At 45.0% G+C, this 72,089-nt stretch overlaps 3 protein-coding genes and 2 pseudogenes across 9 annotated transcripts; 1 reads left to right on the top strand and 4 right to left on the bottom strand.

Moving 5' to 3' along the window:
* Positions 1–21,009: 21,009 nt before the first annotated feature.
* Positions 21,010–27,207, top strand: LOC120639642 (annotated as a pseudogene).
* A 2,843-nt stretch (positions 27,208–30,050) lies between these two features.
* LOC120639638 (urease accessory protein G-like) lies at positions 30,051–37,535 on the bottom strand. 7 transcript variants are annotated; one of them, XM_039915492.1, is made up of 8 exons: positions 37,335–37,532; positions 33,528–33,629; positions 33,217–33,423; positions 32,156–32,216; positions 31,574–31,775; positions 30,816–30,949; positions 30,599–30,703; positions 30,051–30,435 (listed from the first exon to the last, which is right to left on the bottom strand). In XM_039915492.1, the coding sequence occupies exons 1-8, from the start codon at positions 37,511–37,513 to the stop codon at positions 30,352–30,354; spliced, it is 1,074 nt and encodes a 357-aa protein (XP_039771426.1). In that variant the 5' UTR covers positions 37,514–37,532; the 3' UTR covers positions 30,051–30,351. The 7 variants fall into 7 exon arrangements, with proteins under 7 accessions (XP_039771426.1, XP_039771428.1, XP_039771427.1 ...); XM_039915494.1 differs by having other exon boundaries at positions 30,828–30,949; positions 37,335–37,526; XM_039915493.1 differs by having other exon boundaries at positions 33,217–33,417; positions 37,335–37,521.
* On the bottom strand, positions 34,527–37,328 carry LOC120639640 (annotated as a pseudogene).
* A 289-nt stretch (positions 37,536–37,824) lies between the features above and the next one.
* LOC120639859 (U3 small nucleolar RNA-associated protein 25-like) lies at positions 37,825–38,601 on the bottom strand. Its single transcript, XM_039915790.1, has one exon. It carries the CDS (start codon positions 38,599–38,601, stop codon positions 37,825–37,827), a length of 777 nt encoding a protein of 258 aa, XP_039771724.1.
* A 474-nt stretch (positions 38,602–39,075) lies between these two features.
* On the bottom strand, positions 39,076–49,717 carry LOC120639641 (urease accessory protein G-like). Its single transcript, XM_039915499.1, has 4 exons — positions 49,641–49,717; positions 49,330–49,530; positions 39,794–39,854; positions 39,076–39,411 (listed from the first exon to the last, which is right to left on the bottom strand). The coding sequence occupies exons 1-4, from the start codon at positions 49,715–49,717 to the stop codon at positions 39,106–39,108; spliced, it is 645 nt and encodes a 214-aa protein (XP_039771433.1). The 3' UTR covers positions 39,076–39,105.
* Positions 49,718–72,089: the final 22,372 nt, after the last annotated feature.

Raw genomic sequence — 72,089 nt, 5'->3', positions numbered from 1 at the left:
TATCACATATATTACACAAATGTCTCAAATATCACATATATCACCAAACAAGTCCACATATCACACATATAGTACACAGATATCATCACAAGTCCACAAATCAAACCAAGTCCACCACCTAGCTCACAAGTATCACCAAACAAGTCCATAACAAATCACATACTCTGTAACATGCAAACCGATACTCAAGATGTACATGCATACAGACCAGGCAACACAAATCCATCTCACAAGACCTTTCCAGCAATTACATCGATATAAGATCCGGCAAAGCATCTTGCTGGCTACCGCGACCTTGGCTTCCTCCTTCCAACTGGCTACCGTGACCACTACTTTCTCCTTCCCTTGGAGTATTGCCATAGTAGTTGATGGTGATGACAGGGTTGTCGTGGTTGGTGCTGGAGAAGCAGCTGACATGGGTCGCACAGTTGCTACAGGGCAAACACCCACCTAACCAGCTAATCATCTTGGAGAACTTCTTCCATAATGTCATAGGATTTGGTGAGAACTTTGATATTTGAATGGCTCCACCAAAGCAAACACAGACAAATTTCACCTGTGGATCTGGGTTTGCTGATGTTGTTGTAGGTAGAATGCGATGATTAGAAATGCATGTACAGATCTGGGGTACCGGATTCGCCCGATGTTGAGGAGGTGGTGGAGGTGGCCTCCCCGCGGTCTTGGATTTGGAGGAGGCGCCTGGTAGGGGGGATAGCTAAGGCCGCATACCAGAATAACTGAGTGGTCAGACAAGGATAACTGAGTCCCAAGAACAAAATAACTGAGTTGGGAGAATAACTGGCACAAATTAATTATTGGAGTTGTGTATAATCGAACTGCATGACAGTTTTAAAATAAATGGAACTGCATGACAGTTTTCAAAAAAAAATGGAACTGCATGTAGAAGCCGAATTTCTAAGCAATCCTATTAGGTAAAGCACCTGTACACTTGAAAAATATGGAATTAAATACTGAAGCCTGCTGTTGTATTTCACTAGTTTGTTTCACCCCCTTTCTTCTGAATCAGTGTGCTATGAAGTCTAAATATGTGGTTTTGTTTGTGGAAGCAAGTTCAGTGATTCAGTATCACCTTGCTTACTACTTGTGGGACTATATAGTCATTTCTATCTTCTTAATTTGTTGCTGTATTTTATCCTCCTCGTATCTGTAAGGACAATTTCTAATATATCTCGATTCAGAGATTAGTCATTTTATTTGTTTTGCATTTACCCTCTAAATCTTCCATCTTGGATCTGGACTTTTGTTTGCCTAGCTGTGCTGGATGGCATAGGAATGCTTAAATATATGACTTTACAGCTATATTGTGTCATGGGCTTCCTACGGTGCTTGAATGTGTCTTTGTGGCGCTTTGCCTTTATCCTTGTTATGCAATTATTCAGTAATTGAAATCATAAAACAAATTTAGTTCAGAAAACAATGGGGAGAGAGATTGATGTGTACCGCGGACGGTGGCGTGGCAGTACGAGAGCCTGGGCCTGGCGGCACTGGACCTCCTCGCGGGATGGCGTGGCAAGAGGGGCTGTGGATGGCGCCGGAGGTCAGGCATAGGAGACGGCGGCGGGCGGCTCTGCAGCAGGGACGGGCGCGCGGGACCTCCAGCAGGGGCGGCTCCTGCAGGTCGACGGCGATGCGCGCCACGCAGCAGCAGCGGGGCGAGGCCGGGCCGATGCGTAGGGGCGGCGGCAGTACTGAATATTTTTGACACCTCAAATCACAAACTAGTAGCACATAATCGAGTACCGATAACACAAATTGTTCATAATCTGAAATGGTTTGACATATATATAATAGTGTACTAAATGATCAGTATATCAAAGTAGGAATGCATGAAATAAATAGAGGATAAAATTGTAAAACAACTAATAGCATTGATAAGGATGCTTACAAATTATAAGATTATTACAATACAAGCCATCAAATTTCATAAATTGATACGCAGCATTGCAACAACCTTTTCTACAACTAGAACCGTCACCTACATACCTAGCAATTCTGCAATCGATACGCAGCGCCGCTCCCTGGTCGCCGGACCTGGACGCCAGCTGCCCCGCTGGCCGCCCGCCTGCCTGCGCTACTACGGAGCTGCGTTGTGCCTAGCCGGGCGCCGCTCGCCGAGCAGGGCAGAAGGGAGGCAGGGACCAGGCGGTCGCTCTCGCTCCTTGCGCGCCCTGCCTGCGCGGTTGCGCCACTCGGCTCCTGCGCGCCCTGCACCCCTGCCCTTGCCTCTGCCGGTGTGTGCAGGTGTGCAGTGTGCTGCGCCGCCGCCAGTCCTGGCTGCCACCGCCGCCACTCAGCCGTTCAGGGGCCTGCGGCCACTAGGGTTGGGATGGGAGCAGCGGGCGAGCGGCACTCACAAATTGGGGGGAGATCGATAGGAGGGTGAGCGAGTGAGCGAGAGAGTGAGCTAGAGAGTTGATAAGTGCGCGGGAGTTCGCCGTGTGTCCGATCTAGGACACACGGCAAAGATTCTTTGCCGTGTGCCACAGATCTTGGCACACGGCAAATATATAAATTTCGCCGTGTGCAAAAAACCTGGCCACACGGCAAAATATGACAACGTCGACCGGCCGTGATCGACGGGGCACGTGGCGCTATGTTTGCCGTGTGCCTCCATGTGGCACACGGTATAGATCTAAATTCGCCGTGTGCCTAACGGAGGCACACGGCAAAATTTGACGGCGTTGCCCGACCGTGATGCTCTGGCCACGTGGCCCTATCTTTGCCGTGTGCCGATCGGAGGCACACGGCAAAGAATCATTTTGTCGTGTGCCGAGGTTAGGGCACACGGCGAAGCCTCCTTCCGCCGTGGGTTTTATTTTGGCCGTGTGTTCTGTATTTGGCCCACGACAAAGGCTCTCTTCGCCGTGTGGCCGATGGTTTGCGCACGGCGAACTCTTAGGCACACAGTGAATTACCGGTTTCCGGTAGTGGAGAAGGCCATGGCGCCGTTATTCGTCTTCGGATCCGCAAAAGTTTGATCCACTACTCTCTCTCGATTTTTTTTTTACAGATTGCATGATTGCATGCACACGTCCGCTGGTGCTCGTCGACCCGTCGTCCGTTCATGTCGCCATGATGCTGTACGAGCTGATGGTGGAGACACCAACCTGGTGATGAAGGCATCATCGGCGGCGATGCCGTGCTGCATCAACAAAGCCCGGCTGCCGGCCAGGGATGACGGCGCCGCGAAAACAAGTGGCCGGCGACCGGCGGCGAGACGCACGCTGCACGTCCAAGCCGGCGCCGCCGAACCGGCGATGGTCACGTCCAAGCCGGCTCCGCCGTGAAGGCATCAAGATGGGAAGCAACATCAAGATGGGCGAAGACTGGCCGCCGCGGAGCGCCGTCGCGCCGACGTCGAGGAACTATGCCGAGCCGGAGTCCTGTTCGCCGGCCAAGCACTTGGCGTGTATTTGCTTGCATGCAAGTCCTTGCGTGCATTGTCACTAGCATGTGCACATGTGTGTTAATGAGAAGATAATTAGCTACAGTGCCATGCACGTGCTGCTGTTGCCTTGCCTCTACGGATCAATCACTTCGTCTACGATCTGCTGCCACGACACCTCGTCGGCCCCGTCCAGCTCACTGACTCTACATCGACTACCCACCTCTACTACGACTACGACGCCGTTCGAGACCGACGAGGCCGGACGACTCAGGTGGACGCTGCTGATGTCCCAGCGGCGTTGCACCGGCTCATGGACCGACAAAGCCATTGATGATGCCGATGCCATCTACACCACCACCACACATGCATGCATGGAGAACGCGAGCGAAGACTGAAGACGACGACCACGTCAGCTTAATCGGAGGTGCTCCGGCAAGCTAGACTTGCGGAGAAAATTAACCGGGTGCTTTCCGAGGCCCCGGGAACCAGAAGACCACATCGCCGAAGTCAGATAGGCCTTAGCAAATTGTGGAGCACAATTTGGAACTTGTATTTGTTATCTGAAAAATGATTATTGAATACTTGTTCCTTCCTTTGTTCTTTTGTGTACTTAGTACACTGGCATGCCCGCATATAATCACCACGGCGCAAAAAATTCCTGTGCGCGTGAATTTTCTCCCTAAACAGTAGCAAGGATAGGTGATGGTATTTAATTTTCCAAAAAAAAGCGTCTAACTTTGACCAAGTTATAATAAGCAAAAGACATGCATCTATGATCTCTATATCATACATCAATACAATTGCATAAGTAAAGTGATCATAACTCATAAGCTCAATCTTTCATAAACCCTTCTTGTGGTGACATACGTTAAGGTCCAAGTACAGGAGCGTGCTCAATGACCGAGAGTGGGGTATTGCAATAGATTAAAGACCCTGCAGGGGTGTACAACTTTTCCCATAGGGGTGCAAAGAGGTGACCCTTAGGTGCACCTCCAACCCTCTTTAGTTCAAAATTTTGTACTAAAGAGGGTTGGAGGTGCACCAAGGGGATATTACTTTACACCCCTATTTTCCCACACGAGAACAAGACCAACGACTATACCCACGGCCAAGGATAATTGTTGATTCATGCCTCAACCTTTCACACAAACACAACCGGCTATGAGCGAACAGTCGGGAAGGACAAGTGCGCCGGGACCGCCGATCATACTCCATCACAACTCGTACCGAATCCGATCAAGGCAAGGTGTGACTCATGTTAGTTGGCTTACCGTCCCATTATTAAGCATGTGGTTTGTACGAAAAAGTTCTCAAGTATCACAGCGATAACGACCGGTCATTAATCAACCCAAGCAAGCCTAACCACTTGAGCTCCATCTCAACATGGCCCTACCATACTTGCCAAAGTCTGAATCATCATTCATAGTTGCTCACATTTTATCCATCATTGACTAATCATGTAGAAAATAATTAATCAAATATCCTATAGCCGCGAGTGGTGGTGACCTTGCCACCTCTCGTCTTCTACCGAAGCTAAGCATGGCTAAGCATATAATTCGTGACAGCTATTCAAGCATACTCAACTAGAATATGATATCCTAAGCAAGGTTGGTAATGCATCAAATAGGTTCTAAGCAATCAAGGATACATATAGTAACTCATGCACAAACAAGACACATATACTTCATTGATCCAAAATAAGGTGTAAGGGATGCATAGGTGCCAGCCTTGGTTGACAACGGAAGCGTCGGCTCCCACGGTCTCCGGCTCAACCTCCTCTTATTCCGGCGTCACGGTCTCTACACGAGTGCAATGATGCTTGATAAATAAATATAACATGAATAATTGCAAGGATTTGCAAATGATATGCGAAGGCATGATTTAACATTGCACAACTAGGATAAAAGAGTCTAGACATGTAGGACATAGGTGGATTAACTTGATAAAAGCAAGGGGATTAACTGGGTAAATGCGGACAGTTCGGCTCTAGGGGGCAGACCGTCCGCGACACGGCCGAGGCTCACCGGCGAGTTCGCCAGCGGCGATTCCGGCCACGGTTTGGGATGGGGTTTGTTATTAAAGGTTCCTAGGAGTGTAAGGAGTCTATCTTGGTAGCTAAAAGGCACATGCATTAGGACTACGAGGCTCTAGGTCATCAATGGTGATTAGGAGCTAGTGGGCTTCATGGCTTCCAAACCTAGGGCAATGGGAGTAGATCGGGGATGGAATAAGCTCACCGGCGATGGATGGAACACTGGCAGGGGCTTGAAGATGGTGTAGAAGGCTTGGTGAAGCTCGAGGTCATTCTCCTTGCTTGAAGCTTGAGGAAGAAGAAGATGGAGGAGAAGCTTGGGGAAGCTCCTAGCTCCGTGGAAGGGGATGAAGTCGAGGTGGTGCAGCACGTTGACGTCGATCTCCGGCATCCTCCGGCGATGCTCCGGCGAGGTGGAGGGGCTTCAATGGTGGGAGAGGAGGGGAAGCTCCTCCATGGCTTGGAGTAGAGAGAGAGTGTGAAGTTTGAGGGAATGGAGAGGGAGAGAGTGAGAAGGAGAGTGCTCAGGTGAAAGGAGAGCACGGGATGACGTATGTGGTTCGTGATGGGTACGTGTCTCCAATGTTCTGCGCGTTGGACATGCACCGGGGGTGCACTAGCGGATCGTCCGTGAGTGCGGCGCGGACCATCCGGGGAGTTGATGTGGCGAAGAAGAAGAAGTTAGGCATGGAGGTCAGGGGGTCAGGAGAGGCGGAGCACTCCCGCAGGGGTCGGGGGTGGCGGAGCACTCCCACAAGGGTCAGGGGTCAGGCGAGGCGGAGCACTCTCAAAGGGGTCGGGGGTCGAACGAGGCAGAGCACTCCCGCAGGGGTTGGGAGTTGGGCCAGCGGGTCTATCCTAACCCGATGGTTTAGGCCTTTGCAAGTGTCCTAATGACACCTGCTACTATTATCCTCAACAGTTAATGCTTGATGATGCATATGATGACATGTTTAACCCTCTAATTAGCCTAGGGCTGTTACAAATTCCCCCCCCCCCCCCCCTTGAAAAAATCTCGTCCCGAGATTTTGTGAAGGACCTAGAGATGGCTGACTGTACACTGGAATCTAAAATTGCCCAAAAACAGCTTATTGTGGTAGTCTTTCTAAGATAGATGGTAGCAACCAAAGGATAACTCATGAGATTGCGTAACAATCATCCTAGCATCACTAGAAGATCATATACAAGATGGAATGATGGAAAGGATCATGAGGGAACATACTCATCTGTGAATAACTCAGGATAAAATTGTCAAAGTTGATCTTCTTGTTCCCATGTTGCTTCTCGCTCAGAATGGCGACTCAATTGAACATTCACAAACTTGATAGTCTTGTTCCTAGTCTTGCGCTCAACTCGGTCGAGAATTCGGATAGGATGCTCTTTGTATGAAAGATTGGGTTGAATATCAAGATCTTCAAAATGGGTGGCTTCTATAGGAACTTTTAGACATTTCTTCAATTGAGAGACATGGAACACATTATGAATAGTTGATAGAGATTGTGGTAATTCCAATTGATAGGCAACAGCCCCACGCCTTGCCAAAATCCGGAATGGACCAACTTAGTGAGGAGCAAGCTTGCCTTTCTCTTGAAACCATTGAGTACCTTTGAATGGTGTAACCTTGAGATAGACATGATCACCAACTTGAAATTCTAACATCCGTTTTCGCCGGTCAGCATAATGCTTTTGGCGAGATTGAGCTGCCTGTAGTCGTTCTTGAATGACTCTCTCACTTGAGAGGAGTTCTACAACTCCGCCCATACAAAGCTTCAAATGGTGACATCCAATACTTGCTTGATAGCTATTGTTGTGGAAAAATTCCGCAAAAGGTAGACATTCATCCCAACTGTTCCCATAAATGATAGCACATATTCTAAGCATATCTTCAAGAATTTGATTGACTCGCTCGGTTTGTCCACCGGTTTGAGGATGATAGGCTGTGCTAAATGTGAGCTCGGTACCCATGGCATCATGAAGACTTTTCCAAAACTGAGTGGTGAATTGATACCTCTATCGGATACTATAGATTTAGGAACTCCACGAAGAGTTGAAGACAAATAATCTTGGTGAGGTAAAGCTCAGCATATTTCCTCACGGTGTAGGAGGCCTTGACTGGAATGAAATGAGATGATTTAGTGAGTCGGTCCACAATGACCCAAATGGAATTGTACCCATGAAGAGTACAAGGTAACCCGGTGATAAAGTCCATAGATATATTCTCCCACTTCCAAGAAGGAATATGGAGAGGTTGGAGAGTTTCGGCCGGCTTGAGATGTTCGGCCTTCACTCTTTGGCAAACGTCACATTCGGCCACATATCTAGCAATCTCTCTTTTCATGTGAGTCCACCAAAATTTTTGCTTCGAGTCTTCATACATCTTGTTGCTACCGGGATGGATGGAAAATTGAGATTGATGAGCCTCATCAAAAAATTTCTTTCTAAGCTCAAAATTTTTGGGAACCCCCAAACGTTTCCCAAACCAAAGAATTCTTTCATCATGAAGTGTAAAACACTTGAACTTTTCTTCATTGATTCTAGCTCTAAGATTCATTATGCATTTATCTTCACGTTGAGCTTTCTTGATCTCATCAATAAGATTAGAAGTGATAACTAAAGAAGCAAGTGACCCATGCTCTACCATAGAAATGTTGATCTTTCGAAAATCATCACAAAGTGTGTTGAATCCGGACCGGGTACGCAAGCAATGACATTTTATCTATCGGCTCAATGCATCGGCGTGGCCTTGCCGGTATGATAATGAACTTCTAACTTGAAATCCTTGATAAATTCCAGCCACCTTCTATGCCTCATATCGAGTTCCGATTGAGTGAAAATATACTTGAGACTTTGATAATCGGTATAGATTTTGCATGAATTTCCAAGAAGATAATGACGCCATATCTTGAGGGCATGAACAACCGCTGCAAGCTCAAGATCATGGATAGGATAATTTTCTTCATGACTCTTCAATTGACGCGAAGCATAAGCAATGACTCGGCCTTCTTGCATGAGAACACAACCAAGTCCAATTCTAGATGCATCACAATACACATCAAATCCCTTAGTGATATCCAGTTGAGCAAGAATAGGAGCAGATGTGAGTTTCGTTTTGAGAGTTTAGAATGCATTTGTAAGGATCGATGGACCAAGAGGGGGTGAATTGGGCCTTTTTCAAATTTCTAAGACAAAATAAAACAACCTTAACCTATGCAATACTAGTAAGGCTCAATTCACCAACCGGCTAACTAAGCAAACTACACAAGCTATCAAAGATACAACAAGATATGAAACTAAGCAAGGTAGAGCTAAGTTATGATCTCTAAGGTCAAGCACATGAATAATTGCATGAAAGTAAGTGCTTGAAAGTAAAGAGTGGGCAAGAGACAACCGGATTTTTTCCGTGGTGTCGATGTGTTGGCACACACCCCTAATCCACGTTGTGACACTCACTAAGAGTCTTGTCACCTCCCATGTCACCGAGACGAGGGCGCTCACTAAGAGTCTCCATTCACCATCCCGCGTGGTGGAGCTCAAGCCACGTACAAACTTTTTCGGGCTCCCACAATCCTTGACAAGCTCCGGAAGAAACACCTTCAATCACCAATATCACCTAGGTGCTGCCAATCACCAAGAGTAACAAGCTAGGGCCTTCACTTGAGCAAGAACCGATCACCAAGAACGGATGCACACAAGCTTCTCTCTACTCAAGTCCTTAGTCTTGCTTCTTGAATGATTGAATGAACAAATGTGTGGAATATGAAGCTCAAGGTGGCTCTCAACAATAGTATGAGTGTATGAATGTTGCCTGGTGTCAAGAGAGCTCAAAATGACCCATTGGAGGGCTATATATAGGCAGCTCACACGAATAGAGCCGTTGGAGAAAAGCTGCCAGAAAAGTACTTAACGCCGGTTAATCCGACACACCTCCAATAGCCATCGTCGGTTTAACCGATGAATGTAAACTGCCCATTTGGAAAACTAGCCGTTACAACTCGGGCAGATTAACCGACGTATCATCGGTTTAACCGGTGAGTGTAGTTGTCCACTGATCAATTGAAAAACCAACTCTCTGGACAACTGCACCAATGTTAACTCAAATCCATCGTCGGTTTAACCGGTGAGTATAACTTCTGAAATCCCACAAATGCATCGACGTTAATTTCAAATAGCGTCGGTTTAACCGGTGTATATAACCTTGAAACACCCTGGAAAACCAACGTTCTAGACAACTGCACCGACGTTAATTTTAAACATTGTCGGTTTAACCAGTGTATGTACTTGTCCAGACTCTGATAACTGCGTTTAACCAACGTATAGAAAAATGGAGTCGTCGGTTAAACCGGTGTATAGACTTTTTCTGATTTTGCCTTTTCTGATTTGAGTCTTGAATGAAATCAAAATATTCTTGAGATATAAGTTGAAAACCACTTATTTGAACTTCAAGGAACCTGAGTGACCATAGTGTGCATCCATTTTTGATTGACCATGTCCATGCTCAAGTTACTTGGCCTTAACCCCTCTTAATAGTGCGACCTCTACAAAACTATAAAACCTATACTAATCTAAGTGTCCTTCTCAACCTTGCGATACTTAGGACTAGAAAGATCCTTAGTCTTGTTATATATTTGAGTTGAATGCCGAGATTGTCTTTTTGAATAATGAAATTGCGGGGCCTCTTTAACATATGACCAAATGAGCGATAATGTTTCATTAAGCTGCACAAACTCATTAGTCACAATAATGGTTGTCATTAATCACTGAAACATACCTAGAGGGCCTAGATGCTTACAGCATTCTCACAAGCATCGGTCCACTTAAATTCCACACCTTTCTTTGTCAATTCAGTCATGGGCTTAGAAATTTTAGAGAAACTTTTAATGAACCTACGATAATAACCCGTAAGTCCAAGAAAACTCCGGATCTCACTAACATTTTGGGGTTGCTTCCAATCAACCACATCATTCACGTTGTTTGGGTTGACCGCCACACCATTCTCAAAAAGAACATGTCCAAGAAAAGCCACTTTCTTAAGCCAAAATTCACACTTGCTAAACTTGACATAGAGACGATGATCACGAAGTTTCTGAAGAACAATGCGAATATGTTCGGCATGTTCTTCCTCGGTCTTGGAGAAGATAAGAATATCGTCGATGAAAATTACCACAAAGACATCGAGCTCTTCAAAGAAGATAGAATTCATCAAGAATATGAAATATGCCGGGGCATTGGTTAACCCAAAAGACATAACCGTGTACTCATAAAGTCCATATCGAGTAGAGAAAGCCGTCTTGGGAATATCTTCCTCTCGAATTTTGATTTGGTGATATCCCAAACGAAGATCAATCTTGAAAAATAATTTAGCACCAACTAATTGATCAAATAAAATGTCAATTCTTGGAAGAGGATATTTATTATTCACTGTCACTTCATTCAACAGTCGATAGTCCACACACATTCTTAGACTGTCATCCTTCTTCTTGTCAAAAAGAGCCGAGCATCCCCAAAATGAGGAGCTCGGACAGATAAATCCCTTGTCAAGGAGAGTTTGCAATTATTTCTTCAATTCAACTAGTTCGTTGGGAGGCATTCGATAAGGTCTTTTAGATATCGGGGCTGTCCCGGGGAGTAGTTCAATGACAAACTCCACTTCCCAGTCGGGAGGCATCCCCGGCAACTCTTCGGGAAAAATATCCGGAAATTCGCACACCACCGGAATTGCCTCCAACTCCGGTAAAATGGTGGCATTAAGAGCATGAAGTTGAGAATCAAGTTTCTCATGAAGGTAAAGATTAACCTGCACTCCAGAAGGGTGCCTAAGTTCAATAGAATGAGGGTTGCACCGAATAACCCCATCATGTTTAATTATCCAATTCATTCCAATAATGACATCCAAATTTTCTAGATCAATGACCACAAGGTTCAATATGAAGGCCAGCCCTGAAACTTCAAGTTGAGCTAGATTGACCACTTCCTTAGATACTAGTGTTGCTCCGGGAGCATCAATGATAAATGGAGTAGGTACTATCCGAATAGGAAAATTATGTTCTGTGGCAAATTTTCTACTCATGAAGGAGTGAGATGCACCGGAATCAAATAACGCTCGAGTGGGTTTAGAGTTGATGTAAACCATACCAACAAGAACTTGCATGTCCTCAGTAGCTTCTTCCGCGGTAATATGATTCAACTTGCCATGCTTGGAATTCTGACCATTCTTCCCATCTTGACGAGGAGGAGGAGGAGGAGTTGATGGGTTCGGAGCATTGTCGGCTCCACCCTTCTTCGGAGAGGGACACTCCCTAGAGTAGTGGCCTTGCCCGCCACAGTTGAAGCATGGCCCTCGGGAGGTATTTCCACCACCGCCTCCCGGCTGCCCCATAGCACGAGGAGGTTAACCTTGGGGAGCCGGAGGATGGCGTGCCATCCACATGGGTTGCGGAGCACCAAAACCCAGCACTCGGGGTTGAGGAGGAAGTCCCGTGCGAGGGCATTGCGAGCTACCACCAGTTGAAGAAGAGGCAGCCCGCTTGCAGTTCTCCACCTCAATCTTGTGATTCTCATTCTCAAATGCATTCATCTTGTATTCGGCCTTGATTGCCTTGCTAACCATATCATTAAAATCCCAGAAATTTGTGGTAGAGAGATGAGATTGCAGCTTCAAAGACAGTCCATTCATGAAATGATCTTGCTTCTTCTCATTCGAGTTGATATCATCTAAAGCATATTGGGCAAAATAATTAAAAGCATTCACATACTCCATCACAGACTTGTTGCCTTGGCACAACCTACGAAATTCATCCCTCTTGATGTTGAGAATACTTTTGAGAATATGATAGGCCCGAAAAGCCTCACGAAATTCAGCCCAACTCTCTTGGCGTCCTTCTCCAATTTGTGCCATATAACCATGCCACCAAGCTCCCGCGGCATCACAAAGTTGATGAGCCGCATAAGTCACCTTCTCTTGATCATTGCATTGGATGAGACCAAATTTCTGCTCTATGGTGCGCAGCCAAAAATCAGCATCCAAAGGTTCCTTGGACCCATGAAAGATAGGAGGGTCGGTGGCCATAAAAGCGGAATGACCATGACGTTGTCCACCCTATCTATGCCCACCCAATTGCTGCACAATGGCTTACAAAATCTGATTCTACACCTGCCGGCTCTCCTCGGACCTCCTAAGGATCTCCAAAAGGGCCGGGTGGATAGGAGGAGGAGGGGGCAAATTCTCACCACCAGCACCATCATTGTTTCCAGCCATCCTGCCGCCAACCACAAATGAGGTTAGCGTCTGGGAGAAAAGAAAATTGATATAATACAATTGCACAAAAAAAATTGTACAACTACGTAGGATATCAACCACAAACATGTGAGATTAAAATTTGACATGATAAATAGGATGGATCAAAGAATAATGGAACAAGAGAATTTTTGGACAGAAACTAAGGAATCATTAATAAGAAATTCCAACGATCAAGCATCTAGCAATCCACGTACTACCATAAAAATGCATGCATGAACAATGATAAATGATGACATGCCACAGCCATACGCACAAACAACACGGCACACATCTAAAATAACTGAGGTCCACGTAGATAATATTTGTACATTACATAGGCATATAGCTAACTAGTGTCTCCCACGGTCTCACCAATTAACTATCCGATTACATAAAATAGACGGTACATTACAACGAGTTACATAGCTCGAGGAGTCTCATAACCGCCATAGGATTACATAAATATTTAAAAAGGACTATAGGGACCTCTCGCGAAGTATGGTGGGAAGTCATCAAGGAGGTGATATTCAGGGGATCCGGTGTCTTCGGGGTTCTCCGGGTGAGTGAGGGCTGCATGTTCACCACCAAAGATAATCTCTCTTGTCAATGTTGTGGGGGCAAAGCGGCACACACGCAGCCCATTGGACATATGTGCTTGCCCCACAACATGTTGAGGAAGGTATACACCTTGAACTAGTGGAAAACGAAGCTCCAAAGGTGCCACCTCATGTGGGGTGTAGTCATTGGGTCCATACAACACACTTTGGGGCACTTGGCCCATACGAACATACAACTCCACGGTGTGTTGTAGTCCATTGAAATGGCATCTTGTCTCCCTTAACTCAGCTCAGATACAACGGAGGCTTCGGTCTTGTGCCGCCACCAACTCGGACATATGCCTTTCATACAAGGTTGCATCTTCCATACCCATGTCAAACACATTTATACCTTGCAATGGTCCTTAAATTGGGAAGTGGATGAATGGGTAATGCTCCAACTCGATCACTTTCTTGGTGGAGGATTGCCATGGCCTTGTATGCAACTTCTTGGATCGCCATCTTGATTGAAGTCCCATGAGCTGAAATGTTGTGTGCTTCCGTGACCACTTCAACAAAACGTCTCAGGATGAACACGGTGGCAACATAGTCCACCGTGCCTGGCCCAAGTCCCCTTGCAAAGACCGAATACTCCGGCCTCCACGAGAAGTTGCCTCTCCAAAGCATCTCGGCAAGAAGGGGAGGAAAGCCTTCCGCCTCCTCGGCACAAGTCACCATGACCAATTGGCCCAAGTTCCCGTCCATCTATCATGAGCAAGACAAGATGAGTTAGTGAACATATTTAAGATAATTAATGTGCAGCCATAAGGTACGAGACTTAGCTCTATGGAAGATAAGATATATATGCACAATAGAAGAAATATAGCCTTAAGAAAATCAAAATTTACAAGTACTTAATTATTGGTGATCACCATTTTATTTCTAAGCGTGCCTCACATCAAAATTTTGGTGATAACCATGCATGGAATGCAACCATAGCTCTGATGCCACGCTGTGAGGAACCAGCCCAAGTTGATCATGTTTAATCAAATTATTGTCCATTGATCAACTAGATTAAAAAGGACCAACCCCGGTAGTTCTTCGAATATGTCATGAGCACTGCCCAGGATTTAAACACACTCCACACGCACAACAGGATGACATCATCACACAAGCGCAACCGTATATAGAGCTGGATTACATAAAAGATGTTCAAGCACATAACATCAAGTCTTAGAGTTTTGTAGCGGAAAGTTCTACGTCGCTCCCATTCCATACATGATAGAAAATAAGAAGGTTAACACTATATGCCGATAGTGCCCTTCTCATAGCCACCAGCCAGCTACTCCTCACCCTCACCTCCGTCCGCAGGGTAGAAGTACCCAAAGATGGCCTCCAACTACGGATCACCTGCAACAACTTAACGAGAGCACCATGAGTACAAAAGGTACTCGCAGGGCTTATCCAATATGGGTATATACTTGCCCGACCTTAAGGAGAATGCATAGGTGATGGTATTTAATTTTGCATAAAAAGCGTCTAACTTTGATCAAGTTATAATAAGCAAAAGACATGCATCTATGATCCCTATATCATACATCAATACAATTGTATAAGTAAAGTGATCATAACTCATAAGCTCAATCTTCCATGAACTCTTCTTGCGGTGACATACGTTAAAGTCCAAGTACAGGAGCATGCTCAATGACCGAGAGCGTGGCTATTGCAATAGAGATTAAAGACCCTGCAGGGGTGTACAACTTTTCCCACACGAGAACAAGACCAACGACCATACCCACGGCCAAGGATAAGTGTTGATTCATGCCTCAACCTTTCACACAAACACAACCGGCTATGAGCGAACGGTCGGAAAGGACAAGTGCGCCGGGACCGCCGATCACACTCCATCACAACTCGCACCGAATCCGATCAAGGCAAGGTGTGTCTCATGCTAGTTGGCTTACCGTTCCATTATTAAGCATGTGGTTTATACGGAAAAGTGCTCAAGTATCACAGTGATAACGACCGGTCTCAACCCAAGCAAGCCTAACCACTTGAGCTCCATCTCAACATGGCCCTACCATACTTGCCCCAAGTCCAAATCATCATTCATAGTTGCTCACATTTTATCCATCATTGACTAATCATGTAGAAAATAATTAATCAAACATCCTATAGCTCGCGAGTGGTGGTGACCTTGCCACCTCTCGTCTTCTACCGAAGCTAAGCATGGCTAAGCATATAATTCATGACACCTATTCAAGCATACTCAACTAGAATATGATATCCTAAGCAAGGTTGGTAATGCATCAAATAGGTTCTAAGCAAGCAAGGATACATATAATAACTCACGCACAAACAAGACACATATACTTCATTGATCCAAAATAAGGTGTAAGGGATGCATAGGTACTTGCCTTGGTTCACAACGGAAGCGTCGACTCCCACGGTCTCCAGCTCAACCTCCTCTTGCTCCAGCGTCACAGTCTCTACCTGAGTGCAATGATGCTTGGTAAATAAATATGACATGAATGATTGCAAGGATTTGCAAATGATATGCGAAGGCATGATTTAACATTGCACAACTAGGATAAAAGAGTCTAGACATGTAGGACATAGGTGGATTAACTGGGTAAAAGCAAGGGGATTAACTGGGTAAATGCAGACCGTCCGGCTCTAGGGGGCAGACCGCCCGTGACACGGTTGAGGCTCACCGGCGAGTTCGCAGGCGGCGATTCCGGCCACGGTTTGGGATGGGGTTTGATCCTAAAGGTTCCTATGAGTGTAGGGAGTCTATCTTGATAGCTAAAAGGCACATGCATCAGGACTACGAGGCTCTAGGTCATCAATGGTGATTAGGAGATAGAGGGCTTCATGGCTTCCAAACCTAGGGCAATGGGAGTAGATCGGGGATGGGATAAGCTCACCAGTGATGGATGGAACACCGGCAGGGGCTTGAAGATGGTGTAGATGGCTTGGTGAAGCTTGAGGTCGTTCTCCGCTTGAAACTTGAGGAAGAAGAAGAAGATGGAGGAGAAGTGTGGGGAAGCTCCTAGCTCCAAGGAAGAGGATGAAGTCGAGGTGGTGCAGCACGTTGACATCAATCTCCGGCATCCTCCAGCGATGCTCCAGTGAGGTGGAGGGGCTTCAATGGTGGGAGAGGAGGGGAAGCTCCTCCATGGCTTGGAGTAGAGAGAGAGTGAAGTTTGAGGGAATGGAGATGGAGAGAGTGAGCAGGAGAGTGCTCATGTGAAAGGAGGGCTCGGGTTGATGCGTGTGGTCCTTGGGGGGTACGTGTCGCCAAAGTTCTGCGCATTGGACACGCACCGGGGCGCACTAGCGGACCGTCCGCGAGTGGGGCGCGGACCATCCTGGGTGTTGACATGGCGAAGAAGAAGAAGTTAGGCATGGGGGTCGGGGGGTCGGGCGAGGCGGAGCACTCCCGCAGGGGTCGGGGGTCGGGCGAGGTGGAGCACTCCCGCTGGGGTAGGGGGTCGGGCGAGGCGGAGCACTCCCGTAGGGGTCGGGGGTCGGGCCAGCGGGTCTATCCTAACCCGGCGGTTTAGGCCTTTGCAAGTGTCCTAATGACACCTGCTTGTATTATCCTCAACAGTTAATGCTTGATGATGCATATGATGACATGTTTAACCCTCTAATTAGCGTAGGGCTGTTACATTGTCTATGAGGAATGGCCTGTATCTTCCCCCAGCAAAATTATCTGGAGTACTTGACGCTCTAGCACCCAATTCAAATTGTATGCCACGCTTAACCAAAGTGGCGTCAAGGCATCAGATTAAAGTTCTGTAGCTCATTATTCAGTATTTTGCATCGCCGGCGACAAAGACATGTACCTTAATTTATTCAATCTTTTAGGCATCATCTGTTGGCCGCCATGAAAAATAATTACTCCAAATCATCATAATGATTCAGATGCATCCTTTTATAACTATTGAAAAGTAAATCACTACAGTATTGATGCCTTAAATAAATCACTCTATCTGCAGCTCCTGGTAATCTACTTGTTGCTGATGTGGGACACCACTATATATATATTTAACTTCCAGTGCTTCGTCTATCTGCAGGAAGAGACTGCACTGGCGACAGCAGAGGTAGCCTTCAACCTACAGTCTGAAGAGGCTGCACTTTGCTGATGTGGGACACCACTATACCTATCCTACAGGAAGTTTGGTAAAAAAAATGTTTAATACTGAGCCAAACTTAAAACCCTAGCTGCACCTCCGATCCAATGCTTCTGTTTGTAACTTTTTATTTCATTTTGCAAATCTGAATATATACCTGTACCTTGGGCTGAAATTGATTATAAGCAAATGAGCGTAATATTCCTATGTAAGTTTGTAATTTACTGTGTGGGATGAAATGAAGTAGCCAGAAGCTACATTATGTGTACATATTCATATTTGTGTAAACATATGAGGTGGCCCGAAGCTATATTTATGTTTACGCACTGGTATTTGTAATCAATACAATGCATTGTTTATTCTAATTTATATTTTTTATAAATTCACATTGGTGACGAGCAAAACTGCGGCACGTCACCAATAAGAAAGTCATGAGTGACGGCAACATATTGGCCGGTCACTAATAATTGTCATTAGTGACGTGTAATCCCTACCATCGTCACTTTTTTTTATCATTAGTGACGTTGTAGACCCTATAGCCGTCACCTTTATTTATCATTAATGACGCATAAATTTTACAACCGTCACCTTTGTGAGTCATTAGTGATGACTTTTTCCGCGTCACTGATGATGTTCACATCAGTGACAAAAATTTAGTGATGCTGATTTTATCCGTCACTGATGTTGCTATACAGTCGTCACTAATATAGTATTATAATATAGTGATTGCTCCAATTCTAAAATCTGAAATTTCTCCATTTTCAAAGCAAGGAATAAACATTACTATATAAGAAATGTAGGATAAAATTTCTTACATTAGGAATAGCTCGGTGAGTGAAATCACCACAAAATTAGGTAAAAAGTTGGTTTGACCTCCCCTTAGCCAGCCATTGCCTTGAACACAGCAGCTGGATGGTGTGTTCAAGGCTTGGGCGCTTGGCCGGACAGAGGAGAAAGACACCCTTTTATCAGGATCAATTTAGTCCCGGATGGTGGTGATAACTGGGACTAAAGGGACCCGGTTAGTAGCTCGAACCGGGACTTATTTCCCCTGCGAGCCACTTGTCCGAGTTGGAGCCACCAAGACGGACTAATGAGGGACATTTAGTCTTGGTTAGTGGCTCCAACTGGGACTAATTACCCCGTCAGCTACTAGTCCTGGTTGGAGCCACCAACGCGAACTAATGAAGGACTTTTAGTCCGGGTTGTTGGTTTCAACCTGCTAAATGTCCCTCCCCAGCAGTTAGCTAGCCATTGGATTTGGGACTAATGCCTTCATTACATACCCAACATCGGCTGGGACTAAAGGCAAAAACTGAAGACCCTTTCTGCACTAGTGGGATCTACTAAGGGGCCAGTATTTTCATGAACCATACAATATTTGTTCATCAATAACCAATATTGTCACTGGAGGGATATTTGAATGTGATTGGGTGCTCGTAGCCTAGGAGGGGGAGGGAATGAATTAGGCAATCTAAAACTTTAACCTATGACTCCAACTAGTTTGCACATAAACTTGAACTAAAACATATTATCTAGATATGCCACTACGATTCTTCTAGTGTGAAACTCTCATCCCAAAAGAGGTATACAACCTATAACCAATCATAGCAAGATACTACTTTAAGAAAATAAAGGTATACAAGTTGCAATACGAAATGCGGAAGTTTAAATAGGGATGAGAGGAAGCAAACTCTTAACGTGAGATGTATCTCGTGGTTCGATTAGGCACAAAGCCACTGCTACTCCACATTATTGAAGCACTCACTAACAGTATCGCTTTCCTGTAATTAAGTCTGTTCCGGGACTATTCTTGACTCGCCACTAAGGCTACGTCAAGTCACCACAGTCACCTTGATCATGTTTTCCACTAAGGAGCTTCTCCACAAAGGATGGGGGCCTCCACGTCCCCCGCAAAAAGCCTTCGACACTGCTCTACACCAAGCCGAAGGGTCGAAGATGTGTCGGCAGGCCACCAAGACTTCAAGGATGGCCGACGTACTAAGGTACAAGTATGGTTCACTCTAGAACCAGCTCACAAGGCAACAACACCTTGCACTCTCACTCACTTAAGAGCTAATCTAGCACTAATACTTTCAAATGTGTGCTAAGGACTAAAGATTTGATCACTAAGCATTTGGTTGGCTTGGAGGTGTTCTCAGATGTGTGTGGGACTTCTCTTGACTCTAGCAAACCTTAAATGGTCGGGGGATGGCATATATATAGGCCACCAAGTCGAGCTAGCCGTTTATAGCCGTTGTTCACTTTCCAATGTAGGCATCGGTTAAACTGGTGCTTGAACCGTCGGTTCAACCGGTCACTCTGAGCTCTGAAGTAGCTATTGTACTTCTAACACGCTGTTCTACTGACTCAGCAGTCATCGGTTAAACCGATGCATTGCTCCGATGTCCATCGGTTCAACCGGTGCTGAAGGTCTTTCTCCTTGGTTTCCTGCAGTGCTGACGTCATTCCGACTCCTTGCTTCAGTGCACCGTCGGTTCAACCGGTGCTAAAGACTTGGTTCCTTGCGCCCTGACATGCTCACTGGACAATGGTACGATGAATGCACCAACGCCTATTTGATGCACCATCGGTTTAACCGGTGTCACTTAGATATCTTCACTTGGTCTTCATGCGCACTGTCCAATGCACTGATGCCTGAGCGTCGGTTTATCCGATGACCATCGATTTGGCCGGTGCAGGATCATCGGTTAAACTAGTGCTACTTGTTTTTGTTAACTTTGTCCAAATCGTCGCGGCGGTTATCTGGACACATCTCTACGGCGAATTGGACATTTTATATTACATCCATGGGACCTAAAAATCTTATAAATATAATCTCACAAACTTGTTAGTCTTATTGATTATGTTGTCACACAATAACTAAAATCATAAACAATTACTTGTTTTTGTAGGAAGTTACAAGGTGGTTGAATACAGCTGTCCCTGATGCACGACATCGTCGGCACCAAGGCGGGAGGTGATGGGGACTTGTTATGGACTCTGCATCCGTTTATTTTCGCTACTGGCCACGGCGGTTGCACTATTGTTGTTTCAATTTGGTTTGGATGATCGCCACAAGGGTAGCTACAGCAAAGTAGATGTCGCTGTCACCTATGTCCTTTCAGTTTGGGCCGCCGCCGTCCCTGGAGATGACATTGCTGTTGAGGGCCGTGTTGTCGAGCTGGATAACATATGGGTTGGTGCCTCCATTCCATTTCTAGAGGATTTCTAGGGAACCGTCTATTGTACCTCGGCATGGCGCTGGAGGTCGGGGACGGTCAGCAGGCAAGATGTTCGCCGGAATGCCGCATTGCATTTGAAAACTTTTGTATTTTGTCTGAATAAAGTTTGGGACCATGGGTTTAAGGACATTGTGTCAACGCTTCATGGACTATGTCAGTGACTTGGTGTGTATTAAGCTTGACTTGCTGATTTGCCGTTGTCAATTTGTCATTTCGCACAGCAACTACCTCAACTGAAAAACCTCTGCACTGGAAAGACTGAAACCAACGTGATTATCAGACGGCTGAGGACTAGTTTGCAAGGTCTGTAAACACCAAGGGGCTTCTCGCGTAGTAAGATAAGATATTTGAAGTGTCAGACAGATATTTGCACTGTCGAGGATAACATATACACCCGGCCGTTTCTGCGTAGTGTCATCTTATCCCTTTCTCCTTCCCTCGCAAAAATCTTCAGCAAAGGGTTAGCAGGAGAGGAGCAGCTGAGCAAGAATGGCAGCACCGGGGTCACTAGGACTTCTCCATGCCCCGTCCTTCACCGCTGCCAAGTGCCAGCCGGTGGCGAGCCGACCAGGGGCGCGGCGAGCACCACGACCACTGCTCGCCGTGCGCGCCTCGGCTGCTGACGCCGCCAACAAGGACGCCGTCCTCAGGGCCTTCCGTGAGAACAGAGCTCTCAAGGTTTATCCTTCTATGCGTCAACGTTTACAAAGTTACGCTCCATATGGAACACAAGTTTCAACTATTTTCAAATAAAATATTTATGAAATGCGTGCGTTCCAAACTTGACATTATGATGCAGCAAGTTTCACATGTTACTTCCAGCGCAAGTTTGTAGATGTACTGCCGTCTTCAGATTGGGACAGTTGAAGCATATGGCCGCCGAAATTTATATGGTTGGATGGGTTTTCCTCACAGAATGCTGATAATCACCGTCTTATGAAGATCATCTCTGGGCTACAAAACTTCGACAGGAGCAGTGTTGCATCTGTTGTCACAGCTGCAGATAAGGTGTTGACGATGCATCTATCTCTCAATGTTTATTATTTTGTTCTTAAATGCATTGCAGTGCTCCTGCTTTATTTCAAAAAAAAATTATTTTGCTCTTACAGACTTCTTTGAGACAGAATAATGTGAAAAATGAGGTTTAGAAGTCTGATTCCTTGTAAAGACAATATGAAAAAGCATTGAAACTTGAAAGCAATCGTGAATTTGCTCATGCTATCATGTCTATTGGTGTCTTCTAGAGCTATGAATAATGTAAGATCATGTCGCTGATGATTTTTTTTAACAAAAAAGTCAAATTACACGGGAGGTCACTGTACTGGATTCAATGTTCCAGATCGAGCACTCATTATCCTTCATCCAGAATGTTAATTAGTATATGAGTTAGTATATCTACGGAGAAGTTATTATCAAAACAAGCTGCTGTATCATCAACCCCCTCTCTTCAAATACAGTCAACATCTATGTGTACCAGGAAGCAACCTAAATTAGCAACAATTTTCCAAGACATGTGTACTTTGTTAAGGAAAACAAGAAAGCAACTTATGTCATTTAAAACTTTCTTGGTGATGTGAACCTTTTCTAGGTTTAGGAAAAGTAGGAATTGCACTATAATTTGGCAGGAGTCCGTGGAAAGTTCCTCTACCATTTTGTAGTTTCAAAACAAAATTTGTGTACTTATCATACTTTGGATCAGCAGACATTATACTCAACTTTACACATGCTATTATATTCATGATCATGTCATATTTTGGACTGAAAGATTACTCATCAGTCATAGTAACAAGTTTGATGTATCTTTGTTAATGGTTTCAGGGAGGTGCCACCCATGTTGACATAGCATGTGATGAGGACCTAGTAAAGCTTGCTCTGAACCTTACCACCCTTCCGGTTAGCTTTCCTTTCACAGGGTGATTTGAATTTGTCAATGTAATTTCCATTAAGGTTGTACTGCAGAGTTCGTTATGCTAAGTGCATTCTGGATATTGCATACTGCAGATTTGCGTCTCATCTGTAGATCCTTCAGCGGTCCATTCTGCAGTACAAGCTGGAGCTAAATGGTCAGGCTTTAAACTTGGGATGAGCCCTACACACATAAAAAAAGAATTGTATAAAAGAAAGGCAGTTTTTAAAAAATATTTTCCTCAGTAAAAACCTTCTTTCTTGCAGGTTGAGATTGGAAACTATGATTCCTTCTACGAGATGGGCATCGAGTTCTCTTCTGAGCAGGTATTCACTGACCTTCCAATACAGAGCTGCTAACTAATTGTGCATCTCTTACTGCAACATAATCCACAAGTGGAGTATCAAAGAAACTCACGTGTAATTGATTTCAGATACTGAAGCTGACAAGGGAAACCAGGAAGATGCTTCCAAGCATCACCTTATCAGTAACTGTACCTCACACACTGAGCCTGCCAGATCAGGTATATGTTCATAACAATCACTACGTTTAAACACGAAGTCTTCTGAAATGAAAATAACTAGCACATGCTTTCAACTGTCTAATTTCGATGCATATTTGCAGATGAGACTTGCAGAGTGTGACAGAACCGCCAAATTAAAACTCAAAATTAAGCTAAATGGCCATCATTTGAACACATTAGGCACATTTGACTTAACGGTTCAATTTGACAGTCCTTTCGAAATTGACCTTCCGATCGAAACAAACACCAGTAGTCCCACGCGAAGGTGAGCGCAGGCAGTACAAACATGGCGAGTACATATAAATACGACTACAACCCGAGTAGAGTACATTAAGTTCTACAAACCTGGTTTAATTACATAAATAATATACAAGAGCAACTTTATTTTAAAACAAAGCCCGATATAAGAAATTTGACGTCTATAATACATGAAGCGCAGTATCGAATCACACACTCAGCCCACGGGTGTGTGATTTGGTAACTAGCAAGGGCTAAATATCTGGCCCGGCCACCTCCCAACCATCCGCGCCAAGCTGGATAAACTTAGCACAACAAGGACAGAAGTCGATCTCATCCTGACCTGAAATAGTTTGAGCCACAACCCTGAGTATACTAATACTCCGCAAGACTTACCCGACTATGGGTATACATAGCCCATTATCTAGACATGCATGGCTTTCTGGCTGTGGGTTGTTTTGCGGAAAAGCAATTAAGAGTGAGTCCTTACTTTCAATATTTTAGCTAGATTAGCAATGATACCTATTTTCTATGGTTTGCATATCTATACCAATCAGTGTGGAAAAACAATTGATTAGGTACAACTATACTGATCATCTCATTCACTTCCATGTTCTTACTACGATGTGACTCGGAGATCAAGGTGCTCATGTCCGAGAGCGACTGACGGCGAATCGATCCGATTTAACCTTGCAAGGTGGACCTAACCAACACGGCACGTATTTGCCCCGTCGGACAATACAAACCAACCATTCCCCTCCCCGCCTCGAACTACAGGAACCAGCCCAATGACATATGGTCAGCCGAGCTCAACGTGAGACCACCAAAAGTAAACATATGCATCCCCATTTCTCCGCGACTACTCAACTACCCCAGGAGTTGGGTGCGGATTCCTGTACTTTCGAAGCAAGGCAGTACTCGGCTTACCGGTTTCGACTACCTCCTACTCCCGGTATGCGGTTAGTACAAATCAAACATGATCAGCAGGGCCGACAACGGTACGGTCCTTAACCGATACAGACGGGGCTAGACAGTTCCCGTTCGGTCTCCAATTCTTTTCCTTTCCTCCATATTCCAATATTCCATAATCAAATCATAAAGACATCCTATATCTCGCGAGTAACAGGACATTACTCGACTTTTACCGAATCCTAATTTTAGCATGGCAAGGATAACGACATATACATACTAGTATTCCGACCAATGGAACCTAGAAATCATGCAACTAGGGTTTCATCCAACGCCTAGAAACTTAATGCATAAGCAAGTAAATACATATATATAACATTTCATAAGTTAAAATAATAGGTTATGCTCCGGGGCTTGCCTGTGGGCTGCTGCTCAGAGCTAGTGTCCACTGGGCCTTGGGCCGGGTCGTCACGAAACTCCTGCGGGGCTGGCTCCGTCTGCTCCTGCGGCTCCGCGATCACCTCGTAGACGACTTCCTCGGTCGCGGATTCTATATGTATGCATATGAAACAATGAGTAAATGTCATGCATATGAGACAACGAGTAAATGCCAACATGACTTTGCCATTAGATGATAAACATTAAACAAATTAACAATTTACATAAAAGGATGCAACTATGGTGATAAATAACTTTAACCCTAGTGCTAGAAACAATTAGAGGCCAAATTATCAATTAGAGCATGATTTACTATAAAATAAAATATGACTAGCAAAGACATTATTATTTGCCTCTTATAATTTGTATAAAAATTTACATGTAAAAATATTATTATTCTTATACACATATTTAAGTTTGGTTACATTTTATATTCATATACTAAACTAGGTCCTATGAGTATGAAAATTTTATGGTGGATCACTCATGCTTAAAGTAAGCTACTGCAAAAATTTCATAACTTTTAGAATAACAGATCTATAGAAACTAATTAAGCAAGGTTAAACACACTTTAAATTTTTGCAGGTGTAAAAAGGTCATTTCGTCATCATGGATATTTTTCCACCATAGATCTTACTCTAACAAATCCAACAAAATTTATTTCATATTTTTCACATTTTTCCTTGATTTTATATGAAATTTACAAATTACAGCCGAAATAAAACACAAAATAAAGAAAACTCCCCCCTTACCCCACTGACCAGCGGGCCCCACTGGTCAGTGGGAGGGGTTTCTTCCCCGCCCAGCCACGCAAACCGCAGCGGGCGGCGGTGCGCCAGGCGCCGAGCCGAGCGGCCCGCGGCGGCGACGGCCGGTGGCGGCTCGCGCGGCGGCGCAGCTGCAGCAGCTCTGTGGGGCCCGCACGCACGCGCGGCCCTAGGCGGCGGCGAGGGTCAGCGACGGCGGCGCCCTAGCGGCGGCGCGGAACAGGGGAAGCGGCGGCGCGGCGCGTGCCGGCGACGGTGGGGCCAAGCGGCGGCGGTGCAGCGCGGCTCGAGCATCAGCGCAGCTAGGCGGCTCTGGTGCGAGCGCTAGCGTGGCGCGGAGCGGGGCAGGCGCTGCTCGCGGCGTACGGCAGCGGCGGCGCAGGGAACCGGCGGCGACACGGTGGAGAACGCGCGTGGAAACCTCGCGAACGCGAAGGAACGTGGAGAGCATGAGCACCAGTGGCTCACCTAGGGACGATTTGAGCCGTCAAGCGAAGAAAATGATGGCCGGAGGTGGGAGTTCGACGGCGGAGTGGAGCTCGGGCGGCTTTAATGGCTGGCGGCCGGAAAAGCTTCGGTTCCCGGCGACTTGGTCGATGGAGCTCGCGAAGGAGGGGTCGAGGAAGAAGCTAGGAAGGTAGACGAGCTTCGGGTGAAGTGGATTTGGGATCCATGGAGGGAAACTCGCGAATCGGGCCGGCAAGCGCGAGCTGCTCAGACGCCATCCATGGCGAACCCAGGGAGGAGAAGGAGAGGAGGGCGAGTCGTAAACGGGAGTGAGGCAGGTGGCGAGCTCGGGAAGGCGTCGTGGACGACTTGGCGACGCTCGACGGCCGGGAAAACGGGATCGCCCTCCACGACGGCAACGACACAGAAGCGGGGAGCTTCGGGAGGCCTCCGACACCATACCGCGAACTGTGTGGCACAGGGAGAAGAGAGGGAGAGAGACTGACATGTGGGGGCCACGTGTAAGAAAATTTTTTTATTTGAATTCTAATTTTAGGATTGTTACACAGAGCTACTCGAAGAGGAAGGCACTGATATCATCCAAACTGAAGGCGGAAATGTTCTAACCCTACAAAGCCTGGAGTGCTGGGACTAATTGAAAAGGTATGGCAAACCTGGACTAAAAAGTGAGCATGTTATATCAAGCTGTTTCTCCATTGTACCGGATTTACGAAATTGAGTAACAATTGGCAGGCAACACCAACACTGGCCGCAGCGTACTCCATCTCCAGGGCTGTCCGCATTCCAGTGATGTGCTCGTCTGGTTTAAGCTCGATGACAGCACCAATGGCAGTAACTGCAGGAGCTGCTGGAGTGGTATGCACTAATGTATACCTGAAGTTTTTCGCTTTTAGGAAAAACCAGCGATGTGACTTTGACAGTAGCCGATCGTTGTTCTTCTGATTGCAGGGAGTCGGTTCTGCTGTTAACAAACTCAACGAGGTTGTGGCGATGATCGCTGAGGTGAGAAGCATCGCACAAGCAATGGGTCTGGATTCAAGAAACGTGTCTGAAAACTTGAGAACAGTCCATCACTAGTGGCTAGGAGTCAATCTTTTGCCTTTTCTTCTAGAACTTGAACAGTCAATAAGAAAGCAGAGGATGCAGCCGCTATGCATTCTCTCTGCTGCCTTTTGCCGTGGCTGTGAGTGAAAGCACCATGGTAGAAGTGGTGCCTTGATCAATAGAAGTTGTAAGACCTCAATGCATGTGCCTCTGGGTCGCTACAATTAGTCTTTTTAAACTCGCAAAAAACTTCGGGTCGGTGCTGGCTTTGTTTGGGACATTGTTTGCTCTTGCAAATTTGACTCTATTTTATGTTCCGTGGAGGAAAACCGTCTTAGAGGCATCTAAATTAGTACTCTAGAATGCTTCAAACTGCTTCCTCTTTATCAGATTTTTTTCCATTTTATTTGCGATGAAAAAATTGGTGCCAGCAAAGACGCTTTCAGTAAGAAAGAGTAGATACAGCAGTTCAGCATCTCCCTTCCGCTGGCTCGCTTTTGCCGTGGCAGTGACCAACGCTAAAGCAGACATGTGGAATTGTTTCCTTGATCGATGACTGTTGCAAGACCATCATGTTTCGCGTGCCGCTACCTTTGCCATTGCTGGCTTGTTGCCTTGTTGCTGTTGGACTCACAGCAAGCGAGCGCCCCCATCACCGCCGGTTCGAAATGAGCATCACCAATAGTTCAGGGGGTGTTGGATTTATATCGATGGTGATGGGAGGGGCTATCACCGCCGGTTGTAGAACCGGCGGTGATGGGGGCGAATCACCGCTGGTTTGAAAACCGTTGTTTCGAACCGGCAGTGATGACCTTTTTCCCATTAAAAAATATATATTTATATATTAATTAGTTGTATGCCCATGCGTTGCTACGAGGTCTGAAATTCTTTTAACAATACATGGAACATGGAAAGATGATACTGTCAACATGCTATGGTCGCACCATATTATCATACAATACAATCAAAGATGTCGACATACATGCACGCACACTCACCCCTAATTGAAGACTGGTTGTATAAGAAAGATTGGACCAGTTCCAAATCATTTATGGAGAAAAAATGATAGCACTCTGTGAATAAAAGTAATATGCATGCATATTATATATGAAATCAATTTGTTCAACTCTGAAACTGAACACTATCACACTGGACATAGCTCACAAGTCAAAAAAGCTACCAGAAAGCACAAGTCGCTAAGAGAGGATTGGTAGGATTGGTAGTTTGCTACCTGGCTAATTAAATGAAGTCCAGGTCTCAGGGTCCATGAAAGTCTTTGCAGGCGTGACGGATATGACACCGTGTTCCCGACACAAAACAGCATCATGAGGGCAGATTCCCATCAGCAGCAGTATTTATTTCATCATTGACGTGTAAGAAACTATGCACTGCTCTGAAGCAAGAAGGGAAAATAATTTTTGTTCAGCTTCTCTCTGTTGGATGCTGGGGTAACCCTAGAGCCAATAAGTGGTGATATCGCATTTCAGCATGTGAGATTCAGATATCCCACACGGCCTGATGTTTAGATATCCTAATACCTCCAAGTTTACATTGTTATACTTGGTTCCAACCTATCAGCAGGCAGCGTACAAGTTTCTAAAACTGAACCTAACTGTTTGCACTATGTCACTTATCTGTCAGAATGTTGCAGTGGCAAATCGATAGCAATAGCGTTGTTGCGGAGATTCTATGATCCTGATGCAGGCCACATACTCCTAGATAGAGTGGACATACAGAAGTTCCAGCTGAGGTGGCTGAGCCAACAGTTATATGTCAAGAACCATCTCTGTTCAATAACACGATCCAGGTAAACATCACCTACAGAAAGGAAGGGAAAAGCGACAGACTCCGATGTTGTGGCTGCTGCACGACTGGCAAATGCTCACAAGTTCATCCGTTCATTGCATCAGGTAATGCCTCAATTGTATTAACATTACTACATGCTGCCTACTGAAAAACTAAGTGATGTGCCAAACATGTTGTTATTGAGATCAGTTGTTACCTGAAAAAAAAATGCAGGGATATGACACAATGGTTGGGTAGCGTGGGGCTCAACTAAATGAAAATTAGAATATTCAGGTTCAATTATTCAGTAATTGAATTCAGAAAACAAATTTAGTTCTGTTTTATGCAGCGATGGAAATTAGAATATGCATCGATGGACAGAACGAACAATGGGGAGAGAGATCGATGCTACCTCCTCGCGGACGGCGGCGCAGCAGTAGGAGGGCCTGGGCCCAGTGGTGCTGGACTTTCTCGTGGGATGGCGCGGCAGGAGGGGCTGGGGATGACGCCGGAGGTCAGGGACGGCGGCGGGCGGCTCTCCAGCAGGGACGGCGGCGGGCGGCGCTCCAGCAGGGACGGCGGCGGGCGGCTCCAGCAGGGACGGCGGGCGGGCGGCTCCAGCTGGGACGGCGGCGGTCGACTCCAGCGGCGACGACGACGCAGAAACTCGGGGACGGCGGCACGTGCAGTCGGGGATGGTGCCGAGGCTCGCGGACGGCAAGGCCCGGGGCAAGAAGGGGCGGCGCAGACCCAACGTCGGCAGCAATCGGGGACGCGGCACCGAGGCTCGCGGCGCGGGTCGGGGATGGCGCGGAGCGGATCCCTCTGGAGCACTGGGCGGGCTGAATTTCGTTTTGGCACCACGGGCTGTCTGATCCCCTTTTGATGGAAAGGGCCTTTACCGCCAGGCCCATCCCCGGTCCGACAGTGTTGGGGGGATTTCACCGCCGGGTTCAGCCCCAACCCAACTGTGATGGTCGGCGACCTCATCACCTCCGGTTGGTCACCGCCGGTCCCAACTACCACTACAGCCACCTACTTTGGACTCGCCGGTTCGTTTTGAACCGTTGGTGATAGCTCATTTGCTATGACCAATTCTGTAGTAGTGAAGCCTCAGGTTATAGGGGTGCGATTCGACTTTGAGGAACACGAGGATAGAAATTTCAAACAAAATTGGAGTCCTGCCCGTTGCGCTGGGAACCCTAGTCTAATTCCTGCCGGCACCAGAGGCCGGGCCACATGCATGATGCCGGCGGAGTCGCTCATTTTTTGAACTTTCCTATTTTTCACTGAGAGGTCATCCCCAGTACTCTAACAGAAAAACAGAGACATGGGGTGGGGTCGATAATTCTTCTGCAAAATTATTTTTCAACTTCCTACTTCACTGAGCCCGTATTGCAGTTCTGCTCGTTATTGGAGTCCCCAACTCATAGCATTCTCGACCCCTCGTCCAAATTTGAGGGCATGATCTACCTTCTCTTCCAACATGAAAAGGAAATTTTGAAACTCCACAAGTCTCCAGTACATCAGCACCAAATGATGCGAAATTTATTCGAAAACCAATGGATGGTTTATGCATGCTGAATGATAAAGTGCATCAGCTGCACGCCAAATATAAAGCTATGTCATGAGATCTTTTATCGGCGTTTATTCCCGGTTGCAATTTCCCACGCTTGCAGAATATGATTCACGATATCCTCCACACCCACTCCGTGTTTCACCTGCACGCGGTAGAAAGATGCCTTCATCCATGGTTTCAGTAAAGAATTTTTGTATTAACATGTAAACCATGTTGCTTGCAACTAGCATGAGCTCATGTGAAGAACAATAAATAAATAAATAAATAAATAAATAAATAAAGATGTGCACAGCTTGATCCTGAACCTGTGCAAACACAAAAGGCCCTCCTTCCCGCATGCGAAGCGCATCTCGTTCCATTACAGCCAGATCAGCTCCAACAGCCGGGGCAAGGTCTGTCTTATTTATCACCTAAGTTTAGAAGGACCAAAACAGATTAAAAAAAGTAGGTATAAATGTCAAGCAGGTAAATGTTGAAAGTCAAAACAACTTCAGGTAGTTATAGATGAAGTTGGCGAAATACAGTATGACGCACCAAAAGATCAGCTTGGGTTATCCCAGGGCCACCTTTTCTTGGTATCTTGTCCCCACCAGAGACATCAATTATGTAGATTATGTAGTCTGCCAATTCTCGGCTAAAGTTAGCAGCCAAGTTATCTGCATGAGAAATGCACAAACCGCGCCCTTTAATGCTTGATCATGGAGTTGTGTAAAAAGATGGATATTACCCAGAACTCAGGATACACATTATTATTGCGAAGCAGAGGGATGCTTGAGATATTCAATTAACTTGATACTCCCAACATGATACTCCCAACATATACAGCAGAATAGGCATGCAAAAATTGCTTTTTTGCAAGGACTTATCTCCCAACATATACAGCAGAATCGGCATGCAAAAATTGCTTTTTTGCAAGGACTTGAAAGGAGCATTATCTCTAAAAAACGGCGTACCCAGTGCCGTAGGCTTCCCGCACTGTGCGGGGTCTGGGGAAGGGTTGTCTTTAAGCCCCAAGCTTTACCCACACAAATGTGCAGAGGCTGGGGCTCGAACCCGGGACCTTCCGGTTACAGACGGTAGGCTCTACCGCTGCACCAGACCCGCCCTTCAAAGGAGCATTATCTCTATTCACTTTAAAACATGATGTCAAGTTCACATGATAACATTTCACAAGCATTAGACAGGCAGCATGATCTCAGTAGGATGAATAGGCTAGTTTACACAAATATATGCATGACAACAGAAATAGACTATTAATTTAGATCCAGAAAATAATATACCTCCTCCAGATTCACAGAGTAGCAAATCAGCTTTGTACAAGTTCGATAGCTCCTCTAGAGGACCAAGATTTATACTGATGTCTTCACGTATAGCTGCATGAGGGCACCCTCCAGTTTCCACTGCACGTATGCGCTCTTCTGGGAGTGCTCCATGCTTGACTAAGAATTCCCCATCTTCTTTTGTGAAAATGTCGTTTGTGACCTGAATATGAACAGAGCAGGTAAAAAGCGGACCAAATGCGCGATGCAAGCTGCATGGTGGAGATTCTATGCTTTAGAAAATATCTCGAGAAGCGAAATGCTTGTATTTCTATATCAGTACATAGCTAAATCATCAAATAAGACAAGAAAACATACTTTAGTTTAAGTTGAATTATCAGAAATCAGATAATAAGACCTTTTAACAATCGAAAAGTCTGAAGATCAGAAGCAGGGGCAAAAATGAAGCAGTAGATTATAGATGAATGTCTTCAAATTATATGACCGGTCATGCGAAAATCTTATGTAGCATTGCATTCTCAATTTGGTCAGGAAAACTATAACTTCTGTAAAAGAACTGGAGGGCAGAGTGATGTCACATACCGCAGCAAGACTATATTTATCACGTAGGAATCTGCACAGTGCTAACATCAGGGCAGTTTTCCTGAATAAGGAAAGATGTTCATATAAGCATTAAGAACCATAAAACTGTAAAACGTTGCTGTTCAATGCATGCGCAACAATGAAATTTATTGGATTTCAGCAGTTAAAATTATTCTGAAGCATGTGCCTATATGCTGTGTTCCAATCTAATTACACCAACTCGCCACTCCACATGTCAGGATGGAACTTCAGGACAAAGTCAATGAATAATCAGAAAATGTACAGGAAACGAGGCATCTATACTGAAACAAATCAGAGAAAATCCATTTGGAAAGGACCAGTAAGCGCACCGAGAAGCACAAAGAATTTATATTCCCACGTCAATGGCTTGGATTCAGAGCCTGAGGGGCTAAAGTTTAGCCCCTGACATATCAAAGAGAATCTTGCTATTTAAGAGTATTAAATAAAATATATTTATAAATTTTTTTTGACAGATGAGTGCTAATTCGCGAGACGAATCTAATGAGTCTACTTAATTCATGATTTGCTACAATGATGCTACAGTAACCATCCTCTAATTATGGATTAATATACCTCAGTAGATTCGTCTCGTAGTTTAGCCCAGGATTCTGCAATTAGTTTTATAATTAGACTTTATTTAATACTTCAAAATAGTAAGATTGATGTGACAGGGACTAAAGTTTAGCCCTGAATCCAAACAGCGCTCGATGTGTAAATAATACTTTTAACTCAATTAGAGTCATAAAAAAATACTACTATGCATCTACATGAAATAAAGGAGAACAACAGCGAACGCCTTATCAACAGGAGCTCCCAATTCCCAAAGATGTCGAGACTCGAGACTCCTCCATACCAAACAAACCAAAATCCCAGATGAAGCTGAAATTCGCAGGGGTGCAGAGGAGGAATTTGGGATTACAAAGCAACCTCGACACGAATCTCTCCATCACAGCCTCCAAATAACCGCACTGAACTATGTGATCCAGGCTACCAGCAGTTGGAAAGAGTAAAGAAAAGTAGTAGGAAACAATCGAGCTTACCCCGTGCCGACGGGGCCGCCAATTCCGACGGTGAAGGCGCGGTCGGTGAAGGCACGCGAGGCGAGCGGCGGCGCGCGCTTGGTGAAGTCGCCGGGGGAGTAGATGGGCTCGTGGGAGTGCGGCGCGAGGCCGTCGTGGGTGTGCCACACGCGACCGTCCTCCCCGACCCACGATCCCCCCGCTGCATTGCCACCGCCATCCCTGAAACTGCAGCAAAACCAAACCGAGCTTATGTCAGGTCAGAACAGATGTGCGGAAAACGAGAACACAGCGGCGCGGCGCAAGAGGAGTGAGGGCACACGCGCTCGCACCCGTGGGAGTGATGGTGGTGGTGATCGTGGTCATGGGAGTGGTGGTGGTGGTGATCGTGAGACGCCATGGATCGGAGCTTGGAGGTGGAATTGGGAGGCAGGCTGGAAATTTCAGCAGCATCAAATACACCAATATCAGCAGCATCAAATAAATTTCATTAGATTCATCATGAAATATATTTGAATGTTATACTATATTTTACTATGTACATTAATATAATTTTCTAAACTTTGGTCAAGATTAGAAACGTTTCATTTATGAGAAAACAAAATGACTTATATTTTGAAACAACAGGAGTATTTGTGACATTTTCTTTTTTACCAACATCTAAAGATTTTCATGGGAGAGCAATGTTTTTTCTTCGAAGCAACATTCCAAAAGAATAGGGTTCATGTCAGTTGGTATATGCAGAAAAAGATTATCCTGGTTTATATGAGGTAAACTCTGAAGACTTTACAAGTGCGCGGGTAACTAAAAGAAAACCAAAGAAAAACCTCAAGATGGCCCTTGGCCCATCCATATGTGAAAGTAATCGGGTGCTCTAGCATAGGGGGGAGGTGATGAATTAGACAATTTTAAAACCTTAACCTATGGCTCCAACTAGTTTGCACAAAACTAAAACTAAAACATGCTATCTAGATGTGCAACTACGGTTCTTTCTAAGTGTAAAAACCATCATCCCAAAAGAGTTATACAACCTATAGCCAATCCTATCAAAATACTACTTTATGAAAGTAAAGGCACACAAGATTGCAATAAATCAATGCAGAAGCTTAAAGCGGAATAAGAGGAAGTAAATTTTCGACGCGAGGATTTATCCCGTGGTTTGGATTGCCACAAAGGGGCCCCTACATCCACGTTGTTAAAGCACTCACGAAGAGTATCGCTTCCCGGCAATCAAGTCTCTCCCGTGAACACAATCACGGTCATATTGATCCCGATCTTCATTAAAGGAGCTTACCCACGAAGGAGGGGTCTCCATCCCCCGCACAAAATTGTCGACGCCGCTCCACACCAAGCCGGAGGGTCGTTGACGTGCCGGCGAGCCTCCAATGCTCCAAGGGGTCGGCGCACCGAGATACAAAGATTTGGTTCACTCAAGAACCAGTACATAAGGATCTCAACCTTGCTCTTACACTCTCTCAAAAGCTAACCTAACACTAACACTCTCAAATATGTGCTAAGGACTAAAGATATGATCACTAAGCACTTAGGTGGCTTGGAGGTGTTCTTGGGTGTGGGTGTGATGTCTTAGAACTCCAGCACGCTTCAAATGGCCGGGGTGAGGCGTATATATAAGCCACTAACTCAAAGTAGCCATTACTAGCCGTTACCCTTTTTCTTGCGAGGGTATTGGTTAAACCGGTCACTCTGGACCGACTAGTAGCCGTTGGCTCCTCTGACATCGTTGCAGCACCACTTGTGGTCATCGGTTAAACCGATGTTAGGGCGTCGGTTAAACCGGTGACACTGGGAATGTCACATAGCCATTGCACTTCTTTTCTCTTGCTGACGTTATTACACCGACGCATTGCTCCGACGACCATCGGTTCAACCGGTACTTAAGTCTTGGCTTCATGCTGCTTGACATCATCTCTGAGTAATAGTATGGTGATTGCACCGATCCTCTTCATGCTCCGTCGATTTAACCGGTGCTACTGAGTTTTCCCCACTTAGCTCAGTATAGCACGTCCAATTGCAACAATGCTCAAGCGTCGGTTTATCCGAGACCCATCGGATGCACCGATGGTGCTTGCGTCAGTTCAACCGGTGCAGCTGTCTCTCCAGTCCTTTGTCCAACTTGTCGCAACGATCTTTTTGAGCCACATAGGTGTGAGGGAAAGGAAGGAGACACTTACCCACTGGCATCAGCGATTTCCCTGGAAATCTTCATCTTCTTGGTGGTGCCCTTGTACAACTCCTCGAGGCTGCACGGCAGCTTCCGCTCTATCGCGAGCGCCTTCACCGCCCGCCAGCCGGTGTGCATGCCGTGCCCGTCGGGGCCGCCGCCGAACGCCGAGCCGAATATATCGTCCCCAAAGATGGACGAGGTCCACCGATCCGCATGCCAGGCATTCCTCCCCCCATGCCGCCGCCGCCCATGCCGCCGAAGGGGCTGGACCCGCCCAAGAACTCCGCGAAGATGTCCTCCACGTTGCGCGGGTTGAACCGGAACATCGTCGGCCCATCGCCGCCCGTAGAGAAGGTGGCACCCCCGGGGCCCGCCCCGCCGGCGGCACCTGCCCCTTGAGCCCCTCCTCGTCGTACTGGTCGTACACCGCGCGCTTCTGAGGATCGCTCAGGACCTGTCGCAGCACGGGGCATCAAGGGCGCGTCACTACATTGCCGGACTCGAACGGACAGGCTTATGAATCCACCATGGATCTCCTCACTCAGGTTGCTTACCTTGTATGCTTCCGAGATCTGCTTGAACTTGTTCTCGGCCTCCTTGTTGTTGGGGTCTTGTCGGGGTGGCACTTCATGGTGAGCTTGCGGTAGGCCTTCTTGAGGTCGTCGTAGGTGGCGCCCTTGTCGACACCCAGGATCTTGTAGTAGTCGAGCCCCATGGTTGTTGCTCCCGTCCTTCCTCGGCGCTTCGCTGCTTCGGCGTGCCTGTGCTCTTCGTAATAGCGGGAGGCTCTCCCTCGTTTATGCGTTCTCGTCATTGTGGTTGCAGGCTGCTGGTGCGAGAGGTTTGGTGGTATGGGGTCGGAGAGGGCAGGAGAAGAGGGAGAGAAAAGGGGAAGTGAGAAGCGTCTGGAGAGAGGGGGAGGGAAGAGGAGAGAGGGGGAGGGAAGAGGAGACTGGAGACGGGTGTAGGAGCTTCTGGAAGGTGCAAGAGGGTGCGCGCGTTGTCTCGGGCCGCGCGGAGCTCTCACGTGAGGACACGTGCACCCGCAAGTTTTTTTTTGCGAAAAGGGAAGATGTATTAAACTGGAGCACAGTACAACCCCCCTTTTACAACCAGACCCCCGAAGAAAAGAAAAATAACAAAACAGTCCACATGACTACTGTTCATCTTCCTCGTGAACTCCAGGACGCCCGGTCGAACACCCGACGAACTTTCTCCTCTCGATCTTCCACCATGAGACCCCAAACCTTGGTACAGCCGCATAAGCCACCACCCCGGACCTCCAGTCAAAATGGATTTATTCCTTTGAACGAGAATCAGCAGTCTCGGCGATGAAAGAAGAAGAGAAACAGCACTCCACCAGCAGATCCAGAAGAGAGCCACCAGCAGAAGACCTAGAACCATCTCTCCGATGAAGAAGAGACAGCCTAGTAAGGGAGCCCGAGCCGCTAACAGAGCCAACGACCCGGTACAAGATACCCCTGGGGGGCACCAGAAATCTTTCCCCAACGCAAGGAAAAGATAAGCAAACCTCAGAGCTGGACCATCGGAGAGGACACCGCCGACGCTATCCTCGCCATGACCACCAAAGAGGGAGCAGCAACTTGGAAGGTAAACCTCCCAAGGACCGATTATTCTCCATGGCTCGCCGCCGAAGGCAGCAGCTTCAGATTCACCGGCACCGCCGGATCTTCCACCGCCGCACCCGCCAACGACGCACCAGAGGACCAAAAGAGCCGGCAGCCATCTCACCTCCACCGGAACCCTAATCTACTATATAGCAAGCTATATACAGGGACAAACAAATCCGCCGCCGATCCGACCAGTCCCCCTCCTCCTCCGACGCCGGCGAGGGCGCCAGAGGCGAGGAGGGCGGCGGATCTACGGAGAATACGGAAAATCGCCCTCTAGTCGCCTCTTGTTCCTGTAGCAAGGGGAAAGAAGGGGAGCGCACCTCCTGATGGCGCCCGCGTCGAGGGGCGCCTCCTCGGGGCCATGCGCCGGGGCTTGGGCTCCCGCCGCCTCCGCCATGGCCGGCGGCTGCGACCGCTCTCTCTCTCTCTCCCGCCTAGAGAGAGAATTTTGTTTCGGTGGCCTGTCAAGATGACGAACTGGGAGGTTTGGAATGGTCATCTATTGGGCTTCACAGCCGGAGTCCTATCAGGAGTTCAGGACACAGCGGCCGCGCATCAATTTCCTCTAGTATAAACACTCTCAAACCAACAAATAAATACCACAACAGAAACAGCTAAATGCAGCTCTTTTTTAAAAAAACTTTGATCTGTCATATACACAGAGAATGACCTAAGTCATACACTAACAACAAAGTCAGGCAGGCTGCCTCTTCAATAGTTTCTAATTCAGCAGCTGCGTTGATGGTAACGGAGGTACTTCAGGCCTAAGTTACACCATTTACTCTCCGGGCAATTTTTGCAATACTCATATCATTCGCTGTACTCTAAAGAATATGAAGTACCACCTTCATCCACATCTGCATTTGCCACTCCATCTCCACCATTATCGTCATCATCGTCATCACCGTCCCCTCCCATATTGATATCATTGTCATTGTCACCAACAGCGTCTTTTGCTTTATAGTTCTCTCCATCATCACCCTCTTCATCTCCTTCAGCATCATCATCATTATCCTCGCTTCCATCATCCATCATCTGTAGGGGGCTGGACTCTGAATTGTCCCTTCGATAACCTGGGATCTGTTGCTCATCATATTCCTCAATCATGGGCACACCAATCTCATTTTCTTCTGATTCATCGGATTGAGATACCGAATTGTTTTCATCATCTTCAACATATTCCCTTCTCTCCAAGGTCCATCCTTCTGCACCCGAGCTCTCAAGAGAATGCACCGTTCCAGAACGGTTTGCCTTACTTAACATGCTAAAGCTGCCCAATAAGTTTGCCTTTGGAATTGATCTAGTGCCGAGCTCAGATGGGTGGCGAGGTCTAACTGTTCGAAGTCCGCGGCCGCGACCACGGCCACGCCCACGGCCGCACCCCCGCCCCCGCCCACGGGTATTCTTCGTAATCTTCCGAGGGCCTTTCTCATATGAAATATTGTTGTCATCCCTGAACTGAAATCTGGAAGAGCTGCTAATACCTCTAGGAACCTTGCCACCATGACTACGGGACCTACCTCCCCTGCCACCTCCTCGACTTCCACGTCCACGTCCTCTATGACCATTGCTGTTAGCTAGCAGCATTCCATCTTGCTGGTCAAAACCAATAGCTCCGAAGTGTTCTATTTCTTGTTTGTTCCTAATAGCAGGATACCTCGGTGGACGATTTTGCACAGAACAAAAAGGACATTTACACAACATAGCTCAACAGAGAGACCAACACTTTATATCATTGATCCAGATATAGAAAATCAAATGCATCAAAATACCCACATGTGAAGTAAAACACCACTACAGTTAGATGCAATAATAAAAATGTATAAGGCTCACCGTGAAATCTCCAGCTTCTCGATCCTTATTTGATGCCGCTTTTGGATGCAATGTGTATGGATATTACCAGAACTCAGGATACACATTATTATTCCGAAGCAGAGGGATGCTTGAGATATTCAATTAACTTGATACTCCCAACATACACAGCAGAATAGGCATGCAAAAATTGCTTTTTTTGCAAGGACTTGAAAGGTGCATTATCTCTATTCACTTTAAAACATGATGTCAAGTTCACATGATAACATTTCACAAGCATTAGACAGGCAGCATGATCTCAGTAGGATGAATAGGCTGGTTTACACAAATATATGCATGACAACAGAAATAGACTATTAATTTAGATCCAGAAAATAATATACCTCCTCCAGATTCACAGAGTAGCAAATCAGCTTTGTACAAGTTCGATAGCTCCTCTAGAGGACCAAGATTTATACTGATGTCTTCACGTATAGCTGCTTGAGGGCACCCTCCAGTTTCCACTGCACGTATGCGCTCTTCTCGGAGTGCTCCATGCTTGACTAAGAATTCCCCATCTTCTTTTGTGAAAATGTCGTTTGTGACCTGAATATGAACAGAGCAGGTAAAAAGAGGACCAAATGCCCGATTCAAGCTGCATGGTGGAGATTCTATGCTTTAAAAAATATCTCGAGAAGCGAAATGCTTGTATTTCTATATCAGCACATAGCTAAATCATCAAATAAGACAAGAAAACATGCTTTAGTTTAAGTTGAATTATCAGAAATGAGATAATAAAACCTCTTTTAACAATCGAAAAGTCTGAAGATCAGAAGCAGGGGCAAAAATGAAGCAGTAGATTATAGATGAATATCTTCAAATTATATGACCGGTCATGCGAAAATCTTATGTAGCATTGCATTCTCAATTTGGTCAGGAAAACTATAACTTCTGTAAAAGAACCGGAGGGCAGAGTGATGTCACATACCGCAGCAAGACTATATTTATCACGTAGGAATCTGCACAGTGCTAACATCAGGGCAGTTTTCCTGAATACGGAAAGATGTTCATATAAGCATTAAGAACCATAAAACTGTAAAACGTTGCTGTTCAATGCATGCGCAACAATGAAATTTATTGGATTTCAGCAGTTAAAATTATTCTGAAACATGTGCCTATATGCTGTGTTCCAATCTAATTACACCAACTCGCCACTCCACATGTCAGGATGGAACTTCAGGACAAAGTCAATGAATAATCAGAAAATGTACAGGAAACGAGGCATCTATACTGAAACAAATCAGAGAAAATCCATTTGGAAAGGACCATTAAGCGCACCGAGAAGCACAAAGAATTTATATTCCCGCGTCAATGGCTTGGATTCAGAGCCTGAGGGGCTAAAGTTTAGCCCCTGACATATCAAAGAGAATCTTGCTATTTAAGAGAATTAAATAAAATATATTTATAAATTATTTTTAACAGATGAGTGCTAATTCGCGAGATGAATCTAATGAGTCTCCTTAATTCATGATTTGCTAATGAATCTAATGTGAACCTTTGGATTTATTCAATCAAATTGAAGCAAAGGCATAAAACAAAATGATGATGTCACCTTCCTTCACATCATACGCTTGTTAGCTGCTTTAAATCATATAAGGGTTTGGTTGAGGAATTCCCCGGGTACTTTTTCAAATCCATGTCTATTGGGTACAGAACTAATCCAAGAAATAACCATTATGCAGAACAAAGGGGGTAACCTCATACAAATCATTTTATAACGAGAATTACTCCGTCCTTTGTAAAATGCAAGATATTTTAATTTTTCCTCAATCAAATTTCCTCAGTTTTGACTAAATTTAATTTAAAAAATACACTAATATCAGCAGCATCAAATAAATTTCATTAGATTCATCATGAAATATGTTTCAATGTTATACTATATTTTATTGTGTACATTAATATAATTTTCTAAACTTTGGTCAAGATTAGAAACATTTCGCAGTTGAGCTCAGGGTTCTGCAATTAGTTTTATAATTAGACTTTATTTAATACTTCAAAACAGTAAGCTTTATGTGACAGGGACTAATGTTTAGCCCTGAATCCAAACTGCCCCTCGGTGTGTAAATAACACTCTTAACTCAATTAGAGTCATAAAAAAATACTACTATGTATCTACATTAAATAAAGGTGAACAGCAGCGAACGCCTTATCGATAGGAGCTCCCAATTCCCAAAGATGTCGAGACTCGAGACTCCTCCATACCAAACAAACCAAAATCCTAGATGAAGCTGAAATTCGCAGGGGTGCAGAGGAGGAATTTGGGATTACAAAGCAACCTCGACATGAATGTAGAGGAGATGCGTTTCTCTCCATCATAGCCTGCAAATAACCGCACTGAACCATGTGATCCAGGCTACCAGTAGTTGGAAAGAGTAAAGGAAAGTAGTAGGAAACAGTCGAGCTTACCCCGTGCCGACGGGGCCGCCAATTACGACGGTGAAGGCGCAGTCGGTGAAGGCGCGCGAGGCGAGCAGCAGTGTGCGCTTGGTGAAGTCGCCGGGGGAGTAGATGGGCTCGTGGGAGTGCAGCACGAGGCCGTCGTGGGAGTGCCACACGCGACCGTCCTCCCCGACCCACGATCCCCCCACTTCATTGCCACCGCCACCCCTGAAACCGTAGCAAAACCAAACCGAGCTTGTGTCAGGTCAGAACAGATGTGCGAAAAATGAGAACATGGCGGCGCGGCGCAAGAGGAGTGAGGGCACACGCGCTCGCACCCGTGGGAGTGATGGTGGTGGTGATTGTGGTCGTGGGAGTGGTGGTGGTGGTGGTGGTGGTGGTGGTGGTGATCGTGAGACGCCATGGATCAGAGCTTGGAGGTGGAATTGGGAGGCAGGCTGGAGGTTTCGGATAAGAAGGCGGAGCGTAGATTCTTTGATGAGCTAGACTTCAAGTCAGAAGATGCTCTCGTTGACTTTAGGATTCTAGTTGGGATTCTCAATAGAGTGGGGAAGCAATTGGAGGGAGGTAGGAAGAAACGGGCAGTCGTGCTGGCAGGATGGGCCGGTCCTGGGCCCTGCAGCTGCGGTTTTAACTTCAGAGAGATGGGCCGGTCCTGGGGCCCGCAGCTGCGGTTGTGACTTCAGAGAGATGGGCCGTTGGACTAGAACATTTGGATTTACCATAAAAAAAAGAACCTTTGGATTTATTCAATCAGATTGAAGCAAAGGCATAAAACAAAATGATGATGTCACCTTCCTTCACATCATACGCTTGTTAGCTGCTTTAAATCATATAAGGGTTTGGTTGAGGAAGACCCCGGGTACTTTTTCAAATCCATGTCTATTGGGTACAGAACTAATCCAAGACATAACCATTATGCAGAACAAAGGGGGTAACCTCATACAAATCATTTTATAATGAGAATCACTTCATCCTTTGTAAAATGCAAGATATTTTAATTTTTCCTCAATCAAATTTCCTCAGTTCTGACTAAATTTAATTAAAAAATACACCAATATCAGCAGCATCAAATAAATTTCATTAGATTCATCATGAAATATATTTCAATGTTATACTATATTTTACTGTGTACATTAATATAATTTTCTAAACTTTGGTCAAGATTAGAAACGTTTCGCAATTTAGCCAGGGTTCTGCAACTAGTTTTATAAGTAGACTTTATTTAATACTTCAAAATAGTAAGATGGATGTGACAGGGACTAAAGTTTAGCCCTGAATCCAAACAGCCCCTCGGTGTGTAAACAACACTCTTAACTCAATTAGAGTCATAAAAAAGTACTACTATGCATCTACATTAAATAAAGGTGAACAGCAGCAAATGCCTTATCGACAGGAGATCCCAATTCCCAAAGATGTCATGACTCGAGACTCCTCCATACCAAACAAACCAAAATCCCAGATGAAGCTGAAATTCGCAGGGGTGCAGAGGAGGAATTTGGGATTACAAAGCAACCTCGACACGAATGTAGAGGAGATGCGTTCCTCTTTATCACAGCCTCCAAATAACCGCACTGAACTATGTGATCCAGGCTACCAGCAGTTGGAAAGAGTAAAGGAAAGTAGTTGGAAACAATCGAGCTTACCCCGGGCCGACGGGCCGCCAATTCCGACGGTGAAGGCATGGTCGGTGAAGGCGCGCGAGGCGAGTGGCAGCGTGCACTTGGTGAAGTCGCGCGGGGGAGTAGATGGGCTCGTGAGAGTGCGGCGTGAGGCCATTGTGGGAGTGCCACACGCGTCCGTCCTCCCCAACGCATGATCCCCCAGCTGCATTGCCACCGCCGTCCCTGAAACCGCAGCAAAACCAAACTGAGCTTATGTTAGGACAGAACAGATGTGATGAAATCGAGAACGCAGCGGCATGGCGCAAGAGGAGTGAGGGCACACGCGCTCGCACCCGTGGGAGTGATGGTGGTGGTGATCGTGGTCGTGGGAGTGGTGGTGGTGGTGATCGTGAGACGCCATAGATCGGAGCTTGGAGGTGGAATTGGGAGGCAGGCTGGAGGTTTCGGATAATGAGGCGGAGCATAGATTCTTTGATGAGCTAGACTTCAAGTCAGAAGATGCTCTCGTTGACTTTAGGATCCTAGTTGGGATTCCCAAGAGAGAGGGGAAGCAATTGGAGGGATGTAGGAAGAAACTGGCCATCGTGCTGGCAGGATGGGCCGGTCCTGGGCCCTGCAGCTGCGGTTGTAACTTCAGAGAGATAGGCCGGTCTTGAGCCCCGCAGCTGCGGTTGCGACTTCAGAGAGATGGGCCGTTGGACTAGAACCTTTGATTTACCATTGAAAAAAAGAACCTTTGGATTTATTCGATCAGATTGAAGCAAAGGCATAAAACAAAATGATGATGTCACCTTCCTTCGCATCATACGCTTGTTAGCTGCTTTAAGTCAAATAAGGGTTTGGTTGAGGAAAACCCCGGGTACTTTTTCAAATCTATGTCTATTGGGTACAGAACTAATCCAAGACATAACCATTATGCAGAACAAAGGGGGTAACCTCATACAAATCATTTTATAATGAGAATTACTCTTTCCTTTGTAAAATACATGATATTTTAATTTTTCCTCAGTCAAATTTCCTCAGTTTTGACTAAATTTAATTAAAAAATACACCAATATCAGCAGCATCAAATAAATTTCATTAGATTCATCATGAAATATGTTTCAATGTTATACTATATTTCACAGTGTATGATGGGGACGTGGGTTCCCGATCTTCTGTCAGGTTCTGGATAACTCTCGTTGTAGGCGGAGCGAGACACACTGATCCGGCTTCAGATCCTAAGACCCGAATCCAGCAATCTTAGCACCACAACTCCTCTGGTTATCAACCATGTCACAACCAGGTTGACCTCGCCAAGAAGGCTAATCCCTGCAAGCGCAACGAAGAACACAAGCAAGAACTCGAAAGAAACGTAGCTCAATTGAAGTGACTCTGCAGATGAATGATTAATCTCACAATTTGGGGTTTCACAAACCGATGAATGGCGACAACTGTTATTGACAGAATGAATCTAAGAAAAACCCAAACCCTTACGATATGGTGGCAGCTATTAATGAAGAACCTAGGGTCGTCAAGGGACCCTTGGACGCACCCCTATTGGGCTCCAACACGATACATGGACCATCGGCCCAAAAACAGTGACGCAGCACCGGGACAGATTCTGGACGTCAAATTCCTCGGACGATTCCCGACGACTCCAGAGGAATTTGGGCCTAGAACTGGTGCCATTGGAAGCGTCTTGGAATTATATTTCCAACCATATAAAGTGCAGCCTAATCCGAGCCCATATACGACCGTGGTGCCCGTTTTAGTGCAGACTGCTCCTGGACTCCGAAACGGACTCGAAGTCGACTTGGTTTAGGCCACCAACTTGACTTGGACCGCCTTGCAGGTCTCCTAAGGTGGTGGCCATGGAGGAGGATGTTCTTGGGCATCTTCAAACTCCTCTACAAATCTTCAGGGCATTCTCCAACTTGGGCCAGGATCCCAAGGATGAATAACAAGCCCATGACGACAATGTAGCTTCCGGCAGAAACAATGGCAGAATGTCATGATGATTTGAAGACCTTGACGATGAGATATTGATGTGGGACCAGATCTATTTGAAAGCTTATCAAATAAGCTTTCCATCAAGAGCTCATGGACCTCAATCGCACTCCGGATGACTGAGTTACGACCTTCGCAATGATTCACTATCGGTCTACTGGCAAAACGAAAGTTCAACTTTACATTTGGGCCTACAATCAAAGATTGACATGTACAAGTGGAACCAAGTGAATTGTACCAAAAATCATTATGCAAATATAGGAATGAGCTCACCTTGTATTTAACTATCATGGTCATATCCATAGGTTTCATGTCCTCATCATCCTCCCCTTCTTGACAGCAAACCGTCCTCGGTTTGAGTTTAGTTGGAGGACAGGTTGTTGGTAGTAACCAATATCGCTCCCCTTCTTGAAAGTTAACCTGTTTCTTTAAAACAAAACTAGGGGATGTCAACAAGATATGATTATTGTTATTGCAACCTTCTACTTGAACAAATTCTTGCACAACCAAAGTAGATTTCAGATTTGAGCATAAATAGACACGATGCACCATATACTCTCCTTTACAATTATATCACCCAATAAAATGATATATACATCTATGCAACCATGGCAATTCAGCGCATATAAATTTCTCCTTCAAACTACTTAGAGTACAAAGATTATCAAATTCTATATAACCCAACGTATTTAAAGAAGATAATAATTTGAGCTCATCATTTTCAGATTCAATGGGAAGCAAAATTATATTTTCAACACAACTATTTTGCTCCAATGTAATGATGTCACACGACTCTTCTTTATCACAAGAAACATCATGCACCTCAGCTTGTGACAATGGTAGAGTAGAAAAAGGATCCTCACCTTGCAGTGTTTCACAAATGTTATTACCTATGATCTCAATCTGTGGAAGGAAGTGGAAGTGTTGGTACTGAAATTTCACCAAAAACTGTGTGTACATCTTCCTCCTCATTTGTCTCATGTTGCTTGTAATCTCCAAATTCCTGCAAAATGTTAGGCATACATGGCGGTACAACAAGACGCTGCTCCTCTATTTGTTGCTCTTCATTTTTGCAAATAGGTGCATGAAATAATTGTTTCTCAGCCATACAAGCAAGTTCAAATAATTGTGAAAGAGAAGTGTAATACTGATCATTAAGAACATTCTGAATTTCAAGTTGATACCCATGCAAAAATCTATTCTCAGTTGCTTCCACACATTCATCTATTTCACATCGTAATATTAAAGCTTGCATTTTTTCATAATATGACTTCACTGATTTGCTACCTTGTTGGAGAAATTGAAGTTCTTCACACAAAATAGAGTGGTATATAGGCACATAGTCATATTTTAAAAGTTATTTCAACATCAACCATGTTTTATGTGTCTCATAATTTTCACAACGAAACTGCCACCATGTTAAAGCATATCCTGTGAAAGCACTAGTGATGGCTCTAATTCGTTCATGTTCAGAAACATTATTGATTGAAAGCAATTCCTTCTCTACCTCAAGCTCCCACTTAGCATATTCAGAATAATTGCAATCACCATCAAAAGAAGGAATAGAAATATCAATTGTACCTCGTTTTACATGGTTTGGTACTGCAATGTTTTGAAGGGCCTTGAGTCGTCATCTTTCTTCCATCTCTATAATTGTAACCTGTCATTGTTAGTGGAAAACAAGAAAACACACAGAAGTATATTTTCCTATAATCTACTAGGATGTGGTTATGCAAAAAGGCACACACTCTCAAGCGTCTTACCAAGCTCTTACAATGTTCATACCCATGCGAGCAGTGGATGGTACAACCGGTGGCTGGTTCGTGATACCTATGAGGAAGTGGTACCAAGATTGCAAGATCCTCTGGGTTACTGATCTGAAGTGTATATGTGGATCTTGGAAGGCACACAAAGGAACAAAAATATTTGTATGTGGCACACAAGTCAGTCACAGATAGCAATATTGAATAAATGTCCAAAGCACTTGTCCTAGTTGCTGGTCTATACGTGTTCCTAGCACGAATTTGTGATAAACAAGAGAGGAAACAAGTATGAAAGGTAGCAACGAAACAAGGACAAGGCAAAAGTCACCACAAATAGAGCTATTGGCTATTGCTTATGTGCTCCTCTTTTCTTGTCTATTCATTCAATATTTTTTTCTCAATCTTTTTTTTTTGTTCTTATACTTTTGATATATATTTTTTTCCAGCAAGGAGCACACAAGAACAAACCACAAAAAATGTGAGCTCAATTGGATAAAAGATGTGCTCTATGCAAAATCATGATTGTGCTCTCAAATGCATACCAAACTTGTCGGCCCCGAAACTCAGTTTTTCTGATTGGATTTCACAATTCTAATTTTTGCGAACCTTGCAAAGCTAGGATGAAACAGATCTAAATTTTTTTGTAGATCTCCGTAGATATAAAATTTGCAATTTTTCGAGTTCGGACGCAAAAGTTATGACTGTTTTATGGAAGACATTCGAATCAGGATGTTATATGGACAAAAGATCTGGATCTAGTGGATGGTGATGGCAAGGGTTGATGGAAAACAAAGGGAGAAGACACAAATTAGATTGAAACACGATCTAAACCAGCAACCAGACCTTGACCTAGGACAAAAACTCAACACTACGAACTCTGAAACTGAATTATGCAAAGGATATGGCGCGGATGGTTTCAAGTAGGAAACAAATATGGCGGTGGACTATGGGACGAAAGCGAAAACACTCAAACTAAAGGATAGATGTAAACCTGACGGTATACCTGAAGCTCTGATTACCAAATGATGGGGACGTGGGTTCCTGATTTTCTGTCAGGTTCTGGATAACTCTCGTTGTAGGCGGAGCGAGACACACCGATCCGGCTTCAGATCCTAAGACCCGAATCCAGCAATCTTAGTACCACAACTCCTCTGGTTATCAACAACCGTGTCACAACCCGGTTGACCTCGCCAAGAAGGCTAATCCCTGCAAGCGCAACGAAGAACACAAGCAAGAACTCGAAAGAAATGCAGCTCAATTGAAGTGACTCTGCAGATGAATGATTAATCTCACAAGTTGGGGTTTCACAAACCGATGAACGGTGATAACTGTTCTTGACAGAATGAATCTAAGTAAAACCCAAACCCTTACAATGTGGCGGCGGCTATTAATGAAGACCCTAGGGTCGTCGAGGGACCCCTGGACGCGCCCCTATTGGGCTCCAACACGATACACGGACCATCAGCCCAAAAACAGTGACGCAGCACCGGGACAGATTCAGGATGTCAAATTCCTTGGACGATTCCCGACGACTCCAGACGAATTTGGGCCTGGAACTGGTGCCATTGGAAGCGTCTTGGAATTATCTTTCGAACCATATAAAGTGCGGCCTAATTCGAGTCCGTATGCGACCGTGGCGTCGGCGCCCGTTTTAGTGCAGACTGCTCCTGGACTCCGAAACGGACACGAAGTCGACTTGGTTTGGGCCTCCAACTTGACTTGGACCGCCTTGTAGGTCTCCTAAGGTGGTGGCCATGGAGGAGGACATTCTTGGGCATCCTCTACAAATCTTTGGGGCGTTCTCCAACTTGGGCCAGGATCCCAAGGATGAATAACAAGCCCATGACGACAATGTAGCTTCCGGCAGAAACAATGGCAGAATGTCATGATGATTTGAAGACTTTGCCGACAAGATATTGACGTGGTACCAAATCTATTTGAAAGACCTCAATCGCACTCCGGATGACTGAGTTATGACTTTCGCAATGATTCACTATCGGTCTACCGGCAAAATGAAAGTTCAACTTTACATTTGGGCCTACAATCAAAGATTGACATGTACAAGTGGAACCAAGTGAATTTTACCAAAAATCATTATGCAAATATAGGAACGAGCTCACCTTGTATTTAACTATCATGGTCGTATCCATAGGTTTCATGTCCTCATCAGTGTACATTAATATAATTTTCTAAACTTTGGTCAAGATTAGAAATGTTTCGTAGTTTAGCCCAGGGTTCTGCAATTAGTTTTATAATTAGATTTTATTTAATACTTCAAAATAGTAAGAATGATGTGACACGGACTAAAGTTTAGCCCTGAATCCAAACAGCCCCTCGGTGTGTAAATAACACTCTTAACTCAATTAGAGTCATAAAAAAATACTACTATGCATCTACATTAAATAAAGGTGAACAATAGTGAATGCCTTATCTACAGGAGCTCCCAATTCCCAAAGATGTTGAGACTCGAGACTCCTCCATACCAAACAAACCAAAATCCCAGATGATGCTGAAATTCGCAGGGGTGCAGAGGAGGAATTTGGGATTACAAAGCAACCTCGACACGAATGTAGAGGAGATGCGTTTCTCTCCATCACAGCCTCCAAATAACCGCACTAAACCATGTGATCCAGGCTACCAGCAATTGGAAAGAGTAAAGGAAAGTAGTAGGAAACAATCGAGCTTACCCTGTGCCAACGGGGCCGCCAATTACGACGGTGAAGGCACGGTCGGTGAAGGCGCGCGAGGCGAGTGGCAGCGCGCGCTTGGTGAAGTCGCCGGGGGAGTAGACGGGCTCGTGGGAGTGCGGCGCGAGGCCGTTGTGGGAGTGCCATGCGCGACCGTCCTGCCCGACCCACGATCCCCCCGCTTCATTGCCACCGCCATACCTGAAACCGCAGCAAAACCAAACCAAGCTTGTGTCAGGTCAGAATAGATGTGCGGAAAATGAGAACATGGCGGCGCGGTGCAAGAGGAGTGAGGGCACACGCGCTCGCACCCGTGGGAGTGATGGTGGTGGTGATCGTGGTCGTGGGAGTGGTGGTGGTGGTGGTGCTGTTGATCGTGAGATGCCATGGATCGGAGCTTGAAGGTGGAATTGGGAGGCAGGCTGGAGATTTCGGATAAGAAGGCGGAGAGCAGATTCTTTGATGAGCTAGACTTCATGTCAGAAGGTGCTCTGGTTGACTTTAGGATTCTAGTTGGGATTCTCAAGAGAGAGGGGAAGCAATTGGAGGGAGGTAGGAAGAAACGGGCCGTCGTGCTGGCAGGATGGGCCGGTCCTGGGCCCTGCAGTTACGATTGTAACTTCAGAGAGATGGGCTAGTCCTGGGCTCCGCAGCTGCGGTTGTGACTTTAGAGAGATGGGCCGTTTGACTAGAACCTCTGGATTTACCATAGAAAAAAAGAACCTTTGGATTTATTCGACCAGATTGAAGCAAAGGCATAAAACAAAATGATGATGTCACCTTCCTTCACATCATACGCTTGTTAGCTGCTTTAAGTCATATAAGGGTTTGGTTGAGGAAGACCCCGGGTACTTTTTCAAATCTATGTCAATTGGGTACAGAACTAATCCAAGACATAACCATTATGCAGAACAAAGGGGGTAACCTCATATAAATCATTTTATAACGAGAATTACTCCGTCCTTTGTAAAATAAAAGATATTTTAATTTTTCCTCAATCAAATTTCCTCAGTTTTGACTAAATTTAATTAAAAAAATGCACCAATATCAGCAGCATCAAATCAATTTCATTAGTTTCATCATGAAATATGTTTCAATGTTATACTATATTTTACTGTGTACATTAATATAATTTTCTAAACTTTGGTCAAGATTAGAAACGTTTCACAGTTTAGCCCAGGGATCTGCAATTAGTTTTGTAATTAGACTTTATTTAATACTACAAAATATTAAGATTGATGTGACATTGACTAAAGTTTAGCCCTGAATCCAAATAGCCCCTCGGTGTGTAAATAACACTCTTAACTCAATTAGAGTCATAAGAAAGTACTACTATGCATCTACATTAAATAAAGGTGAACAGCAGCAAATGCCTTATCGACAGGAGATCCCAATTCCCAAAGATGCCGTGACTCGAGACTCCTCCATACCAAACAAACCAAAATCCCAGATGAAGCTGAAATTCGCAGGGGTGCTGAGGAGGAATTTGGGATTACAAAGCAACCTCGACATGAATGTAGAGGAGATGCGTTTCTATTTATCACAGCCTCCAAATAACCGCACTGAACTATGTGATCCAGGCTACCAGCAGTTGGAAAGAGTAAAGGAAAGTAGTAGGAAACAATTGAGCTTACCCCGTGATGACGGTGCCACCAATTCCGACAGTGAAGGCGTGGTCGGTGAAGGCGCGCGAGGCGAGCGGTGGCGCGCTCTTGGTGAAGTCGCCGGGGAGTAGATGGGCTCGTGGGAGTGCGGCGCGAGGCCGTCGTGGGAGTGCCACACGCGACCGTCCTCCCCGACCCACGATCCCTCCCGCTGCATTGCCACCACCGTCCCTGAAACCGCAGCAAAACCAAACCGAGCTTGTGTCAGGTCAGAATAGATGTGTGGAAAATGAGAACGCGCAGGCGCGCCGCAAGAGGAGTGAGGGCACAAGCACTCGCACCCGTGGGAGTGATGGTGGTGGTGATCGAAGCTGCCCAGGCATGCTTATTTGAGATAATAATCTGGAGTACATAATCTAGCACTTATAAGCTAGATAATATAATAATCTGCCTAGGAAACAAACATGCCTTTAGAAATGAAAAAATAAGCACATTAAACAACATATCAGTACTAGCTACTAAGCCTCCTCTTGATTTGTGTTCAAGCTCCGCCATTGTCTATAGCTTCATTCGCGAGACGAGTCTAATGAGTCTACTTAATTCGTGATTTGCTACAATGATGCTACAGTAACCATCCTCTAATTTTGGATTAATATACCTCCGTAGATTCATCTCATAGTTTAGCCTAGGGTTCTGCAATTAGTTTTATAATTAGACTTTATTTAATACTTCAAAATAGTAAGATTGATGTCACAGGGACTAAAGTTTAGCCCTGAATCTAGACAGCCCCTCGGTGTGTAAATAACACCCTTAACTCAATTAGAGTCATGAAAAAATACTACTATGCATCTACATTAAATAAAGGTGAATAGCAGTGAACGCCTTTGTTGACACCATTTTTTGGCACGTGTCAAGAAGCTTCTTGAAGAAGAAAGAATTGCCGATTCGGGTGGAGACGGCGCGTCCAATACAAGGATTGTCGATGGAGGATGTTGCCGATGAAGACTTGGTCAAAGAAAGTTGCTCTCGACTTGCTCGGAGATCCGACAAGAGTCCCGATTCGGTTTAGTAGTTTTATTGTATTTTAAGGAATAGTTTACTTTTGTGCCAAGTTTTGCATGTGCCGTAATCGGCTAGGACTCGGTTAGCTTAGGGCTATAAATAGTTGATGTACGGGTCCTGGAAAAGATTGATACACATCCAATACAACAAACCTTTACAATTTCCCTGCAATTTACTTTCTTGTTGGCGACTTCGCTATTTTTCTTTTCGGCGAGTTCTTTCAAGTTGATCAAGGACGTCTCACATTCGAGCGACTTGATTTGCTGGTGAGCTTTCATTTATAGAGTACATCTGAGCTTTAGCTTCCGGGCGCATCGCTGTGGCTTCATTCAGATCTATTCAAAAGTTATCGAGTTTGTCTAAGCTTTGACTTCGGGTGCATCGCTGTGGTCTCATTTAGATTGATTCACAATTCATCTGTTATCGGCTAGATTTATAGTTTTTCCTATAGTTTTTGCTGTTACCAGATTTATCCAGCGTGAAGCATATTCAATCGGCTAGCTTATCTAATTTTATCAATCAATTTATTATAAAGCTGATTAGATCTGTTTTACGTGTCATATCTACGTAGCTTTGTTTAAGTCATACATTCGTGACTTCTCAGCTGCACATGCACATCGGCTTGCATTGCCGATCTGTGTTATTCTGCGTCGGTAGTCTTTGCCGATACTCGCTTTGGACACTGCATTTAACCGATTAATCTGTTGTTGTCGTTTTCTGGATCGGCAGGACATTGCCGATACGCCTGAAAGAGAGAATTTTAGAATTATAGCCGATACGCTCTTGAATCTAATGCTTGCCGATTCTTTGTCAATTTACAGGTCAAATTGACTGGCACGCTTGGTTCTAAGTTCGGGCTTGGCGAACAGTGCTCCTGGGCTTAGTGTGTTGAATTTTACGTCAACATATCTTTTGGCACGCCTGGTGGGACTAGAAGAAACCTCGACATGGATGCGGGTAACGATAAAACCGAAGTCAGCAATGACAACTACATCCCAGTTGATAAAGAGAAGCTTAAAGATGAACACAAAGAAGAGCTGAGGAAGGCCATGGAGTTGTACGAACAGGAGTGCCTCAAAGCTTTCTCTGCAACCAGATCTGGTGAAGTGGTGAAGAAGTTTGATCTGCCTAACGTACAACCATTGACCGATGTACAACGTGACAACAGGATGCTGGACATGGTACATCAAGCTGTAGGTCAAGCATTCATCAACCATGGACCGGTTATGACTCGTACTGTGCATAATGCTGTTATCGGAACAATAAGTGGATCAACGGGTCAAGGTTACATGGGATCGGTCTATCATAAGCCGAGTCAGTTCAACTTTACTCCTGTTGGATCAGCTACACTGACTCCACCATCGGCTTCACTTCCACAGCCGAACGGTGCAACATTGCCACCACAGACTGATACGGTGTTCACCAGTTCTCCACCAATAACCACCACAGTGCCTGGAGGATCTGCATCAGGATTTCCTTTGGGATGGGATCCTGTCACTGGATTTGGCATGCCTCCAGAAGCATTTGTTCCATCTTCATCGGGGCAAAAACAACACAGTAACTTCTCAGCAGATGGATCAGCAATAGAGTGTGTCGGCTTCACAGCCGATGACCCAGAACACGTCAGTTTCACAGCAGACAGGGCAGAACATGATAACGCCCACACCTATGGGTCAAGTTAATGCATCAGCTCCATTGCCGATCTCTCAGCAGCAGTACAGTACATCTCTCATGCCAATTTCTCCTACAGAGTTTCTTATATCAAAGGTGCCACATCGAGGAGGAGTAAATTAGGTGTTCCATGATTCAGTGACTGTGGGCATTCGGCATGTTAATGTGCCGTATGTTTATCCATGGTTACAACAGCCAACCCATCAAGCCATGTCACAGCCAGCTGCTACCAATGAGATGGTGCTTTACCAGCCGGCATCTGCCCAGGTCGCTCAGCACACACCGCAGATGACATTGGCTAATCAGCCGATAAGCCCAGTTTCACCGCAACCAGCATCGGCAACACAACCAACAGCCTCTACGTTGCCTCAATGTCACAGAACAGTCCAAATAATACCAATCAAGTGCACCAATCAACCATTTAAGCTTAATCCACAATTACTGCACTCAATCAGTACACCCAGACTGCCTGCTGTAACCAGGATCGATTACACGGGAACCCTCGCCAAAAGACGAGCACAGGTGATTACAAGCAATAAAAGTGTTCAAACTTACATTACAACAAGAGTTAAACACAAGTCTCCAAATTAATTCACAACTAGAGTTTACAAGCCAGGTTTTACATTTCCAATCTCAGAGTTTGAATTTAGCGGAAAGTACAACAAGTTTGAAACAAGCTTCAAAAATACAATGCGGTAGATAACGTCGATGACAAAAGACGAGCTTCACATCTTGCCCACTGATGTGAGGCCCACCTGCCCGTACTTCACGGAGAAGACGGGACCCACTCGATAGTCCAACTCAGAGGAAGAGGTTGACCAATCCAAGACGCGCACACTTCCTCGAAGTCTTCCAGAACACATCCTGCTTAGAAGAGTTACAACCAAAACCCTGAGTACTCTAATACTCAGCAAGACTTACCCATCTATGGGTATACTTAGCCCATTATCTAGACATGCACAGCTTTTTTGCTCTGGAGTTATTTTGCTGAAAAGCTACTAATACTGGATCCTTACTTTCAATGTTTTAGCTCCAATTGTGTTGATAGCTAGAAACTAGGTTTGCCTAGTTCTCTAGAGCATACATGGTTAATCATATTATCTTTTCTAGAACATCAACATAAATCCATCTTTCCTCTTTCCGTCCTTTCAATCCTTACTACGATGCGACGCATTGACCAAGGCTCTCATATCTGCGAGTCACGGCGAATCGATCCGATTTAACCTTGCAAGGTGGACCTAACTCACACGCCAAGTGCGACCCCGCCGGTCACACCGAGCAACCATTCCCACGACTACCCTGAAGCCTGAATCAAGCCTGCCAGCACCTGGATGAGGAGCACCACACGACGAACACCTAGTGAACTCGTGGACGACTACCTCATCCGTCATCCCTACCCAGCACCGCAGGTCGAGAATCAGATTCCAATGCAATTTAGGTAATTAGCTTAACGGTTTCGACTACCTCCTACTTCCGGCATGTGGTTAGTACTGTTCAATCCTCGGTCAAAAGGCCAACAACGGAACGGTCCTCAATCGACACAGGCAGAAACTCAACTTTCCTTTATTCCATAGTCATGTCCAACTTTCCCTCCGCCTGGTCTCCATTTCCATTCTCATAGTTTTATTTCTTACCATCTTACTGAAGTATCAAACCTAAATCTCGCGGGTGACATGAAATCACCCGTCTTCTACCGTATCCTACTTAAGCATGGCAGTACTATTGCCCCATCATGCTAGTAAAAGATCGGGGTATCCTAAAGATAATGCATTTAAGGTTCCAAGTAAATCCTAGAACTTAATGCACAAGTACTTAAATAGCACATTGCATAAGTTTTAAAGTAGGGGTTATGCTCCGGGGCTTGCCTTGCAAGTCAGCGGGGTTAGCAACTTCTTCTGGAGCGTTTTCGAATGCGCCCTCCTGCTGCTCTCCTGCTTGCGGCTCCGGGACCGGCTCAGCAACCAGCTCATAAATTGCTTCGTTCGCGGCGTCTACACGTATAAAAAGATGCCATGCAAAAGTTAAAACGGTGCAATGAAATGATGCAAGGCACTCAGAATGCAATATGGCAATTAAAAGAAAGAAACGACTTGGCAACGATTTATTAGAGATTTAATTACTAACAAGCAAATAGAACCAAATATTTCTCAAGTGTAACCTATTTTGATCCTAATGCAAGAAGACATGGGCTAAGCTGGACCCAAGCCACTGTTGAAAAGGTACATTGCAGAAAAGAATTTACTTCATAACAGATAAAGTGAAACCGCGGCTAGGAGCTAAATACTTGCAAACTCTTAACTTGCAGATATGATCTAGTAGCAGGAATTTATCAACACAACATGATTTTGATAAAGCATGCCACATAAATTTTCCAACTTCTATTGATGACCGAAAACATTTATTTTAGCCCTAGCAAAATAAACTAAACAATAATAGATCCACAAATATGCACATAGGTTATGTACCTGAAAATTTTTCAGTGCAATACACATGCAAAGAGTAGGTTACCACAAAAATTTTAGGATTTGTAGACAAACAGAACAACCGATACAAAATAAACTAGCTTAAACGCAAACCATAATTTTAGCAGGGGTAAATTTGACATTTCACATGCATGAATATTTTTGCTCTGAAGATCTTGATCTAAGAAACCCAACAAAATTATTTTGCATTTTTCGCATTTTTCTGTGATTTGTTATGCATTTATGAAAATATCAGCCGAAATAAATAAATGAAATTGGAAAAACAAAACCTAAATAAGAGGACTGACGACTGGGCCCCACATGTCAGTGGGAGCCTAGTCCCCAGCTCCCCTGCTCCACGCCCTGGCTGTGGCCATGGCCATGGGCGGCACCGCGGCGGTGGTGTTCCCCGCCGGCTGGGGCCAGCCGGCGGCGCGGGCCCGCGGCCAGGGAGGCCCGCCGGCCCCGGGGCGTGGGTGGTGGCCCGCGGCCCCACGCGCGGCGGCGCACAGCGCCCATGGCGGTCCGGCGGTGGCCCGACGGCGGTGGCGCTGGTTTTGAACGGGGAGGTAGAGGAGAGTGCGAGCAAGCTCACTGCACCCTCGAATCGAGCGGAGGTGGACCAGAGGTAGGGGATCGACGGAGGGGCGGAGCTCCAGCACGGAGCGGCAATGGCGGCCAGTGGCGCAGGGGCTCGAACGGGCACGGGATGGGGCAGAGGAGGTGGAGGGCGAGGTTGCGCTGCTTGGGGCGCGGGGAATCGAGGCACGGCAGCGAGGGGTGGCCGGAATCGGCACCGGCGCCAGCTCTGCTCGAGCTCAGCTCGACCCGCGCGCGAGGAAGGAGAAGGGGAGGGGAAAAGGACGGGCGCGCGAGCGCGGCGGGCAAGGTTTGCCGACGGCCGACGCGTGGCATAGCCGGCGCTGTTGCCGGTCGACGGCATGGGCGCACGTACGGCGTCACTGGAGAGCACAGTAACCGAGTTGAACTCGTTTGAATTGATTTTGACCAAAGTTTGACCACCCAAAACTCCAAATTTCATATTGAAACCTGAAATTTGGCCAAAATAGAAGTTGTAGATGACAAGATGATCTACAACTTTGGTATTGGGCGAAAGTTGATTCGGGGCTTGGATTAAGGAGAAAAACATGCTCGAACTCGGTTCAATGTAATACACTGTACAACTTGATTAGCACTAATAACCTTGATTAACCCTGATTAGCGACTCAACATGTTATTAGCACCAGAGATTAATCCTAGGGTGTTACAGCCTTCCCCCTTAAAGGAATCTCGTCCCAAGATTCACGCATAACGGAAAGTATAAGATGAGAAGGTTCCAGCGCGAAGTACCTTGATGAGTGCTTAGGAAATCAGGATATTTGGCTTTAAGAAATTCCCCTTGCTCCCAAGTGGCTTCAGCTTCAGAATGATTACACCATTGAACCTTATAAAATTTTGTGGTACTGCGATGAGTAACTCGATCCTTGCGATCGATCACCTTGATAGGATGTTCAGGGTAAGTGAGATTAGATTCTAACTGAATGGTGTCATTGTCGATAGCTTCAGTTGTAACTCTCAGACATTTCTTCAGTTGTGACATATGGAAGATGTTATGAATTGCCGAAAATTTTGCTGGAAGATTCAACCGGTAAGCTACAGGGCCACATCTCTCCACGATTGGGTATGGACCAATGTATCTGGGAGCTAACTTTCCTTTTACTCCAAATCTTTGCACGCCTTTCCAAGGTGATACTTTTAAGTAGACATGGTCACCGACTTCAAAGATGAGTGGATTACTCCTTCTGTCAGCATAGCTCTTCTACCGAGACTGCGCAATTTTCAAATTTTCTTGAATAAGACGGACTTGCTCTTTAGCTTCTTGAACCATATTGGGTTCAAAAATAGTTCTTTCCCCCGCCTTTGACCAATTTAGAGGTGTTCGATATCGACGACCATATAGTGCCTCAAACGGTGCCATTTTAATGCTTTCTTGATAGCTATTATTATAAGAGAATTCAGCTAATGGCAAACATTGGTCCCAATTCTGTGGATAGGCTAAGACACATGCACGGAGCATATCTTCTAAAATCTGATTAATTCTCTCTGTTTGGCCATCTGTTTGAGGGTGATAGGCTGAGCTGCGGATCAATCGAGTTCCTAAACAAGTATGCAATTGTTCCCAAAAGCGAGCAGTGAATTGGCTTCCATGGTCTGAGATGATGGTCTTAGGTATACCATGCAAGCGTAGGATGCGCTCAATGTATAACTCAGCATATCTCTTCGTGGTATAACGAGTGCCAACCGGAATAAAATGTGCTGACTTGGTCAGTCTATCGACCACAACCCATATAGAGTCATAGCCCTTCTGAGTCTGAGGCAATCCGACTATGAAATCCATACTAATATCTTCCCATTTCCATTCAGGAATACTCAAAGGTTGAAGAGTCCCGGTAGGCCGTAGATGAATAACCTTGACCCTCCGGCAGATATCACATTCGGACACATATGTAGCAATTTCTCTTTTCATCCTAGTCCACCATAATCGTTGTTTCAGGTCTTGGTACATTTTGTTACTACCAGGATGGATGGATAGTCGGGAGTTATGAGCTTCATCAAGAATTTGCTTTCGGAGCTCAAAATCCTTAGGCACCACTAATCGGTTCTTAAACCATAACACATTCTGATTATCTTGGTGGAAGCAACTTACTTGCGGATCTCCTTCTGATAATCTTCTCTGAATTTCTTTTACTCCTTTATCTTTCTTTTGTGCTTCAATGATTAAGTCACGAAGAGTAGGAGTGAGTTCTAGATGGGCCAATGTGCCACGTGGTACAATGCTCAAGTTCAATTTTTCCATTTTAAAGCAAAGAGACTCACTTAAGGGTATAGCAGAGAGGCAATGACAGTGAGCCTTGCGACTTAATGCATCAGCAACCACATTTGCTTTCCCTGGATGGTAGTGTACTTCAAGCTCATAATCCTTAATCAACTCGAGCCATCGTCTTTGACGCATGTTCAGATCAGCTTGAGTGAAAAGATATTTGAGGCTCTTGTGATCTGTATAAATGTTACACTTCGTGCCCAGAAGATAATGTCGTCAGATCTTCAGAGCATGGACTACAACTGCTAATTCAAGGTTATGTGTAGGATAATTCTCTTCATGACGCTTGAGTGATCGAGAAGCATAAGCAATCACCCGATTTTCCTGCATCAGAACACAACCAAGTCTTGTGCCTGAGGCATCACAGTAGATATCAAATGGTTTTGCCGTATCAGGTTGGGCTAAGATTGATGCCGACGTGAGGAGTGTTTTCATTTTCTGGAAGGCTTTCTCACACTGGTTACTCCAATAGAACTTGACACTCTTCTTAAGAAGTTCAGTCATAGGTTTAGCTTTTCTGGAGAATTCCAGAATGAACCGACGATAATACCCCACTAAACCCAGGAAACTCCGAATTTCAGCCATAGAGGTTGGGGCTTTCCAATCTAGTACAGCTTGTTCTTTACTAGGATCAACGGAAATACCCTCAGCAGATATGACATGGCCTAGAAATGGAACTTCTTTTAGCCAAAAGTCACACTTGCTGAATTTGGCATATAGTTGGTGATCTCTAAGACGCTGAAGTACAATATGAATGTGTTGAGCATGTTCTTCCTCATTCTTGGAATAGATTAAGATATTATCAATGAATACCACAACAAATTTATCCAACTCTGGCATGAATACCGAATTCATAAGGTACATGAAGTAAGCAGGAGCATTGGTCAATCCAAAGGACATAACCAGATACTCAAAAAGACAATAACAAGTGGAGAATGCTGTTTTTGGTATATCAGATGGTCTGATTTTTAATTTTATGATAACCCGATCGAAGATCTATCTTCGAGAACACCTTGGCACCAGCTAATTGATCAAAGAGAAGATCAATGCAAGGGAGAGGATACTTATTTTTAATTGTGACCGCATTTAAGGGTCGATAGTCCACACATAATCGTAGCCCATGATCTTTCTTTTTCACGAACAAAGCTGGACAACCCCAAGGTGAAGTACTTGATCGGATGAAACCTTTGTTTTGTAGTTCTTGTAACTGGATTTTCAATTCGCACATAATCATAACCCATGATCTTTCTTTTTCATGAACAAAGCTGGACAACCCCACGGTGAAGTACTTGGTCGGATGAAACCTTTGTTTTGTAGTTCTTGTAACTGGATTTTCAATTCTGCCAACTCGCTAGGAGTCATTTTATATGGTCTTCTGGATATAGGTGTTGTACCCGGCTGTAGTTCAATCATGAACTCAACATCCCGGTCTAGAGGCATACATGGTAATTCCTTCGGAAACACATCAGGATTCTCACAAACTACAGGAATTTCTTCTAAGCTTTTCCCTTTGAGATGATAGATTGAATTGATGGGTATATCATGCTTAGAAAGATGAATATCCAAAGGACCATTTGTGGAAGAATTAATTCGTACGATGCGAGATGAAGTATCAAGGGTCACACCATGTTCTTCCATCCAATTCATTCCAAGAATAATATCTATTCCTTGGTTTGGAAGAACAATGGGAGTGGTCCGAAAAACTTTTCCACCTAAGCCAAGAGATACACCCGGAACACATTGACTGACTTGTAACTGTGCACCCGGTACATGAATAATATAGGGTGTTTTCATGCGTGTTACTTGTAAGTTGAGCCGTGCTATACATGCTTCACTAATAAATGTATGAGATGCTCTAGAATCAAATAACACAACAACAGGGCGCTGGTTAACGGAAAACATACCCGTCGTCACTTGAGTACCCTCGGCAACATCCTCTAGTGTAGTGTAGTTCACACGACCAGTTTTGATAGGTGCAGCTTTCTTCTAGTGATCCTGTGTACTGGCAGTTGGAACTGGGGCAAGAGGCTTGTAGTTAAACTGCTTGCGTGGAAGGCGACAATCACGAGCCAAATGCCCAGGAAGTCCACAGTTGAAACATGGATAGTTATTAGTGCGTGTCACTTGCTGCATTGGAGGCCTCTGTCCTTGCGGTGGCGCTGGGAGACGTGGTACCCACGATTGCTGCGGTGGCGGTCTAGCGACCCAACGACCCTGCTGCCGAGGGCAGTTTGAAGCTTGCTGAGTCCCTGTCTGAACCAGCTTGTACTTCTGGGGTGCATTGTTGGAGGATTCAGTAGGTGCCTTTCTCTTTTTTCCGCCTTGTGAGCTAATGTGGCATCTTCTTGAGTAATGGCCTTATTAACTAGCTCGATAAAGTTGGCACAAGTAGTTAGAGCTACTTTGTCCTGCAGTTTAGTGTTAAGTCCCCTCCTGAAGCAATCCTGCCTCTTTTCATCACTGTCCACATGAAAACCACCATACTGGGACAACTGATTAAAGGTTTGGGCATACTGCAGAACCGTATTGTTCCCTTGCTTCAAGGCTAGGAACTCTGCCATCTTCCTTCTCATCAGACTGGTAGGAATATGATGAGCCTTGAATGCCGCCACGAACTCATTCCAAGTGAGCTGCGTACCAGCTGGGAGTAGAGCCTTGTGATTAACCCACCATATCTTTGCTGGGCCTCTCAGCTGTTGCGCTGCAAAGGCAACCTTATTCACTTCGGTGTAGTTGAGGATGCTGAACTTGTCCTCAATGGTGTGAATCCAAGCATCTGTCTCAAGGGGATCATCTGCCTTGTGGAACAAAGGTGGTTGGGTGGCCAGAAAACCGACGTAGTCAGTTTCTGCTGGTGGTGCCTGTGGGCCTCTGCCAGCATTGCTTTGCACTAGTTGCCTCATCAATTCGGTCTGCTCATTGCGGTCAGCGATAAGAGCTGCAATAGCCTGAGCCAAGGAGGGAGGTGGCGGTGGCTGTACTCCTTGACCCCCGATTCCATGGTTATCAGCATTATTATCGCCCATCTGTAAAAGCAGCATCCCTTGGTTAGCCATTTCGCTATTAGGATTAATCCATGCAAATAAAGAATGTGCATAACAATTATGAACACACAGCATGAACTATTCCCCTCACGATATGGTTCACCAAGAGAATAAAGTGGCCTTCTTAAGTTGAAACCGCATCTATTCGGATTCGAACAACAGGTTGGTAACTCGGCTAGCCACAAAGTTGTAGTCCTAAGGTTGCACAACTATTAACTACGAAGCGATCAAAGTAATTTTTGAGGAAGCGCAACCGTAAACAACAAGGCGATCAACCAACTCGAATATGCAAGATGCATGCACGTTCTATCGTTTCTCACCCAAGCAAGTACCAAATATGGTATACGAAAACGGCTAGTGGCACTATATATATATATATATATATATATATATATATATATATATATATATATATATATATATATATATATATATATATATATATATATATATTAGTTGTTCCTACGGTCAAGGATTCATAACGCGCTTAACGTAGTTAGTGTTCCTGCAGACAAACCAGGACAACAAGAGATATAAATATCCATTTCTGGACCCTTCGTGCCAGCACACACGAACGGCCCCCATGTGTCCTACGCCACACGGGTAATGCATATTCAGTTTCCCACATATTCACCCATACCTTACCGTCCACTATAGAGACGGCACCCAAACGTTCGACGCTGAATGGGTAGCGCTGCATATGTTACCGAAGCAACGTATTCACTTCCTATACAAATCGCCTTACGGGACACCCATGGGTACACATGCCCCAAGGTACACGGTTATGACCAACTGCATAACGAGTCTTCATCTCGTAACATTGCCTTACGAGATGGCCGTGATTACAATCACATGGTGGGAAATCCGCACTCCATATCAGGCGGTAGAAAGCGATAGGCTCCTTTGAATTGAGCCTTATCACCTCCTCATATGCTCATCATACGGGACCCACGCACGTATGAAACACGTGGGCTATTCTAGAGACTATCAAAATACTCACCTTGCTTACCTCAGCATAGGTGCGTCGTTACGGAATAAGAGTTGTGCTCAAAAGTAAGGTTTAACGAGAAGTAAATGCTGGAAGTGCTGGAATGAAATAGATACTTAGATGCCTCCTAACTTATAACACATAATTAGGGCATACGAACTATCTATCCTATTCCTTAGCGCATCTAGCGTCAACTTTTCGAAAAACCCAAAAGTTTTGCAATTAAGCACTCAAGTAATCACCCCCCAGTGCAATTAGCTCTGATTCCAGCTGTCACAGAACAGTCCAAATAATACCGATCAAGTGCACCAATCAACCATTTAAGCTTAATCCACATTTACTGAACTCAATCAGTACACCCAGACTGCCTGCTGTAACACAAGTCTCCAAATTAATTTACAACTAGAGTTTACAAGCCAGGTTTTACATTTCAAATCTCAGAGTTTGAATGCAGCGGAAAGTACAACAAGTATGAAACAAGCTTTAAAAATACAATACGGTAGATAACGTCGATGACAAAAGACGAGCTTCACATCTTGCCCACTGATATGAGGCCCACCTGCCCATACATCACGGAGAAGACAGGACCCACTCGACAGTCCAACCCGGAGGAAGAGGTTGACCAATCCAAGACGCGCACACTTCCTCGAAGTCTTCCGGAACACATCCTGCTCAGAAGGGTTACAACTAAAACCTGAGTACTCTAATACTCAGCAAGACTTGGTATACTTAGCCCATTATCTAGACATGCACAGCTCTTTGGCTCTGGAGTTATTTTGCTGAAAAGCTACTAATTGGATCCTTACTTTCAATGTTTTAGCTCCAATTGTGTTGATAGCTAGAAACTAGGTTTGCCTAGTTCTCTAGAGCATACATGGTTAATCATATTATCTTTTCTAGAACATCAACATAAATCCATCTTTCCTCTTTCTGTCCTTTCAATCCTTACTACGATGTGACGCAATGACCAAGGCTCTCATATCCGCGAGTCACGGCGAATTGATCCGATTTAACCTTGCAAGGTGGACCTAACTTACACGCCAACTGCGACCCCGCCGGGTCACACCGAGCAATCGTTCCCACGATTACCCTGAAGCCTGAATCAAGCCCACCAGCACCCGGATGAGGAGCCCCACACGACAAACACCCGGTGAACTCGTGGACGACTACCTCATCCGTCATCCCTACCCAGCACCGCAAGTCGAGAATCAGATTCCAACGCAATTTAGGTAATTAGCTTACCGGTTTCGACTGCCTCCTACTTCCGGCATGTGGTTAGTTCTATTCAATCCTCGGTCAAAAGGCCAACAACGGAACGGTCCTCAATCGACACAGGCAGAAACTCAACTTTCCTTTATTCCATAGTCATGTCCAACTTTCCCTCCGCCCGGTTTCCATTTCCATTCTCATAGTATTATTTCTTACCTTCTTACTGAAGTATCAAACCTATATCTCGCGGGTGACAGGAAATCACCCGTCTTCTACCGTATCCTACTTAAGCATGGCAGTACTATCGCCCTTTCATGCTAGTAAAAGATCGGGGTATCCTAAAGATAATGCATTTAAGGTTCCAAGTAACTCCTAGAACTTAATGCACAAGTACTTAAATAACACATTGCATAAGTTTTAAAGTAGGGGTTATGCTCCGGGGCTTGCCTTGCAAGTCAGCGGGGTTAGCAACTTCTTCTAGAGCGTTTTCGAATGCGTCCTCCAACTGCTCTCCTGCTTGCGACTTTGGGACCGGCTTAGCAACCAGCTCGAAATTGCTTCGTTCGCGGCGTCTACACATATAAAAAGATGCCATGCAAAAGTTAAAACGGTGCAATGAAATGATGCAAGGCACTTAGAATGCAATATGGCAATTAAAAGAAAGAAACGACTTGGCAACGATTTATTAGAGATTTAATTACGAACAAGCAAATAGAACCAAATATTTCTCAAGTGTAACCTATTTTGATCCTAATGCAAGAACACATGGGCTAAGCTGGACACAAGCCACTGTTGAAAAGGTACATTGTAGAAAAGAATTTACTTCATAACAGACAAAGTGAAACCGCGGCTAGGAGCTAAACACTTGCAAACTCTTAACTTGCAGATATGATCTAGCAACAGGAATTTATCAACACAACATGATTTTGATAAAGCATGCCACATAAATTTTCCAACATTTCTTGATGACCGAAAACATTTATTTTAGCCCTAGCAAAATAAACTGAACAACAATAGATCCACAAATATGCACATAGGATATGTACCTGAAATTTTTTCAGTGCAATACACATGCAAAGAGTAGGTTACCACAAATTTTTCAAGATTTTTAGACAAACAGAACAACCGATACAAAATATACTAGCTTAAATGAAAACCATAATTTCAGCAGGGGCAAAATTGACATTTCACATGCATGAATATTTTTCCTCTGAAGATCTTGATCTAAGCAACCCAACAAAATTTAGTTTGCATTTTTCACATTTTTCTATGATTTGTTATGCATTTATGAAAATATCAGCCGAAATAAATAAATGAAATTGGAAAAATAAAACCTAAATAAGGGGGCTGACGACTGGCCCCACATGTCAGTGGGAGCCCAGCCCCCAGCTCCCGTGCTCCACGCCCTGGCCGTGGCCATGGCCACGGGCAGCACCGTGGCGGCGGTGTTCCCCGCCGGCGGGGGCCGGCCGGCGGCACGGCGGTGCTGGCCCACGGCCAGGGAGGCCCGCCGGCCCCGGGGCGCTCGGCGGTGGCCCACGGCCCCGCGCAGGGCGGCCCCGCGGCGGCACGCACGGCGGCGGCCCAGCGGCGGTGGCGCCGGTTTTGAACGTGGAAAGGGACGGGGAGGTAGAGGAGAGTGAAGATCACCGCACCCTTGAATCGAGCGGAGTTGGACCGGAGGTAGGGGATCGACGAAGGGGCAGAGCTCCGGCGCGGAGCGGCAATGGCGGCCGGTGGTGCAAGGGCCGATTCAGCCCGGGATTGGCTCGAACGGGCACGGGATGGGGCAGAGGAGGTGGAGGGCTTGGTTGCGCGGCTTGGGGCACGGGGGATCGAGGCACGGTGGCGAGGGGTGGCCGGAATCGGCACCGGTGGTAGCTCAGCTCGACCCGCGCGCGAGGAAGAAGAAGGGGAGGGGGAAAACGGACAATGCTCCGTGGGGATAAGGACGGGCACTCGAGCGCGGCGGGCGAGGTTCGCCGACGGCCGACGCGTGGCGTCACTGGCGCTGTTGCCGGTCGACGGCATGGGCGCACGTACAGCGTCACTAGAGAGCACAGTAACCGAGTTAAACTCGTTTGAATTGATTTGACCAATGTTTGACCGCCCAAAACTCCAAATTTCATATTGAAACCTGAAATTTGGCCAAAATAGAAGTTGTAGAGGACAAGATGATCTACAACTTTGGTATTAGGCGAAAGTTGATTCGGAGCTTGGATTAAGGAGAAAAACGTGCTCGAACTCGGTTGAATGTAATACACTGTACAACTTGATTAGCACTAATAACCTTGATTAACCCTGATTAGCGACGCAACATGTTATTAGCACCAGAGATTAATCCTAGGGTGTTACACTCAAGCGGCATCGGCTGCACAGCTGATAGTCCCTACGTCACCCTAGCAAGGTCAGAATGCTAATCAACAGGGTGATTTGACTGCTAAGATAGCTGAGGTGATGAGAGATCAGTTTGGGTTGAAGCCAAAGCAGCAATCTCTGATGTACAAGACTCCATACCCAGCTGCTTATGATCAGATCCCGTTTCCGCACAAGTACAAGATACCTTATTTCACCAAGATTTCAGGGCAAGGGGATGTCTCCACAGTTGAGCATGTTAACAGATTCATAATGCAGTGTGGAGAAGCAGCAAATCAGGATGCATTGAGGGTGCGGTTGTTCTCTATGTCTATGTCTGGATCGGCTTTCACATGGTTTACTACATTGTCGTCCAATTCCATTTTATATTGGGCCAATCTGGAGAAGCAGTTTCATCAGTTCTTCTACTCTGGTGTATGTGAGATGAAGCTGATAGATTTGACCAGCCTGAGGCAAAGGAATGATGAATCCATGGCTACGTTCATATAGAGGTTCAGAGATGTGAAGAACAGATGCTATAGCTTGGTATTGTCTGATCAACAACTAGCTGAAGTTGCTTTTCAAGGGCTGCTGCCACATATCAAGGAAAAGTATGCTTCACAGGAGTTTGATAGCGTCAGTCAGATGGCACATCGGATGACTGGGGAGAATAGGCCTTATGAGCAGAAGAGAAATAATTTTCAGAAAAAGGTCAATTATGCTGAGTGTTCTGACTCCGATGATGAAGAAGAAACAGTTGCATTGGTAGAGTGGGTTTAGAACAGGAAAAAGCCAGTCTCGTGTCCATTTGGAAAAAAGGAACCTGAAAAATATGGATTCGATATTACAAAAGCTGATAAGATCTTTGATTTGTTACTGTCAAAAGGACAGATCAAATTGAAACCTTATCATAAGATCCCATCAGCTGAAGAGCTGAAGAATATGAAATACTGGAAGTGGCACAATGAAACATCTCATGATACAAATGAGTGCAAAATATTTCGTCAACAGATACAATCGGCTATAGAGCAAGGGAGGCTCAAGTTTGAAGTCCCCAAAAAATCGATGAAGATTGATCAGCATCTGTTCTCTGCCAACATGGTAGATATCGGTGGGAAAAGAAATGTGTTGCAGACCAAAGTTTTGACATACTAGAAATATGCTCATCTATGACGATTTTCTCATGACGTGGCTAAGTTTCGTCACAAAACATGTTCTAATCCGTGACGAAATTTTCATTTTCATCATGATGTAGATCTGACAAAGTTTTGTCGCAAAGATTGATGACGAAAATGAAAGGAACGTCACTGAATTAAAAACTATATCGTCATAGATTTGATGGGCATTGTAATGATGAAATTTTTCTTCATAGATTAGAAATGGTGAACGTCACAATTGTATGGACAGTCTGCAGCACCTAAGTGACTCAACAATTGTGGTTGGAGTTTGCTTAAATTGAGTTCAATTACATGTTTGATATTTTCCAAATTTGGTGTGTGCAGTGTAGTGTAATTTGATTTCAGTAATACTGCCCAGACAAACAGATTGTATAAAATAATTGTAGTTGCACTTTGTCACACAGAAGACCATCACAGAATTACCAAAGTAGTTGCCAGACAAATAGATTATATAAAACAGGAATATATTACTTACGATGAGCTTTTGAAGGTCCTGGGTTCACAACCCATGCCAAACCAAAGTACTAACATTCCTGGGTTCCATCCATCCAAAAGACCTGAAGGCGGCATTACTAGGTGTTCCATGCGCCACCACATCATAGTCTAGTACTTCATATTCTTAGTTACATATAGAAGACCTATATACATAAATCTATAGATAGGCCTCTGTAAGGATCGATGGACCAAGAGGGGGGGTGAATTGGGCCTTTTTTAAATTTCTAAAACAAAATAAAGCAACCTTAACCTATGCAATACTAGTAAGGCTCAATTCACCAACCGGCTAACTAAGCAACCTACACAAACTATAAAGGATACAACAAGATATAAAGCTAAGCAAGGTAGAGCTAAGTTATGATCTCTAGGGTCAAGCACATGAATAAATTGCATGAAAGTAAGTGCTTGAATGTAAAGAGTGGACAAGAGACGACCGGATTTTTTCCTGTGGTGTCGATGTGTTGGCACACACCCCTAATACACGTTGTGACACTCACTAAGAGTCTTGTCACCTCCCAAGTCACCAAGACGAGGGTGCTCACTAAGAGTCTCCGTTCACCATCCCAGCATGGTGGATCTCAAGCCACGTACAATCTTCTTCGGGCTCCCACAATCAACTTGGCAAGCTCCGCAAGAAGCACCTCAATCACCATGATCGCCTAGGTGATGCCAATCACCAAGAGTAACAATCTAGGGCCTTCACTTGAGCAAGAACCGATCACCAAGAATGGATGCACACAAGCTTCTCCCTACTCAAGTCCTTAGCCTTGCTTCTTGGATGATTGAATGATCAAATGAGTGGAATGTGAAGCTCAAGGTGGCTCTTAACAATAGAATGAGTGTATGAGTGTTGCCTGGTGTCAAGAGCCTTCAAAATGACCCATTGGAGGGGTATATATAGGCAGCTCACGTGGATAGAGCCGTTGGAGAAAAGCTGCCAGAAAAGTACGCAACACCGGTTAATCCGACGGCCCTCCAAAAGTCATCATCGGTTTAACCGATGAATGTAAACTGCCCATTTGAAAAACTAGCCGTTACAGCTCGGGCAATTTAACCGACGTATCATCAGTTTAACTGGTGAGTGTAGTTGTCCACTGATCAACTGAAAAACCAACTCTCTGGACAACTGCACCGACGCTAACTCAAATCCATCATCGGTTTAACCGGTGAGTGTAAGCCTGAAAACCCCTGAAAAACCAACATTTTGGACAACTGCACCGACGTTAATTTCAAATGTCGTCGGTTTAACTGGTGTACTCAGTGTCCATACTTCAGTGACAGCGTTTAACCGACGTATAGAAACTTGAAGGCGTCGGTTAAACCGGTGATAAGACTTTTTCCTGATTTTGTCTGTTTTGATTTGAGTCTCGAGTGAAATCCAAACTTTCTTGAGATATGAGTTGAGTAACACTTGTTTGAGCTTCCAATAACCTGAGTGACCATTGTGTGCATCCATTTTTGATTGATCATGTCCATGCTCAAGTTACTTGGCCTTAACCCCTCTTAATAGTGCGACCTCTACAAAACTATAAAACCTATACTAACCTAAGTGTCCTTCTCAACCTTGCGACACTTAGGACTAGAAAGATCCTTAGTCTTGTTATATACTTGAGTTGGATACCGAGATCGCCTTTTTGAATAATGAAATTGCGGGGCCTCTTTAACATATGATCCAATGAGTGATAAGATTTCATTAAGCTGCACAAACTCATTAGTCACAATAATGGTTATCATTAATCACCGAAACATACCTTGAGGGCCTAGATGCTTCTTCTTGACTGCCTGCAGCTCCTTCCTGAGATGTGCTATGAGTTTGTCCTTCTCCTTGATTTCTACTTGGGCTATGAAGAGCTTAACTCCATTCTTCTCGACAAGCTCCTGGGTCTTCTCCAAAGCTTCCACTGTGTCCTGGAGCATCCCCTCAAGAGCATCCACCCTTTCCTGAATATCTGTCAACACAGCACCCTGACCAGAGTGTTTGTTGGCCTTCTTTTCGAGCTCCTTCAACCTGGCCTCCATAGCCTTGCTGTTCTTGCAGAACTGGCACTTCTGAAATATAAAAAGTAAATTAACATACAGTGGCACAGCCGAACTGGCACTCCGAACGCGTGCGCCGCCAAAAGCAAGACAAGAAAGGCAAGTTCACTCGCAGCGCATCGAAGGCGGGCAGGGGCGCCGCCCTCGCCGGCGCCAAGCCTGCAGTCGCGCGAGCCGTGTTCAGGGTGCTATGGAGGCCACTGTTCTGCAAGAGAACGATGCGGGGAGGGGACAAGGAGTGGCGGCGGAGGAAGTTGAAGAGACAAATGGACGGGCTGTCGGCCGAATGGTGTGGGTCAGGCTATTATAGTCATCCACGCAAGACATTTAGTTTAAATAAATATGGACTCTTAGTGTATCGAAAACACTTCAGTAGTGCAATGGAAAGGCAGGCCACTTTGAACTCACGCTCTGGGTTCGAACCCCACCGGAGCCAATTTTTTTCCATTCCCTCTTTTTTTTCTCTAAATTTTAGTTTGGTTTTATCTAAATTATGTATAGTGTAAATTTTTTGGGATGATCATGTAGGTGTATCATGATGTCGTGCGCATTTGTTCAATTTTCAGAGCCAGTTAATGTATTACTGTAATTTTTAATTGATTAAACAATGAATAAATGATATAAAACCATACCCTACCTATAAAAATCTAAAAACTTGCATGGACACTTCATTTATGTAAGTAATCTTGACAAAAAAAATTGAACTGAATGTAAGAGATTTGTGATGCATAACCTCACATATGACTTGCATCTCTCACACTTGCCCTTAGCACTAAATGAGACATATGTAGCCGATTGCGGGATGTGTAGGACGACATTGTCGAAACCATTCGAAACTTTTTTGGGATGATCATGTAGGTGTATCATGATGTCGTGCGCATTTGTTAAATTTTCAGAGCCAGTTAACGTATTACTGTAATTTTTAATTGATTAAACAATGAATAAATGATATAAAACCATACCCTACCTATAAAAATCTAAAAACTTGCATGGACACTTCATTTATGTAAGTAATCTTGACAAAAAAATTTCAACTGAATCTAAGAGATTTGTGATGCACAACCTCACAAATGACTTGCATCTCTCACACTTGCCCTTAGCACTAGGTGAGACATGTATAGCCGATTGGAGGATGTGTAGGACGACATTGTCGAAACCATTTGAAACTTTTTTGGGATGATCATGTAGGTGTATCATGATGTCGTGCGCATTTGTTCAATTTTCAGAGCCAGATAACGTATTATTGTAATTTTTAATTGATTAAACAATGAATAAATGATATAAAACCATACTGTACCTATAAAAATCTAAAAACTTGCATGAACACTTCATTTATGTAAGTAATCTTGACAAAAACATTTCAACTGAATGTAAGAGATTTGTGATGCACAACCTCACAAATGACTTGCATCTCTCACACTTACCCTTAGCACTAGGTGAGACATGTGTAGCCGATTGGGGGATGTGTAGGACGACATTGTCGAAACCATCCGAAACTTTTTTGGGATGATCATATAGGTGCATCATGATGTCGTGCGCATTTGTTCAATTTTCAGAGCCAGTTAACGTATTACTATAATTTTTAATTGATTAAACAATGAATAAATGATATAAAACCATACCCTACCTATAAAAATCTAAAAACTTGCACAAAATATTTCCAAAAATCTAAAATCTGGCAAAAAAAAGCACCAAAAGAGGCGTCAGGCCGAAAATATTTCGCGCCCCCCAAAAGTGGCGCCATTTATCGCCTTTTTTCCCTCGTCACCAGGTC

This window comes from Panicum virgatum, chromosome 7K (genome assembly GCF_016808335.1).
Source record: "Panicum virgatum strain AP13 chromosome 7K, P.virgatum_v5, whole genome shotgun sequence".
NCBI lineage: Eukaryota > Viridiplantae > Streptophyta > Magnoliopsida > Poales > Poaceae > Panicum > Panicum virgatum.
Note: the sequence above shows the minus strand (reverse complement) of the source record. Positions and strands in the feature narration are given on the sequence as shown.

Excerpts from the sequence above, each read along its gene's own strand:
- LOC120639638 (XM_039915492.1), bottom strand. The coding sequence starts at position 37,513 with ATGACCATTCCAAACCTCCCAGTTCGTCATCTTGACAGGCCACCGAAA. Across the intron at positions 31,776-32,155 it reads ATAAATATAGTCTTGCTGCG|GTCACAAACGACATTTTCAC; the intron begins GTATGTGACATC and ends GTTCATATTCAG. Across the intron at positions 30,704-30,815 it reads ATCTTTTGGTGCGTCATACT|GTGATAAATAAGACAGACCT; the intron begins GTATTTCGCCAA and ends TTCTAAACTTAG.
- LOC120639859 (XM_039915790.1), bottom strand. The coding sequence starts at position 38,601 with ATGCTGCTAGCTAACAGCAATGGTCATAGAGGACGTGGACGTGGAAGT.
- LOC120639641 (XM_039915499.1), bottom strand. The coding sequence starts at position 49,717 with ATGGCATCTCACGATCAACAGCACCACCACCACCACCACTCCCACGAC. Across the intron at positions 39,855-49,329 it reads GGCGGCCCCGTTGGCACAGG|GAAAACTGCCCTGATGTTAG; the intron begins GTAAGCTCGATT and ends TTCCGTATTCAG. Across the intron at positions 39,412-39,793 it reads ATAAATATAGTCTTGCTGCG|GTCACAAACGACATTTTCAC; the intron begins GTATGTGACATC and ends GTTCATATTCAG.